Genomic DNA, 57,462 nt, shown 5'->3' on the forward strand with positions numbered 1-57,462 from the left:
GAGCAAAACGTGGTACATTGGACGTTTTGACTGACATTATATAAATTACGTTGCACTTTCACGCTACAGGCAAATAATTCTCTTTCTGCTTTCTTCCGTACTGTTTTCATGTACCGCACTCCTAACCATATTAGTGACGAAACGGCCTCACCCTAGGATATACTTCTAGGCGCCTTGGCTAAAACCGCTCTTCAGCCATCTTGGAAGTCTACTGTGTTTTGTTTGTAAACAAAACCCAATACGCTTATGCCCAAGCTCGCTCGGGGTCAGTTTAACTCTTTCACGTTTCAAGCAAATAATTCCCTTTCTGCTTTCTTCCGTACTGTTTTCATATACCGCTCCCCTTACTAACTTAGTGACGAAACGGCCTCACCTAAGGATATACTTCTAGGTGCCTTGATTGGACCTTTCAAAAAGCTACGCGATAATTAATTCAAACGAAAACAGTAATATTTATCATCCACATACCCCTTGTGTCGTGGAACGTCAACCGTTTTTTTTGCATCGATTTCTAGGCAGGCTTGCGCGCCTACATTTTTCAATTTCGTTTTATTTTTGCTAACGGAAACTTTTTCAGTATGTCGGACGGAGAAGATATTTTCGCTTACAATTCATCGGCTGATAGTGGTGAGATTTTATATTATTTTCTAACATTATAAGCAACTCAATACCTGCTTGATTTAGAGTATTTGTCTGCCAGCAATGCTCAGGATCCCCAGGAATCAATCGTCATAGAGGAATGTAAGTTTTAACTACTGTTTGCGTTTAGATGTGCGGAGGTCGAATTAACGATATGCATAATTTCAAGCGGATCCTGAGGACGACTCGGAAGAGGACAGTGAAGCAAGACTCGTTATTGAGCGCATGAAAAAAAGACAAAGTCGTCGCATGTCCTTCCACCCTAAGCGGTCTAGTTCAAGCGAGCGCGAAAGTGATGACGAACCAAAGCGAAACGAGACAGGAGAGGTTTCAATCGCTAGCGATGACAGCACAAGTGATGAAGAACGGGATGTTGAATCAAGGGCGTTCTCTCCTGTTACTAGGATGAGCATAACCGGCCTCAGAGCGACAGACATAACATCCGATGAAGATGAAGAGGAAGTAGTGGTAAAGAAAAAAAGTAACAAAAGAAATATCCTGCTGTCGGATGACGAAAGTGAAGAGGAATCGGAAGCAAGGGATGAGAAACGTGATTCGTTTGAGGACAGTCTTCCACTCAATAGTTACAATGCCGAATCATCTAGGGATAAACGAGACTCAATTAGCACAAAGCTTTCTTCTACCGCCATTTCGGAGGACATCCAAAACAATTTGGCCGATCTATCGATTAACAATCGTCTCTCTAATAGTGTTCGTGAATCCATTGGGAATAAGTTGTCTTCCACGGCAGTAGACGAATCAGGTGAGCAAAAGGATGGAAGCGGCGACTCGTCGAGTGTTGCCTTACTGGAAAAAACCGAAGAGATCCTGTCGGTTTCGAGTGACGACGAAAAACCGACCAAGCCAATGGTCCAGCCTACGATTAGGGCAGCCTTTGCAAAACAATTGGTTTCGCAGAGTTTCTACGATGACAGATTGCGTAAACTATCCGATCTGAAGACGACGCTTGTTTCGATCGAGAAGCTAACCAAGACGATGAAGGCTCTACCTGATAAAGGCGCCGGGCTCATGCGGAAAATGAAAAGCTTAAAGCAGGAAATCGAAGATCTTTCCAACGAGGTGAATAAGATGGAAGTGAACGGTTCGCAAGGTGTTCGTAGCGAAATTCGGAAGAGCTTCGAGAGTTCAGTCGATACCAGTGGACATATTTTGACCGAAACTAAAAACAATTCTCTAGCGAGGTAATAATGGTGTGATAGTTTCGAGAATTTATTTGATTTTTTGCTTTTTTACAGTACTAATACCAGTGTCAAATCGGTGGCAGAAGATAAGATAATAAACATTTCTTGGGACGATATTCAGAAGGCCACCGAACAAATACAGCCAAAATATACCGGAAAGCAGGGAATGGCTACTTTTGAGACCCAGAAAACACTAACCATGGATCGCTTGGCTACCCTACACAAGTCTATTGCTACGTGTCCCACCGAGGACACTCTGGCTGATCCACCGAAGTTGTTGAAAATTGAGCTTATGAACCATCAAAGACATGCGTTGGCTTGGATGATGTGGCGTGAAAGCCAGAAGCCTCGCGGAGGAATACTGGCTGACGATATGGGTCTGGGGAAAACATTAAGCATGATCTCATTAATATTGAAGGCGGCCGAAATGGAGGACCCTGACAAGGAAGAAGATGACAGCGATGATTCAGATGAGGAAAACTATCCCGATAGTGGGTGGAAGGCAAAAGGGAGGAAAGATTACTATGCTGGTGGAACCTTGATTGTGTGTCCCGCTTCCCTGATGAGACAATGGGAAGGAGAAATAGTTAACAGGGTGTCAAGGAATAGTCTCGCAGTGAATGTCTACCATGGTTCAAATAGAGATGTAAAGCCGCGACATTTGGCAAAATACGATGTTGTGATAACAACGTACAATATTGTTTCGAGAGAGCACAAGTCATCGGAGAGCGGTGTTTTTGGTGTTAATTGGGAGAGATTGATCCTGGATGAGGCGCACATGATAAGAAACCACAAAAGTGCAATGTCGGTAGCGTGTTGCGCACTGAAGGGTCGCTATCGTTGGGTTCTAACGGGCACTCCCATCCAAAACAAAGAGATGGACATGTACGCTCTGCTAAAATTTCTTCGCTGCACGCCCTTCGATGATCTAATGCACTGGAAAAAGTGGATCGACAACAAAAACGCGGGAGGAATGGTTCGGCTCAACACGATCATGAAGTCTATTATGCTCAGACGAACCAAACAACAACTTCAAGAGAAAGGATCACTCCAATGTTTGCCGGAGAAGAACATTGCCTTGATTGAAGTAAAGTTGGATACGGATGAAATGAACGTGTATCAGAAGGTGCTCCTCTATTCGAGAACTCTTTTCGCTCAATTTCTGCATCAGCGAGCCGAAAAAGAAAATGATGCGTATTTTGGAGCTCAAGGAAATCGGCCCACCTTTGCCCAAACGCGAAATCCTAACGGGGCGTATGATCGGGTTCACCAAAAACTCAAGAAACTTCATGCTAAAGAAGAGGTCCACCAGCATCAAATTCTTGTTCTGCTGTTACGACTTCGTCAGATCTGCTGTCATCCCGGACTCATTCATCAAATGCTTGAGGACGACGATGGAAATTTTGATGTAAGCACCGTGGAAGAAGAACCAGAGTTAGACCTGCTCGATCAGTTGAACAAACTCAAACTAACGGATGCACCCGATGGTGATGACGCGAACGATTCTTCCAAAGCGTTGCAGGAATTAAATCTGAGCGATAATCTACCAAAAGAGTCAGAAGCCATTACGAAAGCATCATCGAAGGTAATGCTTCGTTCGAATCCGGTATTTGATTTAGGGCGATTAAGCTCAAAGATAGCGAAGGCACTGGAGTTGCTGGATGCGAAAATAATGGGCACAGATGACAAAGCTGTCGTAGTATCCCAGTGGAGCAGTGTTCTGGACATCGTCGCTGACCATTTGACTGCCAAACGAATACGTCACGTGTCGCTAACCGGGAAAGTGCCCGTCAAATTCCGCAATGACATTGTGGTGGAGTTCAACAAACAAGGAACTGGTCCGAAGGTAACTTTTTAAAGTTTTTGTGTGTTTTACATGCTTATCGAATTGTATGAGTACAATTGTTCATCTTTATTTCTTATAGGTATATGTTTTTGATTGATACAAACTCTAAACTATATAAATCTATTTGTTAGTAACTTCAGATATCTTGCACTATAGTCGAAATTGAAGACTTCCCCCCTTCACAGTTGATACTATAGAAAAGGCAGATGTCTTTCTTTAATCGGTTGTCAAGACTTTTGTCTTTTGAATTTTCAACCCATTTAAGGATGTTTTCGGCTATTTTGAAGTTCAACGGATGGATGCATTGATCTTCATATTAAGTTGTCATATTTGAACATGAGACTACTGAAAAAGTCCAACTTACCTACCAAGCAGTTAACTCAACTGCTCTCTACATGTTGCTTGAGTTAGCATTTGGCAATGTTTCTCATTACTTTATAAATATAGCTAAGAAAAAATGTGGTTTCGACATGTGTATTTGAAGATGATGGTGGAAGCTAGCCATTGTAGTAGTATAGGTAAACCCACGTGTAAAAATGGAGTTATAGTGTTTGTGAGAGAAGAGCAAAGCACACGTAAATAGATCAATTCACTTATCAGACGGTGTGGCGCTTCATTGACACGAGTCTTTGAATACATTTGAAAACAAAAAAAAAAATCATTCGTCTTCCTAAGCTCGAAGCCGCCGGACGGTTTTATATCGTTATCGTCCATCGTTGAAGTGATACCGTTATTTTCGTGGCTGGTGAAGTGAGTGTTGGACACTAACGGGATTCCCTGTGAATTCATTGAAGCAGACACAACAAGCGAGAGGAAGAAACCCTGCACGCGAGCGCTGTGTGCTGGTGTGTTATCGCCGTAGCACCGTCTTCGACATCATCACCGCGTGGTGCGATACACGGGTTCAGCTGTACCGAACGATCAACACGCAGCACCGTTATAAACAATCCGCACTGGTCTGCATAATAAGTATACTGAAATTAATAGGTTAAGGTTATTAGGTTAAGGTTAATTATAAAAAAAATTGCAAAAATTATAAGAAAGTGTACATCTGCCATTTTAAATGGCAGAAGGGGAAGAAAGCGTTGACATGGATATCGAATCCACTGTCTCCCCCTCCCCAGCTACGGGTGCTGGGAAGTCGCTTAAACGCGTTCCCCCCTCAGAAGATGTCTCTTCACAGGAAGAGTTAACTCACCTCAACAAGCCTCCCTCAAGAAAATTTGCAAACCTTTCCTCTTCACCCCCTCATTCTCCCGCTCCCGTTTCCGCTCAACTCCCGAACTTGCCTCCCAGCCTTACTGATCCCGCTCCCGCTCAACAATCGACCTCGACCTCCCCCTCAGTTGCTTCCTCTCCTCGTGTCAAGGTCTATCCAGAAGATTCACCTGGAGCTGGCCCATGGGTTGTTTTTTTCCGGCCCAAACCGAAAGGAAAATCCATCAATGTCATTCAGGTTTCGAAAGATCTGGCAAGATATTATTCCTCCGTGGTCGAAATCTCTAAGGTTAGACCGAACAAACTGCGTGTTGTCGTGAGTGATCGGAAACACGCAAATGCAGTTGTGATCGACGAGAGATTCTCCCTAGAGTATCGTGTCTACGTGCCGTCCCATGACGTAGAAATCTCGGGGGTGATAACTGAAACGGGTCTGACGTGTGAAATGATAAAGGAAGGAGTTGGTAAATTTAAAAGACTCCCGTTGGTGGGCGTTAAAATTTTGGACAGCCGCCAACTAGGGAAAGTATCCCAAGAAAAGGGAAAAACTAAATTCACGCCGTCAGACTCGTTTCGAGTAACTTTTGCTGGTTCCGTTCTCCCTGACTACGTCATGGTGGGCAAATTAAGACTGCCTGTGCGACTCTTCGTGCCAAAGCCCATGACTTGCCAAAAATGCAAGTCAGTTGGTCACACTTCAGATTATTGTGCCAACAAGGAGCGCTGTGCCACTTGCGGAGAGCAACATGAGGGGAAATCCTGCAGTGCGACTGAGCATAAATGTCCATATTGCGGAGGAGCTCCACATGTACTCTCAGCTTGTGAAACTTACAAGAGTCGCTGGGAGAAACAGAAGCGCTCTTTGAAGGAACGCTCGAAACGCACTTTTGCGGATATTTTAAAGGGCGCTTCTCCACTGGCCCAACAACAACAACCAATCATCACACAAAATGTCTTCGCCACGTTGCCCGTTGACGAAATGGAAGCGGACACAGCTAACGGGGGCACACCGTTCATTTTCCAAGGGAATCCCCGGCGCAAAAATGTGACCACTCCCAAAGTTCAAGGACAAGCCCCTCCGGTTATACCTCCTGTTAGCATGCCTAAAAAATCGAGTGCAGCGGACAAGCAAAATCAGGTTCTTCCTGGCTTCCGTGGGAATAGTTCACCTTCGAACGACCCAGCACTCGAGGGGACATCAAAAACCCCAAATGTCCCTATTTTTCCGTCCAGCTCAACTCCCCAATCGGGATTTATAAAGTTGACTGACCTTCTGGCTCAAATCTTCACATGCTTTAATGTTTCTCCATCAGAACCATTGTCATTTCAATGCTTCCAGTATTAAAGACAATTTTGCAACAATTGATGCAAACAAGGCCCCTCCTTGCAATGATTATCTCTCTTGATGTCTAATTCAAATAGAGAGGTCGGAGATATCACTGTTTTACAGTGGAATTGTCGTAGTCTTATCCCTAAATTGGATACATTCAAATTTTTAATTCATAACTTCAATTGTGACGTTTTTGCTCTGTCCGAAACTTGGCTTTCTTCGCGAGATGATATCTCTTTCCACGATTTTAATATTATACGCTTGGACCGTGTTGACAGATACGGAGGGGTGCTATTGGGGATCAATAAGTGCCACTCATTTTTTAGAATTGACCTTCCACCTATTGGAGGGATCGAAGCTGTTGCTTGTCATGCAAACATCAGAGGCAAAGACCTTTGTATTGTCAGCTTGTATTGGCCTCCGAGAGCTGCGGTTAGCCGCAAGCAACTTGTTGACCTTGGGAGACTTCAACTCTCACGGAACTGCCTGGGGGGAACAGTACGACGACAATCGTTCATTGTTGATATATGACCTTTGTAACAGCTTCAATATGACCGTTTTGAACACTGGGGAAACAACACGTGTACCTAAACCTCCTGCTAAACCAAGTGCTCTTGACCTCTCGCTTTGCTCGAATTCACTATCGTTAGATTGCAAGTGGAATGTAATCCAGGACCCCAACGGCAGTGACCACTTGCCAATCAAAATTTCCATCACCATTGGTTCGAATTCTTCTGAATCTATAAACATGGCATATGACCTCACAAGACACATTGACTGGAAAAAATATGCGGACGCAATTGCTCTAGCCATCAATTCCAGAGATGGTTTGCCTCCATTGGAGGAGTATAACTTCCTTTCTCGTTTGATATATGACAGCGCGGTTCGCGCTCAAACGAAACCCATTCCAGGCTCCACTTTTCGTCAAAGGTCTCCCAATCCATGGTGAGATAGCCAATGTTCCAAGCTTTATCAGGATAAATCGAACGCATTTAAAGCTTTTCGGAAACGTGGAACCATTGAGAATTTTCAAACGTATTTGGACCTTGAAAATCAATTTAAAAACTTGATCAAAGGGAAAAAACGTGCTTATTGGCGAAATTTCGTGGGAGGTTTGTCACGAGAAACGTCAATGAAAAAATTATGGAAAGTGGCTCGAAACATGAGAAATCGCTCTTCATCGAATGAAAGCGAATAATATTCACATCGATGGATTTTTAATTTTGCACGGAAGGTTTGTCCCGATTCCGTTCCTGTGCAAAAATTGTTCGAGATATACTACAAGATAGGTGTGATCTTGATTCCGAGTTTTCGATGGTAGAATTCTCTCTTGCTCTCCTTTCTTGTAACAATTCGGCTCCAGGAACGGATAGAATTAAGTTCAACTTGTTAAAAAACCTCCCTGATGTGGCGAAACATCGCTTGTTGAATTTATTCAATCGGTTTCTGGAGCATAATATTGTTCCAGATGATTGGAGACAAGTGCGAATTATAGCTATTCAAAAACCCGGAAAACCCGCGTCCGACTTCAATTCGTACCGCCCAATAGCAATGCTGTCTTGTATACGGAAATTGTTGGAGAAAATGATCTTGTTTCGCCTTGATCGATGGGTTGAAACGAATGGCCTACTCTCAGATACACAATATGGGTTCCGCAGGGGCAAGGGGACGAATGATTGTCTTGCGTTGCTTTCTTCAGAAATTCAAATGGCTTACGCCGGAAAAAAACAAATGGCTTCAGTATTCTTGGACATAAAGGGGGCCTTTGATTCTGTTTCAATAGAGGTTTTGTCAGACAAATTACACTCTCGGGGTCTGCCGCCTCTGTTGAATAATATGTTATATAACTTGCTTTGTGAGAAACAGTTGAACTTTTCTCACGGGGATTCGACAGTAAATCGGGTCTCCTACATGGGCCTCCCCCAGGGCTCATGTTTAAGCCCCCTTTTGTACAACTTCTATGTAAGCGACATCGACAATTGTCTTACACAAAATTGCAGCCTAAGACAACTTGCAGATGACGGAGTGGTGTCTGTCGTAGGATCAAACGAATCCGACCTGCAAGGACCCTTACAAGATACTTTGAACAATTTTTCAACCTGGGCCATTGGGCTAGGGATCGAATTCTCCACGGAGAAAACAGAGATGGTGGTTTTTTCTAGGAAGCATAGACCAGCAAAACCAAAGCTTCAACTTTTGGGTAAACCGATCACTCATGCTATGTCATTCAAGTATCTTGGGGTCTGGTTCGACTCCAAATGTACTTGGGGGGCCCATGTTAGGTATCTAAGTAAAAAATGCCAACAAAGAATAAACTTTCTCCGTACAATCACCGGCACATGGTGGGGAGCCAATCCCGAAGATCTTATAATGTTGTATCGAACAACTATTCTCTCAGTGATGGAGTATGGCAGTTTCTGTTTTCAATCAGCTGCCAAAACACATCTCATTAAACTCGAGCGATTTCAGTATCTTTGTCTCCGTATTGCGTTGGGATGTATGCCCTCAACGCATACCATGAGTCTCGAGGTTTTGGCAGGCCTACTCCCACTAAAAGATCGCTTCAATTTATTAGCTTTTCGGTTCCTCATCCGGTGTAAGGTTATGAACCCATTGGTGATCGGATATTTTGAGCAGCTTATCGAGCTAAATTTTCATTCAGGATTCATGAGCTCATATCATGAATTCATCTCCATGCAGGTTGATCCTTCTTCGTATACTCCCAACCGTGTTTGTTTTCCTGACTACATCAATTCCTCTGTACATTTTGATCTGTTCATGAAGGAGAAAATTCATGGAATTCCAGATTATCATCGATCGGGGATCGTTCCTACGATCTTCAATGCAAAGTATGGGCGTGTCAATTGTGATAATATGTACTTTACTGATGGGTCCTCTATCAATGAGTCCACAGGATTTGGAGTGTTCAACGAAATTTTTAGCACCTCCCACAGTCTTCAGAATCCTTGCTCTGTGTATATTGCTGAATTGGCAGCAATACATTGGGCGCTGGACAGCGTCGCCTCACGACCTGTTGAACACTATTACATTGTAACGGATAGTCTTAGCTCTGTCGAAGCTATCCGTTCAGTGAGGCCGGAAAAGCACTCGCCGTACTTCCTTGAGAGAATACGAGAAAATTTGAGTGCTTTAACCAGACGCTGTTATGTCATTACCTTTGTCTGGGTCCCTTCACATTGCTCAATTCCGGGTAATGAGAGGGCTGACTCATTAGCAAAGGTAGGTGCAATTGAAGGCGATATTTATCAGCGTCAAATCGCTTTCAATGAATTTTATTCTTTAGTCCGTAAAAATACCATCGCTAACTGGCAACGTAAGTGGAACGAAGATGAATTGGGTCGGTGGCTTCACTCGATTATCCCTAAGGTTAGCCTCAAACCATGGTTCACAAGTCTGGACTTAAGTCGGGACTTTATTCGCACCTTCTCTCGACTCATGTCCAATCACTGTTCGTTAGACGCGCTACTCTTTCGTTTTAATCTTGCCGATGGCAATATCTGTGCTTGTGGCCAAGGTTACCACGACATCGAACACGTTGTTTGGTCGTGCGAGGAGTATCTTGTTGCCAGATCGAATTTAGAAAACTCTCTTCGGGCTAGAGGAAGGCAGCCCAATGTGCCGGTGAGAGATGTGTTGGCTCGGTTAGACCTTGATTACATGTCCCAAATATATGTCTTCCTAAAAGCTATCGATCTTCGTGTGTGAATGTCCTTATATCCTTATATTCTCCTTTTCCTTTTCCTTCGCGAGAAATCAAATCCCTTCTTACTTACATGTTAGATATAAGATAGGCTTAAGAATTGAGTATGATGAATGTGAGTGCGAATGTGAGTGTGAACATTGTCAACATATCCTTATATCCCATCCTTTTCCTGAAACAAAATGTCACCCTTCTAAACTCGAGCAAGCCGCGAGTAATCGGTTCTCTACTTCATTAACATTAGAATTAATAAAAAATGTTTATGTATACTTGTAACTATACAGATAGGAGTTTGGCTCCTTTAAACTTATGTAACTGAGCCTGTAAAAATAAACGATTTAATAAAAAAAAAAAAAAATAACATTTCAATACTACAGTATTACAGTATTATTACAGAACGATATGTTCCGATAAACAATTGCGAATATAAATATCTATATATTTGCATATGAAGTAAAATTCTGATTATACGCGAGCGTATCATGAGTAAATTTATAACACATGCGAATTGGGGCTCTTTTGGTATTAACAAGTTCTTCCGCATAGTAACTCGATGTTGATAATTCCTTAATATTTTCCTTCGTTGATCGTATTGTTTTCACATATTCACGTTGGAGAGACTTAATCCTTCTCTTCGTTGGCCGAGGCATTTTGATTGAATGTAATACATTTCTGTTTACTGTTTTTGAAAGCATAAGCAGTCGTGGCAGTGTTCCGAGCTCTGCAATATAATTTTCTTACCCAATGTTAAAGTTGCTAAAACTTACATTATAGACCCATTAAATGTATAAATAATAATTGTATTGATATCAACACAATTATTTATTCTGTTGATTTTCATGACATGAAACGATATGACTACATTACGTTTTATTGAGTGGTTTTTATAGCTGTTTCGATGATGTTGTCTGGCATCAGTGTCGAGAAAATAACGATGCTTTCACCAATACAAACAAAACCATTGCCGAAAATTGAAAAATGAAAATTTAACTTTCACGGCATTTGCTCGAGTTTTCCGACGTTTTTCACTATACAGTGCGACAGTAGATGAAAATTTAATATCTTGTGAGTAATCGATTAGAGTTTGGGTGATATTACTTGATGGGAAGTACGATTAGTGATCCCCGATTTTTGAAATTAATCGTTCATCAGCTAATCGAATACTTTTCAGCAGTTTGTTATTCGATACGATTAATCGCCCCAAATAATCGATTAATCGGTTAACCGTCACACTGGGAGAATTCGCGTTGACGGCATTGAGCTCTGTTTACGAATTTAGTGGAGCGTCAAAGATAATGATTGATTTTCAGGATAAAACTGCAGCGGCCGTAGGTTTTTTCTCTCTCTGGAGATGAAAGAAATGAGCGCCATTGTGGCAGCCATTCGTGGCTAGCTTCCACCTTCACCTTAAACTCGAAACGTGCTATGATAACCAACTGATCGCCGACAGCCGAGTTAGGAGGATCTACCCTAGCGATGAAACCAATAAGCGGTTGTACTCAAGGAGGAGTACGGTCTTCTTTGATGTGGTCTCTAGTTGTCGAAGAGCTTCTCAATAAACTGAATTATTAAAGAATGCAAACAGCCCTAAACCGTACACTCAAACTTGGTTACAAACCACACTTAACTTGGATCGTCATTCGTCATTCCAGTTGCCAGGAAATATAAAAAAATAGAGGATTGCATCTCTTAAGGCCCATTTATACGTTGCTAGTAGCTGACTTCACAACGAGCAGCTACTGACCCGGTGAACTCGCTTGACAAATGGTTGACTCGCCTTGTCCGTTCACACAATGTGAGCTGCTGACAAGAAACTAGATACTAAGTACGGGTTTACCAGAGATGCCAGACGATTTTTCAAATGTCCATCAAATAGTCAGAAACAGCAATCAGGTCCGAATTTGACAGATGATTGATCCGAAATCAACTTATTTATTGGCTGTTTTCGGCTTAGGTTTTCAGTTGAATTTATCATTACACAATTTTAAATTTTATCGCGAGACACACGCTGGCCGTGTTTACAAATACTTTGTGCTGAATTTCTTTGAACTGAGGGTACTATCCGAAAAAAGCAGAAAGAAAAAAGGATTCGGGCCAGGAATTGGATGCAAAGAAAAGGAGTAACAAATACAATACTGGAGTAACTCCACGATGATGATCCCCGAGAGTACAGAGCAGTGTTGGAAATAACACCTGAAAAAGTGAAAAAACTGTTGGATTTAATTGCTCCACAAATACAACGCCAATATACACTCATGAGTGAAACTAGAAATGATGTGCCTTTCTTCTGGAATATGGAATATATATCAGATTATTGTCGCTATTTTTTAGAACCTCGAAAGCATCCATAGCTTAATTAATTCCGAAAGTATGTGGTGCTACAAATGGCAGTCTAAAAGATTTTTCAAAATTTGATTTACTTCGCGTTGACAGCAGCTTCGTGTACCAATTTGTGAAATGAAAATGATAGTAGATTCGCCGGAGGAATAAATACGTCTCAAAAACTAAAATAATGAATGAAAATATACTTTTTTTCAAATCGAATATGTATTCTGTTTCTTAGAACAATACTTTTTTTTGCAAGTTGTGAGTGAATTTTGAATGAAAATTGTGCCCGATGATGATTTTATATTTAGATTCCCAATAAAACTGTCTCAATAAGAAAACGTGCCCCGCCAGTGTGCCAAACAAAATAACAACGATTCCGTTTAGAAACTATTAGGGTTTTATTTGTTTTTCCAATATTTTTCAAGTCTATAAATATCTTCGCATATTTTCAAATATCTTAAAAATAGAGACATTTGTTTACATTTGGCATCCCTGATTCGAACGCTAAATTCTGTTTTTTGACGTTTTGAGGGATGCGAGTGCGAGTAAATTCAAAAAACTTTGAAGTAGCTCGCACGCCGAATCACACATGACACTAACTGGCATGATGTGTTCACACGGTGTGAGTAGCTGCACTGCAGTAACTGACTAGATCGACTCGTATGCTTACTCGCACCGTCTGAACCCGGCTTTAGGTTGAATGACAGTTTTCAGTATTACGATGGTGGAGCTGGTCGCAAGTCGCACCATGAAAGCAACGAACGAAACACAAGAAAATTTGAGTCAAATTTAACAGCATAAATCCGCGAGGATGAAAACGGATTAACGATTCGAAACTCGGGACGTAGGATTGTCGATCTCTCAATTTTATTGGGAGTATTCGTTTGCTTTCCGAACTATTGAAGAACCGCAAGATTGCAATCGTAGAGCTGTAGGAAGTGTGCTGGAGAGAATTATAGTATGCACGGTTTTACCAGAACAGATTCCCCGGGTAGCTGACCAGATTGATTAGGGTTTCGATGGATCGAATACAGACTCGTGTTGATTGGGTTGATTGTGTAATTCATTCGAAGTCCGCAGGGGACTTCGTTATGTAGATGATCTATCTTGCCTGTTATTCAACAATGGATGTCGTGCCTACTATAATCACTACAAACACTTGAGATCAAACAGACTTAGTAATCGTTCGCAATGTTCCATGTACAAAATGTTCATAGGACCGGTTGTTCTCAACGAGCACGAGAAGTGGACAATATTCGAAGAGAAGCTGCGAGTTCTTAGAGGAATCGGTGAGGTACAGGGGAACGGAATATGGAGGCGTAGCGACCCACATCCACGAGCTCACGCAACTCTACGGTTAATCCGGTATTCATGAAGTGGCCAAAGCTGGACGGATACTTTGAGACATGTTGCTAGGATGCCGGAATCCTGTAAAAATTGTGTTAATAGGGCATCCGCTAGTAATGGACAACGAGGAACGCAACGAGCAAGGTGGTTAGATCAAGTGGAGCAGGTCCGCGGAATTGGAGAAAAATAGCCACGAATCGAGTTAACTATTCATTTCGTATCGTCTTCGACTTTAAAAGTAGTACAAACTATAACTACAAGTATAAGTACTATCGAAGTCGAACATGTTAATCACTTCGTTGAATAGCCTGCGACTAGTGATCAGGGGCTGAAAATAGGCGTATGATGATGAACAGGAAATGTTGAAGATGAGTGGTCCTAAGTGGCTATCCTATGCACATCAGGGATGTTGAATGTTGTCCAGACGTGACGCCATTGAACTTAACGAACTCCTCGCAACTTGTTAAGTAAGAGAGTGTTCAGGTAGTAATATAATCCGACAAGCCTATGTCTCTCATTTTTTCAATAGTCGCCGCGTGCGGACCTTTATCGAAGGCTTTGAAAAAAATTATATAGATCGTGTCGTGTCGGTTTCCGGTATTTGAGCCAATCAGTCCATTCACAAGCGTTACCATTTTCTCGAGAATCTTACCTAGACAATTCAGCGTTGTTGGATTATATGTGTGTACAGGGTTCATCATTTTCGAAACAATGGACGCAGTGGTTCACACCCATAGGAAAAAAAAATCAAATTTCATTTATTTCCAGAGACGATTTTCATTAAAGAGACGATTTTCGTTCAGTTGTCATTGTTTGGGATCGGTTCTTGGGTTTCGGTTCTCAAATGTGGACTGTATTCAATTGCACTTGGTTTGGCCGAATGAAAAACACTGTTTAAACTCTTAACAATATTCTGTATTAGTTCTAAGTTTATAACACGTTAGCAAAAATAACTTTTAACACTTTGTCGGGTCGGTACGCAAAACTAAACTTCGAGTCAAAAACACGTCGTTTCGGTAGGCAAAAAACTAACTAAATGAACTTTCATCGTATCGCACGCGTATCGGCGCTCGGATTTGTCGTTGTATATGTGTGTTCGCGATTCTACTTTTCCTGTGGGTGTGGCTTATATTTCGGTTTCATTTGCTCGGCGTTAGATCGAACAGTCATCAGTCGAAAATGGTTCCAATTTATCATTTGATTTGATTCTTTTTCATATTCGGAAACAATATATACATTAGGACTGAACGATCTTTAAAAAAGATCGATCTTGACGGATCGATTTTCCAAATGGCGTAGGGATCAATTCACTGATCACTGATAAATCGGAGCCAGAGAATCGATCTGAATCGACCTTTGGAAAATCATATGCTTTTTTTTAACTTATTTACTTACTCTATATAAAAGTTATCTTTTCTTAAAACATGGAATAGACATTTCACATTTCTATTCAAACGTCATTCGATTCTCTGCTCGAAGATTACTTAGAAGACTTGAAAACTTAAATTTTCAAGAGCATTTGTTTTGTACCGTCATGAAATCATTCAATGAAATAAATTAATTGAAAATAAATAATTAGAAATTCAACAACTGATATTCATAGTCTGGCGTTTTGTCGAATTCTTGGCAGTAGTTCCTGTTCTAGAAAAGAAAAAAAGAAATTTCGTCACAATTTTCGCTGTCAGCCTAGCAAATGTGATGGTGTAAATATTAAAGTTGTGACCACTTGTTTTGTAGTGAACAAACTTACAAAACTGTTTCTCCTAAATTGTATGACCATTAATTTAACATTTTTGAAAGGAATTCAATGTTTATAAAATTAGTCAGGAGGTTTCTGGTGAGATTGAAATCAATGTTCACTGAAAAAAAATGAACAAAAAAATTTCGATCGAAAAGATCAGATAGATCGATTTTCGCGATTTTTTGGAGTACAAAGAGTCAATCCAAAAAATTCAGAGAAGAAAAGATCGATCTTCTAAATATCGATCCAAGATCAACCAATCCTAATATACATGGTCCCCCGATAATTCCATCAAAATTCAAATACATTTTGCTATCGATAGTCAGTTTATCATTATGCATTCGTCATAACGTTGTTAAGCATTTGTTTATTTCAATTCTGTTTGAAAACGGAACATTATGTATCGCATCAACAGGTGTTAAAACACCCACGCACTTTCAGCCAAACAACCGTTGCCACAGTCGTCGGTCGAATCTTATCTATCGATTCAAAACAGTTCCATAGTGTCATTGCGAAAATTGTGTTAAGCGTTTACCGAGCCGAGCCCGCTGGTTCATCGCCACCGAGAAAAATGTCAAACCGTACGTTCAACCTGCTGTGGACCAGCTCCCAGAAGGATCTCGAGAAACTCGCGGTCAACGATTTCGAGTATCAGGCAATCGAGGCGCAGCACGATCGCACGGAAATCCAGGGACAGGTTTACGAGCTATACCTGCGCTACATTGTGATCTCCAACCGGCTGGAGGAAATTTACGACCAAATTGTCCAGCCCCAGAAGCGGATTCTGATCCGTAAGCTGCTGGACAATTGCTTGGGGCGAGTGTTAGAACTCAAGCATGATCTGGTCATTATCGACATGATGGAGTTTAGCTACAATGATGGTGTGGTGGAGAAACTTGGACTGACGCCACTCAGCATGGAGATCAACGTGCCCAAATATTTCCGGAGGGAGAAGGAGGAAATGCTGAACGAGAGAAAGAAGTTTATGGATGACATTTTAAGAAGAATTGGAGCACTGGACGAGGAAGTTATTGAGGAGGAACTGTCCGAGCTGGATGCAATCAAGATCATACAGACACACGAGCGTGCCAGACAGGGAAGATTGAGAGCTCAGTTTATGAAGGAATTGAAGCTCTTGAAGGAGAAAGGTAAGCCTGATAGTAGTAGGGACAAATCCACGACCGGACTGAATGCGGCGATGAAGATTCAAAAAGTTTGGCGAGGATACGCGACAAGGCGCCAAACACGACGAAGAAAGATGGAAGAAATGATCCTGATCGGAATGATACCACCTCAGGTCACGACAACGCGATCAGCGATTGACGAACTGGAAGAAGCCAAAATGTTGCGTTATGTGCAGCAGCAGGAATTTCAGGAGGAATACGATAAATCGTTGATCCGCGTGAAGGATGAAATTTACACGAAGCAGGGTGCTGCCATGAAGGAGGACATCGCCGATGAAATCCGTACCTGGTTTAAGGAATTCCAGAAGAGAACTGGTCGTTTGCCGGATTTTCCATCGGAGGAAGCCGGTGGATCCCGCCATCTGTTGAGTCGACAGGCTACAGAGAGTGAGATGAGCCGGTCGTCCGTGATGTCCTCTCGGGAGAGTAAATTAAAATCCGCCAAAGATTCGAAAATTCAACAGAAGCGACCTGGGGAGGTTTCGCTCGAGGAAGGATTAGATAAAGCGTTCAAGCCAATGCAATCTGCGTTTCTTCCGGAGATAAAAAATGGTATCGATGAGTACATTGAGATTTGGAAGGGTAAGGATGAGTCTCATAATTTAAGACAAACGTATTACGACGATATGATTTATGAGGAAAAGTACACTGACGTGGAAACGGAACTGCGGAGAATTGTGGATGACATAATGCGGCAGGAGTTGGATCTGCTGCAGGTTGCGTTGGATAGAGATCGAGCCCAGAAAGGAAAGAAAACCAAGAAGGGCAGTAAGAAGGCACGTCGAAGTGGCAAAAAGGGCAAGAAGAAACGTGAGAAAGATTTGACCCCGGATCGCACGACGGAGTCTCTGTTTGAGGAGTTGCTAACGAACGGGATTATCAAGAAGTTTCCCGAAACTCCAATAAATTCGTTTGTGGGGGATTTGAGCTATGCTGCTCGGAGTGCGCTCAATCCTTCACCTGGAGATGTTCGTCACCTCATCAAACAGTACTGCATCCTTCCACTGGGTTCTGAAACCATCCGTAATTTCGGACCGTGCATAAAGTCACTGCTAATTGCCGGTCCCAAGGGTTCTGGAAAAACTTCTCTAATTCACGCAATCTGCACAGAGACTGGATCGGTTCTGTTCGACATAAGTCCGGCGAATATCGCTGGCAAATATCCGGGGAAATCCGGGTTGATAATGCTGATGCATTTGGTATCGAAAGTTTCTCGACTGCTCCAACCTTCGGTCATTTATTTTGGAGATGCCGAGAAACCATTTATGAAAAAGATACCTAAAACCGACCGAACCGATCCAAAGCGTCTGAAGAAAGATTTGCCAAAATTGATGAAAAACATAAACCCGGAGGATCGAATCATGCTGATTGGAACGTCCAATTGTCCCTGGGAGGGCGACATGAAGCTAATGGTGCAAACGTATCAGCGTTTCATCTACATTCCGCGACCGGATTATGGTGCACTTTCGTACGCTTGGAAGGAGCTGTTGAGCCACTATAGTGGCGTCCCGAGACAGTTTGACACGGGAGCCATGGCAAAGGTTTCGGATGGTTACACGATTGGTTCGGTGGTGAGGTGCATTCGCGATGTGATCACCTGCAAACGAATGCTGCAACTGCGAACACAACCGCTGACACATCTTGAGCTGATTAATGCGTTAAGGTTTGATTATGAAGTGTGGAATATAATCGGAGAATTTTTAACGTTGGATTCACTCATTTCAAGTGCGTTGGAACCCGTTTACAAGGAGGAAGAGGAGGCATTCATGTACTGGTGGTGTAAGACTCCGCTGGGAAGACGACGCTCGAAGCAGATGGAGATGGAACACGAAGCACGGATGGAGATCGAGAATGTGAACAAGAAGAAGAAATAATGACAGTCGATATATTTCATATGTTTTTCTTATTAATTATTTTAAAATAAATTCTATGTTTGGTGTGACTATAACTATGAGAAAAATTTCAGTCAAGTGATGTATTCTGATTGTGATACATACTTACTAAAACATATCATTCCTATTTGTAGATTATGCTATTATCGCTGACTGCCGGTGGAGTTGGACTGAATCTCGTGGGTGCAAATCACTTGCTCTTGCTTGATTTGCACTGGAATCCACAGCTGGAAGCCCAGGCTCAAGATCGTGTGTACAGGGTAGGTCAGAAGAAGACTGTATACATATGGAAGTGAGTACTCCTCTTTGCTCCCCTGTTGTACAAATTATTAATGTTTACCTACCTTCTCTTCACAGGTTCATGTGTTCGGACACTGTCGAGCAGGCCATCCGAATGTTGCAGGAAAAGAAGCTCGGAATTGCGGATGAAGTTCTCACGGGAACCAAACATACCGGCAGCAAACTGTCGATTGACGATTTGAAGGCACTGTTCGGACTGTAGAGAAATTGTTGGTCCACTCGGCGACTGCAGGCATTCGTCAGAATTGTGATGTGAGATGAATTGCAACATTTGTGTTGTGTTCGTGTAGCACTTTTAGATATTGATGGATATAAATACTGTTTGTTATACATAGAGATTGGAGAAAACGCAATTTGGTGCTTGCCACATTCCACGAGCGGAAATGCTTGGTGTTTTATATTTGATTTGAATGAAACAAATTCCCGCTACATTTTTGTCTTACAATTGTCAGTAAGTTTGGTCGAAATGGTTTTTCTAAAGTAGTTTTTTAAAGAAGTTGATATTTTACAGTTGCGTATTTTGGTAGCCGACATGATGCTAAAAAGTGTAAAACTATATTCTGGGATTTACTTTGTATTTTACTTGTTCTTTTATATTTCACTGTTTTTATAAAGTTGTCAATCGATTGAGAAAACCTTCGTTTAGTCTAATACCCGCGGGTAGAAATTTAAATGAATACCATCTACCATGTAATCAATATTCTGGCTCGTGTCCAATCACCATAACCTTAACGCGCAACTTTATTGCATTGGACTTGCAGCAAGCATTCTATGGCTGTCATGACATCGCATGTTGTCCGGTCGTGTACCCGGTTCCGTGTTGCACATTTTCATTTATTCTGAACACTGGAGCAAATTGTAGACAAACTTAGAACTTGAAATTCATCCGACATACCTTAGTTAGCCGCGATCCTGATACATATTCTCCAGAAACGCCAAAGACATTGCATTACCACTCTTCATATAGCGGAAAATTGGAATGTAACAAGGACCCTTAAACTGGCTCAATTCTTATCTAATAAATCGTGAACAAATTGTTTATTTTCAAAATTCTCCCATTCAGTAAAAGTCAAACTGGAAACCTCACGACACAGTTTCCGATGGAATGATATCATGACACATTTTCCAATGCTGAAAGTCATCATGTTCTCTCTGCTTTTGGGAAGTTTTGTTCACGAGAACAGTGACGAACCTATTTTGACTTGTAGCGTTCTATCCTTCAGGTACGATTCCGACCAGCGAGCTCAGCTCAGTAAACTTCTTCCGGGAAATGTCGTGACCAATCCAATAAAAAGCTGATGTCAGATGATGTTCTTGAGCGATGTAACTCCTGCAGTTGAAATGAGTTACTTCTGATAGACCGTCATTCTCGTTTAAAAAAAACTGGGAATATGATTTGCTTCTTTTATTCTGTAGGGCAGGAGGTTTCAAATGGTGCTCCGCGGGAAATTTGTACCCTGCGAAGTTATAGCACCATTTTAAAAAAAATCTTCAATTTAATTTCGCTGGTGATGGCAAATTTACTCTGTCTGTGACGCGCAACCGAAATAGAGTTGTTTGAGTAACGCCAATGCAAAGAGGATTTGTTTCATTGATATAAAAAATGCAGGTGCTATTTTGCTATAAAAACAGGACAAAGTTTCATTAAGGCTTCAGTTGTTCGAGTAATACGATTACACTAGAAATACACGTTCTTGTAAATTGTACATCTTGACACTAAAAACCATCCGATCAAACTGAACGAGTAGCCAAATATTATCGTCTCGAAGTGGGGAACGCAGTGCCATCGATTCAATTTTTGAGCATGTTTTTTTTTAATATTATCTTTCCTAAATGGTTCATTTATTTTCCAACAATCTTGTCAAACATCATATTTTAATCGGACATTTGGATTTTCATTAACGATTTTTAGAAAGAAAGATCAATTATTTTGAATACACCCTTTTTAGAAATCAGTCCTAATGTAAATTGGTCATATGATTATAAAACATTGGTTTTAGGTAGCTTCCATCCTGTGTACCAAGCTTCCTCAAAATTGAAGAGGGTCGCGTCAAAATTTGCTGTTTACCACCCTATGGATTTCCACATATTCTCAAGGCCTTCCATGTTTCTGTGACTTCAAATCGTTATCAAATCTTCTCTCAAACTCTACACGGTCCATGCTACAGAATATGTTCGTCATTTATTAGGTAGAACTCTAATTTTGATAGAATACAAAAAATTATGCTTTTCGGTGAAACAAATAGGAGTGCAGGTAACACCGACACCTTGAGAAAAACTAATGACAGTTTGTTACAATAACTTCAAAGTACTAAAACACTATCCATATGCTATGTGAATACTTGAAAAAAAGGTGAGGGGGGACAGCTGCAAATGATACGTAATTTGAATGATAGAAAACAAACAGATCAATGTACTTTTTACAAAAACTTTTTACTGTTGACTTATAGGACCCTACTACTCGGTGCTGATGTAAGTTCGCGGTACTGACTGTTTCCAGTTCCGTTTTGTTTGTTTTGACAGAAACACGGAATAAAAGAAATCGAGTTTCGAACGAAAGAATTTCGGTGGTACGGTTTCGCAAATGTTGTGATTAAAGTTAAAAGTTCACGAGTGATAGATAGAGGTCCACAAACATTGCTTCCTCAGATTATTATTTGTTTTGGTTGAATCAAAAATTGGTCCAATAAATGATTCGTTCGAAACAATCGGACTTCTGCCAGCATGGATATTGTCTGAAAGATGGGTCAAGGTTGTGGCACACTTTGAATAAAAAAGCAGTAAATTTTATGTTTCAAGCGAATGTCCTTTTTATCAAAAAACCGTAAAGTCAGACCAGCGCATTTAATATCAATTGGAAAACAATTTTGTTTTAAATTTTCAATTCGTTTATTGTTCTAGGCTCAAAACTTTTTAGTCTATGTGGCTCCGACGGATCGCTGTATTTAGAACTGTGAGACTCGAAAAAAACGCGTTAAGCCTGTTTGGTTGACGGGAAGGGAATTAACGAGCCTTCCTATGATTTAAACCTACAGTTTGTCTGTAGGACAGAGGTCGAAGAGAATAAAAAAATCAAGGAAAAAAAACTTGATGTAGCAGAAAATCAGGTTGGAGATAATAACGTTTAATTTTTCGTTCAGGTGTTAAGCTTTCAAGTGTTTAGATTTTCCTGTTTGTCATTATGATAGTCGTTAGATTGCAGTCATTTATACAGATATACTCGTATTCACTCTTCTAATATTGTTGCAATACCTCTGTATCTTTCAATTGTACAAGCCAGGTGATTACAGTTATTTCACCAAGAGGTACACCCTTGGAGCTATCACGGTTGCCTTTTCGGGATGAAATCTTAGTGGTCCCTACATGATATTTTTTTGTTTTTTGTTTTTTTTTGTATTTTTAGAAATACATTGCTTTTGTGTTAGTTTTTGTGTACATGTAACATCCTGTGCATCTACGTGTTAGCGTTTTACACGCTAGACTATTAGTCAATACGAGTGGCTTGTTTTTTTCCAGCGCCTCCATATAATTATAGTTTCTGCTAATTGGGATATGTAATCTGAGCTTAGGTAACATTTTTTCTATATTTAATTATAAATATTGGGTAATATTGGTAACATGTTTTATTTAATTTATCAGATATGATGTAACACACCTAAGATCTAATACATAGCATATACAAGTTGTGAAAACTGTTTACGAAGCAGCTGAACTAAAAGCACTATGTCAAACGAAAAATTTCGATTTGATTTAAACTAATTACTAACAGGGATCCATCTTAGATGAATTTACTAAGACTAATTTTGCAGTTAAACAGCTGTGTACTACATCGTTTCAATATTTTTCTTTTCTCTCTCCTCACGTCGTGGATTCATTTGTATCGTGAAGTGGAAAATCCATCCGGTTATAAAAGATCAAAATCTTCTTTGGTCGCGCGTTTTTTCGGGTACTTATGGAATTTTTTTTCCATGAGTACCCGAAAAAAGGCGCGATGGCGACGACTCTGAGGTTTTTTTTACATGGGAGCATTGGGTGTGCCACGTGGACTTGTTGATGGAATTTCAATTTTGGCTGTAGAATTTTTCCATAAAAAAAATTTGGTCACTCAACCTAAAACTCTTATATTTCAATCAAGTTCTAAATCCTTGTGGATCGGTAATAAGATTTCAGAAGAAGAAGAAGAAGAAGAACAAAATAACGGTTGAAAAGCTTCACGACTTCAAAGATATAACGGAATATTAACGGTGATCCAACGTTTCCTCAATCGATTGAGCACTTCGGTTCCAATCTGTTATGAACTATTTGATTATACGATTTTGTTTTGTTTTGTGATGTTTTGAATCGCTTGGTTTTCATCTGAACTAGATAGCTAGAGTGATATGACTGCAATGTTGAGCGCTTCAAATGGACAAACTTTAACCAAGCTATTTTGGGTATTCGCTTTAGGTTTCATTAATACTAATTTGTGTACGTATACTGAAAGATGGCCGCAGATGGGACTTTAATCGGAATCAGCTGTGACCCGACGATCACATAGTCGCGGCCGTTGATTATTTTGCGTGATCCGACACTTCCGACGGTTTCGCCTCCGGATAGGTTCGCTCTACTTGTATGTCGGCTAAAGATCTCTGCGTATGGTGGCGGTGGTGAGCCACCGTGAACGATCGCTTTGTTGATACTTATAATTTTCTCCATCGAACCATAACGGTTGGCTTCCTGTTTCTTGCTTAGCTTGCGCTCGTTGAGTATTCGGAAGAACATCTACAAGTGGTAGGTGTTATTTGAAACTCGACTTAATCGTATTTCCAACAAACTTTAGTACTCACCTCCGATACGAAAACAACGATTGCCGTCGCGAATCCAGTCACCATTACCAAGTATGTCATCACTAGATCTCGATTCTTCAGCTGACGTTCGGTGCCGCCCAGATTCTGAGGACAAATCTCCGCTTTCGGCAAATTTTCCAGAAGTTTGAACTTGATGAGACCTCCCTCAACCATATTGAGAAGCCTGCAAAATCAATTGAGATTGGTTTGCCTAATCTGTATGATAACTGCAGGTACTCACTGAGGATCAAACAACGCATTCCATCGGGTGGTGTTCGGATAACCGAAGGCACGTACCCGCGTCAGGAAAGGTTTCGATGCTGTAGCGAACGGACAGTGACTTCGTTCGTTTATGGGGTTGACCTTCCTTCGCACTAGATAGTCGTTGTACACCAAGTGCCCAATGGCTGGTCGATCCCGGACATAAACGAAGTTTTTCTTGGCCACAGTCGTCAGGAGAATGTCGCTGTCGTTAAGGTTGGATGTGAACTCGACCAAATGTTTGTCCACCAAAATGTTCAACGAGTTCAGGGCCTCATCGCTCTACGGAGGAAAAAAGTTTACTGGATCGAATGCGTTTCGTTGGAAGGCGAAATAGTATAATTTGGGAACTTTCGCTCGTTAACAATAACTTTCGTTTGTGAAAGGTGGCAGAAACAACTCTATTTGTACTCATACTCATGTTTCCGATTTGAGCCACCTGTTCTTCCTTGCAAAAGGAACTGATAGGAGTGATAGCTCCATATAATATTCTATTCATTCTTGATTTATAGACGGTGGTAGGTACAGTCTACGCGTGTTGTTTTTGATTCCAATGTTACGGATGCAGGGGGTGTGTACTTCTGCGTGAACACCATTAAAGCTCGCGTCGAGTCTCGTAATTTATCTTATTAATTATTAACACATTTCACACGATGAACGCACCGCACCCGATGATCGTTAAGGCACAATATAAGTACTACATATCACAACTGCACTATCAACCACTATCGTGCAGTATACAAATGAATAAGTTATTCTCTATGGGTTTATAAGTACACCAATTTGTCAGCTCGTTCGTTTGACGACGACTACATTTGACAACAGTTGTTTGGTGTAAACAGGATACTTACGTTCTTGATGGCGTACTCTACGGCATTTCCACGGATTGTGACAAATTGTTTCTCCTTTCGGCGGACGTCTTCTGCATTGTTGATTGGTAGCGTGAATTTGGATAACGTTAGGAAAGCAGTTAGATTAGCCGTGTAAAACGATGTGAGTATTGTGATGAAAATCCACCAGCTGGCAAATAGAATTCGGGTAGAATCTGGAATACAGTTTGGTCCGTTAAAGCTGGTATTAACGTTCGTATTTAAGAAACAAAAACTGTTACATGAATTGTACCCTACCTCCTGTTGGTGACAATGTGCTGCCTTGTTTCATCAGTGCACCATATACGAACCACACACAGTGGGGTAGTGTATATTTGACCTGTTCGTTATCCTTCGTCATTTTGAACCGCAGAATTAGTAACCCGTAAATGATCGGACCAACGGCCAGAAGCGATATGAGGATCAGGATCCACACATCTGAGTCGAAGGGAGCCAGCAGGCCAGAACCACTGGCCGATTCCATTGGTCGCACCATAATCATCATCCACTCGCCTTCGTCCAGCCCGGTCGAGTAGAATATGTGCTGTCGGGCATCGGACAAAATTGGCAGAAACGCTACCGCGATGTCGGCCTTTCCTGTCGCTAGCAGTTCGATGATGCTGCCCTCCATGTCTGTGGTGGAGCCAACGATGTTATGCTCCGGCATGACTAGTGTATAGTTGAATTTGAACTTCTCCATAAGAAAGTCGAGCAGCTCGAAAGCTACACCACGTCCAAATAAGGTTCCATTGATACGTTCGGTGTAGCTTAGCGGCCAATCCTAACCAGAGATGGTAGGAAATACATGTTGTAATAATTGAGAAACAACATTATGTTGAAACGTTTTTAAGGAATGCTCTATGATATGTTTATCTTAGGATGAAAATCCCATTAGTTCAAGCTTTAAATAAAAAGTGGAACGATCAAAATTTAGCCAAAGACCTTATTTTTTAGTATTTTGATCTATATTATATAAGGGAAAAATATTAGTTAAATTAGTAAAATATAAGTTTCGCTTTGCCAAAACCTGAACACTCGTTTCTTCCGCTTATCACCCGCCACGTCAGTTTGTTTTTGGACTGTCTTTCGATTTCTATCGTTTTTTGCGTCTCACTATGGACGAATTTCATGCCAACTCGACTGGCCGTTGGCAGCACCATCTCAGATAGTAGTGGAACGTTGTGGTTGTAAAGACATGGGTCATTTAAGCAACTTCGCATACTTGAAATATTCGAAAAAAATGAGACAACTTTTTAGAAAAAGCCGATTTTTTTTCTAAATTTTTACAAAAATTTATAGCTTAAAAACTGTGATACCTACAAAATTCATGTCAAAGGATGAAATGTAGGAAATAGTTCAAATTTTTTGGCGAAAAAATATCAAAAATTTTTTGAAAAAAAAATTTCGCTGAAAAAAAGTTATTTTAAAAATTAAAATTCGTTTTTCTCAAAAACATATTTTTTTATATTCTCAAAAATATACATATGAATAGCCCTTAAAATTTCCAACAAGTCGTACATCGGAAAATGGGCACTTTTACAGGGAAATTTTTTTCTAACAACTTTTTTATATTTTCTTAGACAAAATACAAATAATCCTAATTTTGTCTAGAGTCAAAATAGTGATATAGTGTATTCGACAAAGTTTTAGATTTTATTAAAATGTGAACTTTTGTCCAAGATGTCAACTTTCTATCTGTTATAGTTTTTGGAATATAAATCATTTTTGTATGATGACTTCTGAAAAAAATAATGTTTTGCTCGTAACATTTTTGTGTGTAAATTCTGACGTTTGACATGTACATGTTTCCAAATAGAGAAAAGTTAGCAGAGCACGTAAATTATGATAATTTATACATAAAAATGTTACGAATTAAACATTAATAGTATTTTTTCAAAGAAAAAAATGAAAAAGTTGTTGTTCGAAAAACTTTTTCCATGTAAATGTGCCCATCGTCCGATGTATGGAAAACTTGTTGGAAATTCTAAGGGCTATTCATATCTATTTTTCTTCAGAATTTTAAAAGCATGTTTTCGAGAAAAATGAATTTAAACTTTTAAAATATTTTTTTTTAATAAAATTTTTTTTCCGAAAAATTCATTGATACTTTTTAATGAAAACATAAGTAATTTCCTACATTCATTCTCTGACCATCTTATTGTAGATGTTATAGTTTTTAAATTAAGATTTTTCAAAAAAAGTTGAAAAACTCAAAATTAAAAAAAACCTAAAAATAAAATATCAGACCTGCAAAATTTTAGTCAAAGAATGGAATGTGGGAAATTATTTTGGTTTTCATTAAAAATTATCAAAAAGTTTTTTGGAAAAAAATTTCATTGAAAAATTATTTTAAAAAAAATTAAAATTAATTTTTCTCGAAAACATATGCTTTCAAAATTCTGAAAGAAATAGATATAAATAGCCCTTAAAATTTCCAACAAGTTTTCCATACATCGGACGATGGGCACATTTACATGGAAAAAGTTTTTCGAACAACAACTTTTTCATGTTTTTCTTTGAAAAAAATGCTAGTCATGTTCAATTCGTAACATTTTTTGTATGAATTATCGCGTTTTAAATGCTCTGCTAACTTTTCTCTATTTAGAAACATGTCAAGAACATGTTAAACGTGAGAATTTACACACAAAAATGTTACGAGCAAAACATTATTTTTTTCAGGAGTCTTCATACAAAAATGATATATATTCCAAAAACTATAAAAAATAGAAAGTTGATGTGTTCGACAAAAGTTTATATTTTAACAAGATCTAAAACTTTGTCGAATACATTATTCTTGACTTTGAACAAAATTAGGATTAGTTGTATTTTTTTCAAAGAAAACATGAAAAAGTTGTTGTTCGAAAAACTTTTTCCCTGCAAAAGTGCCCATATTCCGATGTATGGACGACTTGTTGGAAATTTTGAGGGCTATTCATATATATATATATATTTTTAAGAATTAAAAAAAATACGTTTTTGAGAAAAATAAATTTTAATTTTTAAAATAACTTTTTTGTCAGCGAAATTTTTTTCCAACATTTTTTTGGTAATGTTTTGTGAAAACTTTTTTGGTAATTTTTTGTGAAAACTTCCTACATTTCATCCTTTGACAAGAATTTTGTAGGTATCATAGTTTTTAAGCTATAAATTTTTGTAAAAAATTAAGAAAAAAATTAGCTTTTTCCAAAAAGTAGTCTTATTCTTTTTCGAATATTTCAAGTATGCGAAGTTGCTTAAACGACTCATGTCTTTACACCCACAACGTTTCACTACTATCTAAGATGGTGCTGCCAACTCCTAAGACGATTTGGCATGAAATTCGTCTATGGTATCTTAAAACTAGTTTTTTAAATTAAGCTCTACTTAAATTACATTATATCAACTCAACATGTTTCACAAAGCTTTAGATGACATTAAAATTCATAAAATTGCTGAAGACACTATTAGTTTTTAATGACACCATTGCAATGTACAGAGGTTACAAAGCAAAACTATCTCTTACATACTATATTATGCAAAAATGTGCACGTCTGTGTTTTTTTCGTCAACGTAACGCAATTTTTTTCGTCAGGTTTTAGAGTATACAGCAAACTACTTTTCGAAGTCGGGACATTTCGGAAACATCACTGTTTATGCTAATTTTGACTCCATATTTTAACCTTTTTAATTCATTCTTCATCCAATGTTGAGGTTTATTAACAATATATAATTTTACTATTCGATTTCTCTTTCTGTTTCTATCAGAACTCAAAATTGTTTCACACTAGTTGATGAAAGAAATTGGATTTTCATTCATCTTTGCTTTCACGAGCTGCATATCAGGAGATCGGGTGTCGTAAGCAGTCTTACGAAAATATTCTGATTGCTGATGTCTCAGCAAATTGAAATTTGATGATTTTTCTGGATCGCTTTCCACGGAACATTTTTGAATCTTAATTTCTTCACTCTTGATGATCCCTTGACAGAAAATCAGCTTTATCAATGATATCTGCTCCGTCCAATGAGAATGCGATGTAATACCTCCCGTAATGACTCATGTATTTTGCAGTCTCATAACAGAACTCTTTGAATTATGGTATGTTCATGGGTTGATCATATTTCAACACACTCAAAATTACTGAAAACTTCTCGACCAGCTCTAAGCTAAATCCACTGAATGAGACTGAATGGGACTGCGGGTCGTAAGAAAAACCGTCTAGCGGTATCACCGTCACGACGCGGCATTACGGGGAAGAAATTCAAAATATAGGGTTGGGGAAAACGAAATGTCGTATTTCTGATCGAAATTTGACGCTTTATTTAACATATCTAAAATTATCCAATTTAAGTCAAATACGCGCCGTTTTCTTCGCCAACTTGTTGCCATTTAGAAAGCAACTTCATTATCCCCCCTTATAAAACCCCCCTCCTTATTTGCAAAAAACTCAGACAGCCAGTTTTCGATGGTTTGGGCCGGCTCACCGCGCTTCGACCACAACTTTTTTCGCTTTAGGTTGTCGTACGTGATCCACTTTTCATCACCAGTCACCATCTTCTTCAAAAATGGGTCGAGTTCGTTCCGTTTCAGCAGTGCATCGCAGGCGTTGATTCGGTCTAAAAGATTTTCTTGCGTCAATTCGTGTGGCATCCATACATCCAGCTTTTTTTTGGAATCCAATCTTCTGCAAATGGTTCCAAACGGTTTTATGGTTTTATGGTCTATACCGGTCTATACACATGCCAGTCTACTTGGATGATTTCAACGATTTTATTGGTTTCCACGACGATTGGCCTACCAGTACGGGGTGTATCTTCGACAGCCACTACACCAGAACAAAATGGATCAAACCAACGCTGTGCTGTGCGAATCGTTACAGTATCGGGTCCATAAACTACACGAATTTTTTCGGCCGCCTTCGTTGCAGTTTTACCTTTACTACACAAGATATGTTTAAGTGTTGCCATACATTGACAATATACGACATTTCTTTTTCCCCAACCCAATATGTTAATTTTTTTTAATAATATATTGATAACATACTTGTTTTTAACCTTCAGATTTACATTTTTGAAACGTTTCCAATTAGGATATTTTCGTAAGATTGTTTATGACACCCGATCTTCTGTGAAGAAGCTTGCGAAAGTAAAGATCGAACAAAACTTTTGCAAAATAACCCAAATTTGAGGTCTGATAGCAAACTAGAAACAGAAATCGAATATTAAATTAATATATTATAAATAAACATCAAAACAGAATGAAATATTAGGTTAAAAATAAATAAAATAAAATTGGCATCAAAAGTTACAACCCCAAGGGGTCGACATCGACCACTTGAGGAACCCCTGATCTAGAGTAACACACATGTGCCAATGCTTGACCCAGTCCTCCATGCATCCCTGATAGGCCGACGAAGGGATGGCCTTTAGTTCCCTCGTCGCATTCTCTCTAAGTTTCTCGATCGACTGAAATCTCTTTCCCTCGTCGCATTCTCTCTGAGTTTCTCGATCGACTGAAATCTCACGAAGTGGCCACTTCAACTTGGAGAACAAAAAAAAAGTCGCATATTAGTTGATTACGGTGCTTGCTCGATAGTATTTACTTGATGTTTGGTCAAATAATTTATTCGGGCTCGGTGCGATGGCGCGTTATCATCATGCAAAATCCAATAATTGTCGGCTCACATTTCCGGCCGTTTGTGACTTACAGGCAGACCCTAATTATAGGATGGCACTAAAACCTGACAGATGTGCGTCTTAAGGTTGTACCAATATATGAAAAAAATGAACCGGTTCCCGCATGCACAATACGTTTAATGAAAATTCCCGGTACTTTTTGATCATAGTGTATATTATGTAAAAGTGACATATTTTTGCTTGGTTCCATTAAAATTAATAGTGTCTTCAGCAAAGTTAAAAAAACATAATTTAAAAAACTAGTTCCAAGATACTCTTCTCATAAAAAAGTTATATGTTCTCCAAAGTTTCATAAAATTAATAGCTTTCAAATTTAGCTGAAGACATAACTAAGCTATCTCGTATTTATAAAAAATATTTTTTTTTAGTTTTTATTGTAATTTAGTAAGAGTTTCAATGAAAATATCAATATTCTGAAGAACTTTTCTGAAGTGTCACTTTTTTCGCCGTCGCGGCAGTTTCCAGATTCCAAATTCTCCGCATGCATACTCAAAAAAGTGGCAAATTTAGGTTCAGAAAATTTTGATTGTTCCACACTTGAAAGGTTTGAAGAAGCTTCCTCCGATAACAAACACGGCGGTGACATTGACATTAATACTGATGTTCATATTGGTATTTTTTTTAAACCAGGTGCTTCCTTGGATAAAGGCCAACTACTACATGTGCTGAAAGTCCCGGTATTTTTCATCAGATGGCACCACTAAAAATGAACAAGATTTATTTCGAGAGATTCATCTGTCACTAGCTCATGTGTGAAGTTTCATCACATTTCGTTTATTTGTTCATAAACTACAGTTGTTTAAGTGGCACTACCTGAGCTTTCGTATAGAAAATGGAATGTACATAGCAACGCAGATGCACCTCGCTCTGGAAGGCCATAAGAGGCTACGAATTCAGAAATCGTAAAACTAGTCCATCGACTCGTTTTGAACGAATGTAAAATGAAGTTACGCGAGTTTGCTGAGGCCGTTGGAATTTCAAATAAACGTGTGGGATACATTCTGCACGTTATTTTAGACATGAAAAAGCTATCCGCGCGATGGGTGCCGCGTTTGCTGACCGTCTATCAAAAACAGCGGCGCGTTGATGATTCAACAGCTTCGACGTATTGTGGACTTCTTTCGACGTATTGTAACAATGGATGAAATGTGGATCCATTACCACACTCCTGAATCAAATAGGCAGTCTGCAGATCAGCACTAAGGCATATTTCGAAGACCGAGGTGTTGCTCTCGAAGGAAACAATGTCCAGGAATGAATACAGGTTCTCCCAGAAAACGATTGTTTTCATTAAAAATCCCGGGACCTTTCAGCCCATGTAGTTTTTGTCTGATTAACACATTATTCTACAGAACAGTGAGGTTTCGTGCCATACATGCTGTTTAAAATATACCGGGAAATTGTTTTTATTGTTTAATTTTTTAAATTTTCCCGCAGAACATTTTTTATTTTCATTTTTATTTATTTTTTGTGTTGCTATTACTGTCAGTGGTTTTAATGTCGATTTTGAGCGCGATCTGTCATTTAGTTTCTTTACAGCGTCATTAAGAACAAGTTAACTTTTTTTTGCTCGGAGATTTTTGATATGATGTTGTTCGTTCGGAATTCCTTTTGGAGCGCCAAACGGTTAACAGAGCCTTGCCTTGGCGTTATTGGGCGTATGAGAGGGAAAGTTCGTTGCAAACGGCCGTACTCATGCATCACGATAACGCATCTACCTAGTCTTAAAATGTTTTTCTTTTACTTTAATCTTTACTTTAATTTAATTTAATCTTTTCTGGACCCAAAATGAAATGGGTACTTTTTTGTCACTGTTTTTTTTTGTTTCAGCACAAATTGAATTTTTGTTCCTTAAAGTAATTTTTTTCTGTATTCCATAATTAAACTTAGAGATAATATAAAAAAATAAGATATTAAAAAACTTGTTTTTACTTCAGTCAATAATGAGAGAAATTTGAGAAATTTAAAGAGAAAGAGAAATTTAAAAAAAAAAAGAGGTAGGCACTACATTTTGCCTATCAGTGTACATTATCAATACCGTACATTGTCCTTCAAAGGCAGATCCATTTTAGAGAAGGAAGAGATCCTCCTGGTCTTCATGGAGATTAACCACTGTATATTTCCAAGATTTCTGAGGATATATTAACACTCAGTAATTTATCTTTGTTCGCCTTTCTGAAAGTGAAAAAACATTAGCTCGATGTGATGTTTGCATCTGAGTTATGCGGATAGAATCAAATTGGTTGTCAAAATGAATCCAATAGAAATGTCAAAAAAGACCCAGAAGGGAAAATAATCGAATTAATCAAAAAGAAAGAACTACATTTTTTCATCAATTAATGCTAGGGTTTCATGAAATTTTAGCAGATACTGAAATTTCAGTATTATTGACTTATAAATTTCTCTAAAGTTAGATATAATTCAATTTTATTTTTCTCCAAATGTTAGGTTAATTATCCACGATAATAATTTAAAAATACGAATCACACAAATTACAACATTTATTTCAATCTTGATTAAGTCGAAAAGGTAAATAAACAAATAACTTTTTCTTCTTCTTCTTTAATTATAGAGGCTTTAAAGTCTAAAGGTCCGAGTCACGAAAACGTTTGCTTTATATTGCTCCTTTTATAGGAGAAACATCTGATAGCATGCGGAAAAAAGACAGCATGGGGAAGAGGTGCAAGAATTTTTTTCAAGCACAATGTACTTGAAAAAAAAAATTTATTAACTCCGCACCACCTAGGTTTGTATAACTGACTTCTAGGCATGCAAAATGTTTGTCATATTTCCGCCGACCGAAATAACTGTGCCATTTGTCTCGAAGGTAGGATCAAACAAGCTATTCGATTGAACTAGCTATTTTCTCGCTAGTTATGGCTATTTCCGATTTATTTCTACTGCTCAATGAATATGTAGGGGAACCGTGGGTAATACGGACAGTGGGGGCAATTTGGACAGGTGGTTGATTTGTGTTATGAATTTCAGATTTCTGTTAATGAGTTAATCTTCTACATGTTATTCTATAATATTTAAGCCACCCTATGGCAATGAATACTGATCAAAAGTGGAGCAGGGAATCAAAAACCGAAAATCATACATGATTTCGTGTGTGGAGCTGCTTCGATATTAAGCATTTTGAGTGGTTTAATATTAAAATTCAATTTGCTGATGGTTATATTTCGGTTTGTGAGTTAACAGAGAAGCGATTTTGGGAATGTACGGAAAAGTAAATTCATTTTTGAGTGGAAAATTTAAATTATTGAAATAATTGTACTGGTGGGGTAAAACGGACGGAATGCCCTGCAAATGGAACTAAAATCGCCAAATGTGGACTGTTTCGAAGCTGAATAGAACCAAAAGCAAAATAGTTGAGGGTCTGTTCGTTTATACTGCTGAAAAGCACGATATCACTTCTAGGTGGATTAATTCGATGTTTTCATCATTTAACGGACATTCGTGATGATTTCAGACCTTGGTTGAATAAAACTATTCCTCTCGTGATCGAGAAATCTCTACGCTTCATATACTACAAACCTGTCCATATTACCCCCACTATATGTCCATATTATTCGAATCGAAAAAAAATTATGTGCTTTTCGGTCTGCTTTGATTTCAATAAAAAACATTGAAAAATTTTTTTTGTGAAATATTTGGCCAATTAGGTAGAAAAACAGTGTATTGAACTGCAGGAAATTGCATCACAGTTTTGGGAAACATGAGTTTCCAAAGATATAATTGAAGTTCTTCTTAACATGTCCGTTTTACTCCCACCTCTCTTACTTCCAGACGGAACATTTCCAATAGTTTTTTTTTCAAAAAAAAAAAACTGTCAACCTAAACCAAATATTTGAATATATAATAAGGACCTTTTCTGATATTTGTAAATACTTTTTTGGACAGTTCCTCGGACGACATTTAGTATTTTTGAATTGGTTCAATTATTGGTTGATTTATATTTTTCGTTTTTAAAAATATATCTCCTGTATTGCTGAGGAGAAGAGTATAGAGAAGAAGTTTTTGTCAGCGCTAAACCTCAAACAAATATTTACATATTTTATTGAAGTACAGGATAATATTGCAAAATTAGTTTACCGAAAGTGTTTATGACTGATAAAAGCGTCGACGAGGAAGAACCATTATCATTACTTCGTCAGAGTATATGTTTGAAACACTGAAAAGCTTGAAATGAATTTCTAGAACTGTATTTGTGTCTGATATTTCTTTACGGTATATTCAAAGGTTCGATTCTTTGCAACACATTTAGTCATAAACATGTTTTTGTTCGAAATGTTGAATTAAACTCTACGTTTCAATAATATTTAATTGGTTCAAATGTTCAAATAAATTTCATGCGTTTTCAAAAATGACATGGAAACGGTAAATGTTTTCTCTATTAATGAACAGGAAAGAATAAAGAGGAAATTTTTGTCACCGTTAGACCTCAAACTACTTTTTTTAATATTAGCACTCAGGGTAATATTCCTAAATATGTTACTTCAGATTTTGTTCGGCGAGGATGAGTAAGCTTATTGTGACTTTAATTGTATTGTAAACACTTTTTTAGAATTTTTGGCAGCTAAGTTTAATATTTTTTAAACGCTGGAAAGTTTTATAAAATAAACTCTTTGAGTAATATTTGTGATTAATAACATATTGATTTTTGTGCGGCTCTAATTAATGTTCATTGAAAATCCTTTAGGTCAAGTCCATCTCACCTCTAACGTTGTGACATTGAGAGTCCTCCCTTGCAGCTCGTTGGCCAATTGCTGCAAATGGGAATCTTTCTCGTCCCTGCTGCTCTTGAATTCAGTTTTATAGTAACCAGCTCCATAATTTGTGCTGCTCGGTTCCGGCTGGACCGTCGGAATAGCGGCTAGCGTTGTACCGTGAGACCAAAATATGACGAGAAGTGCAGTTAGAGAGATTGTGTATGTTGAACTATATTTCGATTTTATTTCACTGGCACTCATATTCAGATACACTGGCAGTTTGGCGGGACATTTTCGTAAAATGTTGTTAAAATGTTTCACATTTCCACCAAAACAACAAAAAAGGAAACTAAACGCACAAAATCAAACACTTCTCAGCACACCCTCTCTCGGAGGTTTATATGGTGATCCCGACCAGACCGTTCCAATCAAAGGCTCGCGAGGAACTAATATTAAGCCGACATCGAATATGTGTGGAAGTCACAGGACACTGGGATCATCAAATATCGCCTATGTGGTTGGAGATATCCTGGCACCTCCTGCCCCATCATCTGTGTGAGTCATGGGCGGACGGATGTGGTTTTTATTTATCTTGTACTAACATACTCATTTTCCAGAAGGGCATTGCTGCTCAGCTAGCAACACAATTTTGTGTATGTAATTTACCACAATGCGCGTCGTAATTCAAGAATTTGATGAGGGGTTATCAATGGTTCCATTAATTCGTTAATCACAGCACACGTGTTCTTCGCGGTATACATTAGAAAATGATGAGAGTTTTCAAGAATTGAGTACAAACACATTATTTTCGAATGCGGTAGTCCTTTGATACAAAAACATTACCGGCAGTCAGTAAATAATAGTACTGAAAGGTAGAATTAAATCAGTGATTTGTACAGTATCGAACCGCAAATGAATCCGGAGATTTTATCTGTTTACTCAACGTACGGACTCCAGATACACATGGCTGACTGACCTTCTCGTCCTTTTATTTGTACAATCACATCCACATACGGATTATAATAGCGGAATCGTGACAATGTCAAATGCAATCCAATCGATTCATAACAGTCATTATATGAATTTATGCTGGGAGTATTGAGTATGTCGATACACATTGTGTCTATTATGTTCCGGAACTCAAACTTTATTAAAATACTAGCTGACCCGGCAAACTTCGTCCCGCCCAAAATTTGTGTTTCATTATCTATACCTTCAAACATCCACGTTTTCTTACTATGAGCAAGTTCATGGGTCCAATCGCGGAACGGTTCATTGATTGATCTTCTAATCGAGCTCGTTGAATTTACCTTTTACTATAAAATTCCTAGTATTTCTAACAAAACTCATCATTAGAATATCAGATTATTTGCAGACACAATTCTCGTTCAAGATTTTTCAACCACTTGCAAAAAACTTGTTTCTTCGTTACATGGAATAAATGTTTTATACAGAAAATATGATAGAATAAAGACAGCCCTAGAACGTTAAATTCCTTCCTCGAGTTCTATTCTTATCAACACATCCGGCGATCCTTTTTTTTGGTATAGATAGAAGAAGATATAGGAGTGCGTTCCATCGCATTAAAATCCATTTCCATTTTCGAACAAAGATCAATTTCGTTAGCGCAAACATCACATGAACTAACAACCCTTGTCACTATGTAATTGTAGAACATATGGGAATTTAATATTCCGAATTTTCCCTGTTTCCTTCAGAATTTTCCGAAAATTTTCCATTATCATGTTTGGTTGGAAATTGGTATTTTTGGTTGAAAAATGAGTAATATTTTTACGAGACCCCCTTTCCATTCCATAGGAGGGAGGGGCGTCATACCATTATAGAAACATTTATTGCACCCTAAAAACTCAATATGCCTATATTGGTTTTATTTGCTTGAATAATTCTCCATTAATGTAGAAGAGGGGGGTGTAAAGTCTAACCACCATAGAATCATTTATTGCACTCTATAACATCCATTTGCAAAATTTCGTTTTATTTGCTTGATTATTCCCCGAGTAATGTAGAAATTTGTGTTTAATTTGTATGACAGCCCCCCCTTAGAGAGGGGGGAGGGGTCTCAAACTATCACGAAAACCTTCCCCGACCCCAAAAACCCCTACATACTAATTTTCATGTTGATCGGTTCAGTAGTTTCCGAGACCATAAGAATCAGACAGACAGACAGACAGACAGTCAGAAATCCATTTTTATATATTAGGCTGTCAAAAAAGTCCTGCGGTATTTTTTGAGAATTTTCATTTGTTCTTAAAATTAGTTACAATCATCTGTTTTAAGTCAAATATGCGCCGTTTTGTTCGATGACTTGTTCCCAACGAGATGCCAACTTCATAATACCCCTGTTATAGAAGCTCGCTTCCTTATTGGCAAAAAACTCGGATAGCTAATTTTCACAGGCCTCTTTTGTGGCTAACTTCTGACTACCTAGCTCGTTCGCCATGGACAAAAACAGGTGGTAGTCACTTGGTGCAAGGTCCGGACTATACGGCGGATGCAAAAGAACCTCCCATCCGAGCTCCCGGAGCTTCTGGCGCGTCACCAAAGAAGTGTGTGGCCTGGCGTTGTCCTGATGGAAGACAATGCGGCCTCTGTTTATCAAAGATGGCCTCTTCTTCATGAGTGCTACCTACAAGCGGTCCAGTTGTTGGCAGTACAGGTCTGAATTGAGCGTTTGGCCATAGGGAAGCAGCTCATAATAGATTATTCCTTGACAATCCCACCAAACACACAGCAGAACCTTCCTGGCCGTTAATGAGGGCTTGGCCACCGTCTGAGCCGCTTCAGCGGGCTTCGACCACGACCGTTTGCACTTCACGTTGTCGTAAGTGACCCACTTTTCATCGCCAGTCACCATCCGCTTCAGAAACGGGTCGATTTTGTTGCGATTCAGCAGCGATTCACATGCGTCGATACGGTCAAAGATGTTTTTTTGCGTCAACGTGTGTGGCACCCATACATCGAGCTTCTTTGTGAATCCAAGCTTCTTCAAATGGTTAATAACGGTTTGATGACTTATCCCCAGCTCTTGGCCGATGCTACGGCTGCTACTATGCCGGTCTTTCTCGGCTAATTCAGCGATTTTGTCGCAATTTTCGACGACAGGCCTTCCGGAGTGTGGCGCATCTTCGACGACCTCTACACCAGAACGAAAACGTTGAAACCATCGTTGTGCGGTGGAAATGGAAACTGTATCGGGTCCATAAACTGCACAAATTTTATTGGCAGCTTGAGATGCATTTTTGCCTTTGTCATAGTAGTACTGTAAAATATGTTGGATTTTCTCTTTATTTTGCTCCATATTTGCGACACTATAACTTACGAAACACTGTCAAGGACTATATTATAGCGCGCAAAAATACCTTTCCAACAAGCTATAGTATGACTCGATACAATGAATACAACTAGAACTACGCGCTTACAACAACACCTCGCGGGAATACCGCAGGACTTTTTTGACAGCCTAATATATAGATTATCTAGAAAGAGTTATTCCGCTTATCAAACGGTTGCTGGAGTTTACTTTCTCAGAGTTTTGAAGAATTTAATGGCTGAAACCTGCTGAATTCGAACCCAAGTCGAGTAATTGTGTGCCTTTTGCATCTGATTTTCACCCTATGAATTTCGTCTTTTCGCCAATCAAGGCAAAATTAATAGAACATTTTTGAATAAATTAAGGCTATTTGAACGGTTTCAACCGAAGTTTTTTTTATCACATCTGTTTTTTAATTTATGCTCATTTAACACTCCAGCAGTAACAGAGGCGAATTTATTCATCGATAACATGTTGTAAATTATACAACGTCACCTTTTCGGCTTAAGAGTATTCCTAATGTTTGAATGTTCACAGTTGGACCGTACACGGCGGGACAGTTGATATGAGGCTTCCATTGTTGTGTTATTAAGAGAGTAGTACACTATGGAAACTTGAAAAAATCAAAAAAATATTTGTGGCTTAAAATATCCTCTGCGATGTCGACTTCACTGTAGTTTTTGTGCCCGGTTTTCCCGATGGAGAATGTGCGCAACGCATATATCAGTTGTTTACGGGAATGGATAAGCATTCTGGCGATTCGTTCAATATACGAGAAGCTAAGAGGAAGGTTTTTTTTTCTCTATTATAGTGATTTTCAACACATTTCGGCTGGTTCGTCACTTTTACTCCTATTTTTGGAAGAATGTCGGGAGTGAGAATTGAACTCGTAATCTCTGCGTGAGAGGTATGGATGTTACCACTACGCCAGATCGCCTCCACCTAAAAGGAAAGATGTTTGGGAGGCTTCACACTAATTATGAACAAAAACTTTAAGTGCGCTACACATATAGCGTCACCGTCACCGTCCCGTCAACTATTCTCTTGGACTTATTTTGCCGACGTCAAAGTTGCCGGTGTTTGTGTATGTGAATGCTATCATACGATTTGTGGGGGAATTAAAGAGGATTCTGTTTGGTTTCACTCATAGCCGAAGATTGCAGGTTCGAGTCCTGTCATGGTCGCCATGTGGGGGAATTAAAGAGGATTCTGTTTTAGTATATTTATTTCGATCACTTTGGACACTTGTGATATTGTTCGGATGGAAACTCAGGCACTTTCCATCTATTTATAAACACTATATTCTTAGTTCCATTTCCATTTATCGTTCCTCGCGTGCTTCGTTCACTCGTTAGCTTAACTGGTTAATTGCAAGACTGCCCGCTTGCATTCGACATGTACTTTTTATAATGCTTAAACTAAACACAAGATAGCTTCTATTCTAGAGGAGGAGGAGCCAGCAAGGAAATATGTGAGCGCGTTCGATTGGTTCGAACGGGTCAAAACGGAGAACAAAAGGGTAGTGGTTGTTTCTGTGTGTTGTCATTTCACACTTGGTTGAAGTGGGTTAGTTCTGCATAATGTTACGCTGCAGGGTGAGTGGTTGTTATTTAATATTATCGTATGCAGCTGTGAGCTAGTGACATAAAAATGCATTTGGCCTACAAACATGTATGACGATAATTTATGGCGTGGGAATGAATTTGTGGGAATAGGATCGTTGGGATTTTATGACAAGTGAGAAAGGATAATGGTAATAGGTTATCCCGCTACAGATTTCCATGGGAGAATATTTGACATTTCATTCCTTTACGTTGACTTCACGGTGACGGGACTTTGTAGCGTTGTAGTGTAGCGCACTTTAATGGTTGTATTTGGTCGATGTCTTCAATACAAGGCGTTTTGAAGATAATGAAAGAACTGAAGCTTGAAACAGGATCGGAGATCAACAATTTCTGCAGAAAATCTGTCAAAGAACGAATCGGTCGAGCAGAGATGTGGATGCCAGAAGCAGCTAGAGAAGCTTGCAAGTCCAGTTTGGCAACAAAATGCGACAGGAAGATCACCTTTTAAGCGTTGATGGACAGTTTTATGGTCCAGGGATTGCAGACCGAAGATACAATCTATATATATAAAAATGGAGTGATGTCTGATTCTTATAGACTCGGAAACTACTGAACCGATCGACATGAAACGTGGTATATAGGGGTTTTTGGGGCCGGGGAAGGTTTTCGTGACAGTTTGAGATCCCTCCCCCCTCTCTAAGGGGGGTGTTGGTTTTCCACCAACGGGACTGAAGGGGTTGATTCCGGGATTATAATGCTCCAAAGAATAAAACACAGGAACTTGGTGTAGTTCAATGGAGATTATAATATACCTATGAAATGTAATTTTACTTAATCTATAAGTTATAACATAATAAAATATTTGTGGTTTTCATACATAATGTTGTGTTTCGATAATGTTTGTAATTATGATAAAATGTTGTGATTGTATTGTTCTTATTGTTTGTTTCCAATCTATGTTCACTTACGTTTAGTCCCCTAAGTGTTTTTTAAATTCCTTGTATATGTTTAATCCTGTTTTGTGGAGAAACAGTTTAGGCTAATAAATCCTTATAAATAAATTCAACCATACCTCGATATTTAATGTTCTTATATGTAATTCTTGTGTGTGATTGAAATTTATGTGTTTTAGATTCACCAGTGACTTTCTTGGGATCAAAATGGTAGCACTACAATGGTTGTTTTATTTACCTTCTCTATTGCTCTCTACTCTACTTGTGTTCGTATGTGTTGTCCAAGGTTGTTGTATGATGGGTGCGCGTTTGCCAGCCCCTGGTTGCTAACACTCCCCCGCGTATGTCGACAACCTAGTCGACTTACTTTCCTTCGCGAACGTCCAATACAGCAAGCTTAACCACAGGGCGCTCATACACTCCCCCGGATGTTCGAACCGTTGCGGATCTTACTTCTCCGTCTTTGCCAGGACGAGTTGCTATTACCCTTCCCTTTGGCCAACAATTGCGAGGTAACTTTGGATCTACAACGATGACCACGTCACCGATCTTCACCGGTAGCACACAGGCTGAATGCCACTTGGTTCTCCTAGTTATCTCTGGTAGGTATTCCGATAGCCAACGTTTCCAAAATTGGTTGGCAATGATCTGAGAAGTTCGCCAACATTGACGCACGACAACGCTGCTATCATCTAAAAAGGTAAGTGGCTTCGTCCCGTTAGAGCTTCCAAGAAGAATGTGATTAGGGGTTAGTGCTGGAGCCGCGTGATCTTCGATTGGAACGTGTGTAAGCGGCCTTGCATTTAATGAACCTTCTATTTCAGTCAGCGCATTACGTAGTACCTCGTCTGATGGTTTACGGGGTATTTCTAGAGACATCAGATTGCTCTTCACGCTGCGGATCATACGCTCCCAACTACCACCCATATGGGGCGATGCTGGTGGATTAAACGACCATGCTATTTCGTAACCCAAAAACTCTTTTATGATGGCTTCTTTGTTCAGCAGTTTATCCACTCTAGTCAACTCGTTGCTAGCGCCAACAAAGTTGGTTCCGCGATCACAGTAAACGTGACGAGAAACTCCACGACGAGCAATTAAATTGCGGATAGCCATGATGCAGGAATCGGTGCTTAGTGAATGGACGACTTCTATGTGAACAGCTCTGATCGTCATACATGTAGCCAGCATTCCCCATCGTTTTTCAACTCTTCTTCCTATGGCTACCTCCATCGGTCCGAAATAGTCTATCCCTACGTGGGTAAAGGGTCGAGAATGTGCTGCTAATCTAGCAGTTGGAAGGTCCGCCATGATTGGAGGAGATGGTACTGCTCTGGCGTTCTTGCAGCGTTGACAGGCTCTTCTGTTATGTCGAGAATCTCGCTAACCCGGTGCGCTACGAACTGTGTAAAACGACGGTGATCGGAATTAATCCAGCATAAAACGTCGCGAGAGTCAGTCCAAAAAATGCGTCTTGTAATTTGAATTGAGAGACATGCTAGAATCGTATGTGCTAATCTTCCTCCTAACACGGCGGCCTGCAGTTCGAGTCTTGGAATAGATTGGAACTTTAACGGTGCGACTCTGGTTTTTGCGGCAACTATGGTACATTTTATCTGATCACCACAGATGAAACGAAGGAATGACACACCAGCAAACCCGTTCTCACTAGCGTCGACAAAGGTGTGAAACTCAGCTTGATACTCGCAGGACGTTTGAACAAAATAGCACCGGGAAACTCGTACTTTTTCAACTGTTGGTAGCACACGCAGCCAGGATCGCCATTTATCGAACAAAACATCGTTGATGGTGTCGTCCCACTGAACACCAGAGCGCCAAATTTCCTGCAGCAAAATCTTCAGGAATATGAGAAAATGCGCAATCAATCCGAGAGGGTCAAAAATTGTCATAAGAACTCGAAGCACTTCTCGTTTTGTTGGTCGACGTAGTCCTTTCAACAACGTTTCTTCATATCGGTCCCATCCGACTCTGTATGTGAACGAATCCGACTCTGTACACCACCACAATCCTAGTACTTTCTCGGTGCATATTTCAGTAGACAAATCCAGACTTTTCGCGTTCGCTTTTGGCTGATTAAATACAGTTATAACAGCTGTTGAGTTACTGACCCAGTTACGGATTTCGAACCCGCCTTGGGCATGTACGTACGTTACCTCCTGAGCTAGTCGAATAGCTGTTTCTTCGGAGTCTACGCTCACCAACATATCGTCCACGTAGTGTTGCTGGACGATAGCGTTCACTGCATCTGCGTATTTCCTAGAGAACCGTTCAGCATTTATGTTTTTAACATATTGAGCGCTGCTTGGAGAGCAGCACGCACCGAAAGTCATTACACACATTTCATAAACAATAATCTCTCCTGTATTGTCTCTCCAAAAGAACCGCTGGCATGATCGGTCTGTTTCGCGGATTTGGATTTGGTGAAACATTTCGCGTATATCCCCAGTTAGTCCTACACGGTGCTTCCGAAATTACAACAGAATAGAGAAGAGCGAACACATTTGGTCCGGGCCCTTCAAGAGTGCAGAATTTAGAGACGTTCCGAATACGGTAGCTGCTGCATCCCAGACTAATCGAACCTTTCCAGGTTTGTTTGGATTGACCACTGGGAATATTGGCAAATACCACGCGCGTGAAACAGGCAAATTTTCTTTTTCTTTAGACAATTTCCGTATGTACCCTTTCTGCAGGTAATCAACTATTTTCTGGTTCATAACCTTCAAAAGCTCCGGATCTTTCTGCATTCTTTTTTCCAGTAGCTGATACCGACGAAGAGCCATTGGCCGGCTATCAGGTAAACGAATATCATCGTATCTCCACAACAAACCAGTCTCGAAGTTGTCTCCAGTGTACTTAGTGAGAGATTCGAGCATTGAACAGGCTCTTTGATCTTCGGACGACAACAGAGCACGACTGGGTCTTACTACTCCAAGACTATCGAGAGCGAAGTACTCCTTCATGGCGTTATGTAAGAATTCGTCCGAATGTTCTTCGGAATGCACATGGAAAGAGTAGTGCACCAAATTCGACGCATTGTTCTCACCATTACCACCACAAACGGTCCAACCCAAACGAGTCTTTATCGCTATCGGTTGATCTGGATTTCCTTCTCTACTTTGTAGAACCAAGCTAACGTGAGCATGCTTCAATCCTATTAGGATTCGCGGCCGTGCGTCGTTGTATGATCTTATGGGCAGACCTCGTAAATGTGGATACTTGATCCTCATTTCATCTATGTTTAGAGATTGATATGGCAACTGCAGCTCCTTCACCGTTCGCACCTCATTCAGTTTGAACCTCTTTGCTCCATCCTGCGTGCCCGCAATAGACACGTGTGTTATTCGAGAGTCTTTTTCATATCTCTCAGTGCCACCAGTCCACCGAAGACACAATGGACTTTCTGTTCCATCCAGTTCAAGCTCTTCCATGAGGTCATGGTCTAATAAAGTCAACGCAGAGCCTTCATCTAGGAAGGCTAATGTTTGAATGGACCCTTTCGTTCCATGTATTGTGACAGGAAGGTAACGAAACAGAACAGCATTTGAACTAGCACGATGAGCGTTGCATTCGTGGTGCGAATAACTGGTTCCTGGACGAGGATCATCGGGTCTTGAAACTTCTTTGTGTTTCTGTTCATTGTGGAGGAGCTCGTGGTGTTTAAAAGTGCAACCATCCTTACCACAAACTTTGGCTCTGCAACTTCCGTTGTGTTTACGAAGACATCGACGACATAGACCGAATTCTCTCACTACAGCCCAGCGAGAATCCCGAGGAAGCCCCATGAACTGCTTACAATTTTCGACGCCCTTACAATCGGCTCCACACACAACGCAGTCTTGAATATAACTTTTATGATAGGTTTGTGTCTGAAGATCATGAGGTGGGGATTCGGATTCTAGATGAGCGTTAAGAAAACCACCACTTTTCTTGGGTTGATGAAAATCACTCCGCGTGGATTTAGACTCCTGGATCGCTGGGACAGTAATGGCACTGGCCGCTTCTGCAAGTGAATAAATCCAGTTTCCAAAGCACGCCAAATTGACGCTAACAAGCTTTTGACGATATCTAGCCCAGTCAAGTTTAATTGACGGTGGAAGTCGGTTGACTAATTGATGAAGTAAGGACACGTTGTAAAGATGGTCTTCCAACCCACATGCATCTACGATAGAGCAGTAATTTTGAACATTTACCGCAAAATCCATGATAGTCTCTAGTTTGTCTTCTTTTAAACCCGGCAACGCGTTGATTTTTGCTATCAATGAGTGGACAATAGCTTCAGGTTGACCAAAACGCATACGCAGTGTATCGATGACTCCCTTCACGTTCGATGGATACATCAAACGGCTCTTGACAGCTTCATATGCTTTTCCCGTAAGACATTTTTGCAATCTGATTGCATTTTCTGCATCCGTGTAACCGCACATTACAGTGGTGTTGGTGAAGGACGACAGAAATATAGGCCAATCCTCGGGATTCCCAGAGAAAGAGGGGAGATCCCTTGGAATCGCTTGACGCGCGGCAAGTTGTTTCTTGGTGATAGGACATTCAACATACTCTTCAGGACACAGATTCCTCGTCGATTGTTGATTATTAGGTTGCTCCGTACAATTAACGGCCATGGCCCTCAGACCGTCATTGACTTCAGGAATCGAACTATTGCTTACAACTGAATTCGACGATGCGAGTGATTGATTTTGAGTAGAATGTCGTTGAGGCTCAAAATTACCAGAGTGAACGCACTTTTCTACATTATGAGTGTTATCATCGACCCACTCACGCACGCGGTTCATACTAACTCCAGAACAAGAACTAGATGCATTGGCAATTCCTTCTAAAAGTGTATACTTTTTATCTATATAATCATGTTCTAATTTCCGTTCTTCCTCCAACTTCTGAAGCTGCAGCTTGATGAGTGTCTTTGACGATTTACGAGACGACGTCGACGCTACGACACTTTGTGCCTTCGCGGGCGGACAACTGGATTTCTGGTCGTTGGGAGCATGAGTTACCTTAACATCTACAGGTTCATTTGTTGACTGCTCGACAGCCGATTGTGCAGGTTTTTTTTTCTTGAACTTTCACATTTGGTTTTGGTTTCTGTTTCGTAGTAAGATGCTTCGCTTCAGCTGTTGGTTGAAGATTCTTGTTGGAAGTAGATGCAGTTTGCTGGATTCCTTTTGCTGATACGCATTTCGGACAACTCCAACTTTTGTTCTCTATTTCCTCTGTTACTCCAACGCAGCTGAAATGATGCCATTTATCGCACCCGTCACACTGTACCATGTTCTCTGTATCCGGTTCCGGACAAGATTTGCACGCCCGCCCAGGTAATGTTTTTTCTGCCCTCGATTGCTCTAGATCTCCCGTGACCACGACTACCACATCAGCACGATTTTGAGTTAATTCACCCGATTTCGACTTTGTACTTTTGCCCTTTTGGCTATTTTCGGACACACCATGATTCTTACTCGACATTTCGGAATTTAATAAATAAACGTATATTATAAGATGTTGGTTTTCCACCAACGGGACTGAAGGGGTTGATTCCGGGATTATAATGCTCCAAAGAATAAAACACAGGAACTTGGTGTAGTTCAATGGAGATTATAATATACCTATGAAATGTAATTTTACTTAATCTATAAGTTATAACATAATAAAATATTTGTGGTTTTCATACATAATGTTGTGTTTCGATAATGTTTGTGATTATGATAAAATGTTGTGATTGTATTGTTCTTATTGTTTGTTTCCAATCTATGTTCACTTACGTTTAGTCCCCTAAGTGTTTTTTAAATTCCTTGTATATGTTTAATCCTGTTTTGTGGAGAAACAGTTTAGGCTAATAAATCCTTATAAATAAATTCAACCATACCTCGATATTTAATGTTCTTATATGTAATTCTTGTGTGTGATTGAAATTTATGTGTTTTAGATTCACCAGTGACTTTCTTGGGATCAAAATGGTAGCACTACAATGGTTGTTTTATTTACCTTCTCTATTGCTCTCTACTCTACTTGTGTTCGTATGTGTTGTCCAAGGTTGTTGTATGATGGGTGCGCGTTTGCAACCAGGGGCTGCTAACAGGGGGGCTGCCATACAAATGAAACAAAAATTTCTAAATTTCTCGGGAATTAATCAAGCAAATGACTCGAAATTTTTCGTGTAGAGGTTTTAGGGTGCAATAAATGATTCTGTGGTGGTTAGATAACCCCTCCCGCCTCTCTTAGGGGGGGCTGCTATACAAATGAAACACAAATTTTTGCATTGCGCGAGAATTAATCAAGCAAATTAAACCAACTAAGGCATATGAAGGTTTTAGGGTGCAATAAATATTTCTATGGTGGTTAGATACCCCTCCCCCCACTCTTAATGGGGGCTGCCATACAAATGAAGCACAAATCTCTGCATTACTCGAGAATTAATCAAGCAAATGAAACCAAATTAAGCATATGGAGGTTTAAGGGTGCAGTAAATGATTCTATGGTGGTTAGACACTCCACCCCCTCCCCCCACTAAGAGAGGGCTGCATACAAATGAAACACAAATTTCTGCATTACTCGAGAATTAATCAAGCAAATAAAACCAAATTTGGCATGTGGATTTTTTAGGGTGCAATAAACGTTTTTACGATAGTTACCTCTCTAAGAGGGGGCTGCCATACAAATGAGACACAAATTTCTGCATAACTCGAGAATTAATCGAACAAATGAAATGAAATTGGGCATGTGAGGTTTTAGGGTGCAATAAATGAATCTATGGTGGTTATATTCTACTCCCCCCTCTCTTAAGGGGAAGGTGGGGGGCTGGTTCTACCATACCAATGAAACACAAATTTCTGCATCACTCGAGAATTAATCAAGCAAATAATACCAAATTTGGCATGTAACGTAACGGAGAACCATGTTATTTGCAAGTGGTTGAAAAATCTTGAACGAGAATTGTGTCTGAAAATAATCTGATATCATAATGTCGAGTTTTGGTAGAAGTACTAGGTATTTTATAGTAAAAGGCAGTTTTAAAGGGTAGATTAGAAGATCAATCAATGAATAATCCTGCGATTGGACCCATGAACAGCGCTCAGTAAGAAAACGTGGATGTGATAACAAAAAATAAATTTTGGGCAGAACGAAGTTTGCCGGGTCAACTAGTGTAAAATAAACGAAATAAATGTATCCAAAATTTAAATCGCGTTTTTTCTCGATACCATGCTTTGCAAACTGGTGGGTGTTCTATCACCCGAACGGTCCATTCGATTTTGATGAAATTGTTTTCCCAGATTCTGCACTAAATTTCCTGTCATCGTACGTAGGATTTTTCTGATATTCTGAATAATGAAATTTTGAAAAAGATTTCGAAAAAAATCCTATGTACGATGACAGGAAATATATCCAAGATTACGTAGAAAAATCTTTGATTGAAATCGGCCCACTAGGAAAACTTGTAGAACTCCCACCAGTTTACAAGGTTTTGACTGCAAGGGTTCAACAAAGCGAATGCATGGGACAGTTCAATTGACACCAATTTATTTTTTGTTTGTTAAATAATGCATTCCTAATAAAACTGTGATATCAGATTAATCATAGTAATTTATTTCTTCGTTGAAAAAATCGCGAAAATCACACACTTTTTACTGTGTTCATAGTGTAGTACCCCCTTAATAGCACCTTAGGGTGCCAATGAATGTATGGAAAAAATCGACCCTAAAATTTCAAAAAGTTACCCTATACAAAATGTTCACCACCTCGGAAAATCACCCTATCCCAAATTTCAGCTCAATCGGACTTAAGGAAGAGTGGCGCAAAGCGGTCAAAGTTTAAGTTTTTTTAAAATCGAAAAATCACCTAAGGGGTTTTCGAAAAAATTTTTGATGCCAAATATCTTAAAATGTTTTTCAAAAAAACTCAAATTGTAATGTTTGTGGCACCAGTGAATGAAGTCCGAATGAGCTAATATTTTGCATAGGGTATATTATCGTGCAAATCAACATTTCGTAGCAAGTTCCGAATGAAAAATCGAGATAACTATTTTTATTGGCATCCAAAACTATACCAAAACTATACTTTCGTATTCCAAAAAAAACTATATCCCAGAGTGCTGATTTTTGACAAAAAAATTTTTTTCGAGATGACACTAGATCTCGACGTTTCATGCAATTTTAAGACATTTGGCATAACATTTTTTTTTTTCGAAAACCCCGATTTCCTTTACTCTCCCCTTGGGTGATTTTTCGATTTTCAAAAAAAAAAAAACTCAAACTTTGACCGTATTGCGCCACTCTCCCTTAAGTCCGATTAAGCTGATATTTGGCATAGGGAGTTTTTACGAGGTGGTAAACATTCTGTATAGGGTAACTTTTTGAAATTTTCGGATCGATTTTTTCCCATACATTCATTCGCACCCTAATATAGGGTTGGGGAAAAAGAAATGTCGTATTTTTGATCGAAATTTGACGCTTTTTTTAACATACTTATAATTATCCAATTTAAGTCAAATATGCGCCGTTTTGTTTGCAAACTTGTTGCCATTTAGAAGGCAACTTCATTATCCCCCCCTTAAAAAACCCCCCCTCCTTATTTGCAAAAAACTCAGACAGCCAATTTTCGCAAGCCTTTTTTGAGGCCAACTTAGTATCACCAAGAGCGTTTTGTATGGACCGGAAGAGATGATAATCACCTGGAGCCAGGTCCGGACTATACGGTGGGTGCAATAGGCCATACCATCCGAGCTCCCGTAGCTTCTGGCGGGTCATCAATGATGAGTGAGGCCGATCGTTGTCCTGGTGGAAAACAACACCATTCCTATTGATCATTTCTGGCCGCTTCTGGTCAATCGCTTGCTTCAAACGGTCAAGCTTCTCACAGTATAGAACCGAGTTGAGGGTCTGGCCATAGTTGAGCAGCTCATAGTGGATGATTCCCTTCCAATCCCACCAACCACACAGCAAAACCTTCCTGGCCGTCAATCCGGGCTTGATGATGGTTTGGGCCGGCTCACCGCGCTTTGACCACGACTTTTTTCGCTTTGGGTTGTCGTACGTGACCCACTTTTTATCACCAGTCACCATCTTCTTCGAAAATGGGTCGAGTTCTTTCCGTTTCAGCAGTGCATCGCAGGCGTTGATTCGGTCTAAAAGATTTTTTTTGCGTGAACTCGTGTGGCACCCATCCATCCAGCTTCTTTTGGAATCCAATCTTCTGCAAACCCAAACGGTTTTATGGTCTATACCCAATTCCTGGCCCATCGAGCGAGTGCTCACATGCCGGTCTACTTGGACAATCACAACACTGTCAAAACGACACTTGTAGCACAGATTGTCGTCTTTAAACAGCCGTATATATAGTACCCAATATATGTCTTCGTGATCAAATTTCAAGGTAATATTCTGTTGGCTAAGAAATCAACTGCAAGTATTTCAAATGCAAACTCCAGTTTGCCGTTTTTGTCCTTTCTCTAGAAACAAATTGATTTTCCACAGCGAACATTAGTAACTAATTATATCTGACCCGGTGTGGTCATCTTTGATCCCACATGAGTACATGTCGAGCTTCGGTACAAAAAGTGATTGCGTGCGGATAATGAATCGCAATTCCATATTTGTTGCACAAACATCGGAGGAGACCTTTGGCATGCAGCCGGGAGGCAAGCTGGGAATCATGGTATGGAGAGCGATTTCTCAATAATGCAATGAGGTACATACTACATTTTGTACAGTGAATGTCAACAAATTGAGGAATTGGATATATCTGGAAATGGTATACGGTAATGTAATAATTGGCTGTTTATTTGAACGAGGTTTGTATTTGAATATTTCATGCGTATGTTCATATTTTTATTATGTGTGATGGGAATGCACTGGTTCTATGGTGCATAATGTAAATAAACCTTTGCTAGCTTTGTGATCCTGCTTTGTCAAAGACAAAGACCAGTTATTATTCCTATATTCAGTTCATGAATAATTTGAGGGGACATAATTTGAATTTCTAACTACTAACGTGTCTTACTGGTTGTTCGAATTTCCTGCGAGATTCAAACAATTCAATGAAATCTGGATAAGTTTTATCCAATTCAATGAAATCTGGATAAGTTTCGAGAAAAGTCGTGCTCATACATGATTCTCCATAACTCTCATCGGTTGATATGGACATATGCGAACCATCCAGGATTGGGAAATGCCAAACAGTAACTGCGCTACATTTGCCGAATGTATCGTCATCCAGAAGAAAACATAGAGTTTAAATGCATATTTACTTTTAATTTATTTAGCGAAATATTTCATTTGTACCATAATTTGCACAGAATATAAAATATTCGATTTTCCACTATTGTCCCTATTTGAGCTAATAAAATATGCACCTATCGTGTCAACAATATTCATCTTATATTCATACAAAACAAATTTAACCTTCGCTTTCGTGGCGTTGGTCGTGTTCCCGGATTGATTCCCGCGTCTGCAGGGAACGTTGACGCCAGAGTCGGGCTGCTCGGAGTAAATTCTGCGCGTCATTTCCAGTGACGCTGGCCGATTTCCCAGCGTGATCTTGCATCCCGATAACTCCCAATTCTAGATCTACAGCTTTCTGTGGCAATCGATCGGGGAAATCCTTCGAATAGGAAGAATCTGAGCTACTCATGCTGGAACAGGACGTGGATTCTCCCCAAGCCGTTCGTTGTCTGAGAGCTCGGCGAGCTTTCGTCACGATAGTTCCACATAGTGGCTCTCCCGATGTTAGCTGACCTTTAATTTTACCCGTATCTAGTAATTTTTATTAATGAACAGAAAATAATAATATCAATTCAAAAATCTTCTCATCTTCATGCGATCTTCAATTACCAGCCGTCGCGGGTCTCTCATTGTCCAGCAGCTCGACTGTAACGGTCCTCTCCTGTTGACTGCTGGCCGGACGAAGCTGGTGCGCATTCCATGTCCCGTCTCCTATCCCACCGGTGTCCCAATGACCACGACGGTCAACATCACCGTTACTTGGAGAACTGGAGCGATATTCCGAGCTAGACAGCTCGGAGTTTTCGTCGTGTACTACCTCTGAAAATGGAACTTCATTCAAGCTCCGAAGGCGTGGAATATTCTCCTTCAGTGTGTAACGGAATGACGGGTGCTCGGACACAAAGTTTTCCCGCAAATCTAATGATTCTAGATTTTCACAGAGAGCGAGGAAAGTACAGCTTCCGAGATCGGTGATACGATTCCTGATGAAAACGATGTTAGTTGTTGTATCCCTCATCAACATCTCATACATCCAGCAACTTACCCTTTTAGACTAATTTTTTTGATCAGCACCAAATTGCTGCAAGGGCCAACCTCCTCGATGAGGTTGTAATCGGCCACAAGTTCCTCGAGAGTCTCCAGTCCGCTCGTTCCATCCAGATTTTTCAAACTGCATCGACTCACGTTGAGATAAACAAGCGAAGTCATATCGCACCCCAAATCTCTCAAGGTCGTAACGATACTTCCCTCGAGAATAAGCCTTCGCAGATTAGGTATGAAGAATGGAATCCTTTGCAGACTGGTCATGTGGGAAATCACCTTCAGCTTAATTTCGCTGACGCCGAACAGCTCACTGGTGCCAGCAGCTTGACGCTGTCAGGACAAACATCATATTTTGAATCGCACAAAATGGGCTAATGAGAAAACCTACCAGCAAATCTTCAATTGTGGGCTCCGCGGGAATTACAATCGGGTAGTACCTGGTGGGGGCTGGAACGAAGGATCGCTCAAACGGGATATTTGGTATAGCTGGACGAATTCCATTTCGCGCCGTTCGGTTTCGGTTCATCAAATTTCGAATCGCCACATAATGGTGCTCCTGCTCGTGTGCATTGTTGGTTCCCTCTTCGCGGCTGGCTTCACTTGGCAACTGCTCTCGCGACACTGGTTCCGGGGAGGAGTTCGATGAGGATCTCTCCCCATCCGGAATCTGCTGTTCGGGCATTCTCACCGGGGTTATTTATCCCGAAACTTGAGCGAGTAACAATGTTTTTCTAGAATTGAATGAAAATTAAATAAACACATTTGATCGCCATAGTAACGGGCGAACCTTGTTAAGATTCCACTGTTCTGCGCTTCACAAGGACTTCCAACGTTGCGTTTGATGTTTGTTTTGCTAGAGGAAGTTACGAAAAACACGTGACAATCGATTTTCGCATCGCTTCGTGTAGAAAAGTTTCAAACATCAATTTACAGGTTCTGGTTTGCAGTAATTTGAGGCTGTTTGAAATTCAATTTCGTTTCTTTTTACTAGGAGTTTCGTAAGTTGAGGAAGGTGTTATTTGTGGGTGAACGTTTAACACCAACATTATATTGTAATTCATTCAGTGAGCGAGGTGTTTGTCCTTGAAACATTGATACTCGATTCGCAAATGTACTTTCGAAAATGTGACTCGATTTTGTATATAAATAATCGTTTAGGTTGACGTTTGCAGCAAACAGGTCTTATCAAGTTACTTGGCCCATCGATACTTCGAGAATATTCTTGCTAAGCACATCTGTTATCGTGTTATTTTGTTGCAAAATAATATTCCAAAAATCTTTCCAAAACAAAAACATCCCCAAGCAGAACAGGTTTTTCGAAACCACCCCGTCTAGACAAGGTTTCCGGTGAATTCAAGTTCATGGATTTTTGCATCTCGGTTCCGACTTCACAGTTGATGAATCTCTCTAAGCTCTAATTCATGCGCGAATCTATGCTGTGATCGTATAACTATCATTTTATGCATCTCTCGAAGGTGCTTTTTTGGCGGTAGATTTGGCTTAACGTAAAAAGCGTTGGCTCTTTTGAGACGCACGTTGTTTGGGTTTGAGTTTAAGATTAATTTTGTTGTCTTGGTTATGAGTATTTTTGTGTGAAATTTGTTAGGGTGTATGCAAGTGTGATATGTATCGAAAATTTATTTTTGATGTAAAGTCAAATTGATTCCTGATTCCAAATTGTAATAGTTTTTCTAAAACTGCATTTGTGAAACACATGTACAGGGTTTTCCAACTTTAAATTCCGAAAGTAAATTGAAATAAAACACACTTAGAATTTGAATTTCGATGAAACTTTCATTTCAAATTAAAGTTTATGCCATTATGTGTGAAATACAACATCATTCAAATGTCCACCTAGGGCTTCCTCGCACATCTTGATTCGGAACAGGTAATTTTCGATGACTTTTCGGCACATATGGGGCGGTATCTCGGTCATAACTTCACGAATGTTGTCTTTCAAATGTTCAGGAGTTTGCGGAGAGTTGGCATAGACACGGTCTTTCGCATAACCCCACAAAAAAAAGTCTAGCGGGTTCAAATCGCATGATCTGGACGGCCAATTGGCATCACCAAAACGCGAAATTATGCGTCCCTCAAATTTCGTTCGCAATATGGCCATGTTCATATTTTCGGCCGAACGCACATTACGATGATGCACAGGTTTCACAATATCCGCTACGGATCCAGTTTGTTCGAATTTACGCACTACATTAGCGATTGTGTGCTCTGTAGGCCGTCCGTCCATGACGACCAAAATCCGTCCGTAATGCTCGAAAAACATTTGCCGGTTTTTCATCATTTTTATAGTATAATTTAACAAAATTAACACGTTGTGCGATGCTAAAACGATCCATATTGTAAAATGGCAGACATTCAACTAACGATATGACGCTTTGGTTGACAACTATGTCAAACGGTTGTCAGCGCAGGGCTGTATACTTTCGGAAGCCCGAAATGGAAAACCCTGTATATCGAATGACAGTCTCGAGAAACCAGAATCGAGCCAGAAGATTCGTATCATTCTAACCTTTTTTTATTTCTCATTTTCTACAGATACACAAACAAAGCTAAAAGCAAAGGCAATTATTGATTGAGTCAGCAGATATCTGCAGGATTGAATTGCTTTCATTTTCACACGGCAGTAAAGATACCCAAGGTTTATTGAAACCCTAAGAGTTTCCTGAGTCTATGTTGGACCTTGATATGAAGCAATGAAACACTTCTGCTGATTACAAAAATCCTCAACGTCGAGTTCAATTTAAGTTCTCGTTTTCCGAAAAAACACGAACGGCTTTGCAACACTAGTATATAAAGTCCGATTGAATTGCAATTTTGAATAGGGTATTTTTTCGTGGAAATCAACATTTCGCATGAAGTCCCGTTTCAAAAATCGAGATGATCATTTTCATTAACACATCGTTACTCAGGGTTGTCTTTTGCCGAAGATTTGTGGCGTATTTTTTCATATTTTTTAGGCAAAGCCAAATGGTATTCTTTATGTGTGTCTTACAAGTCTAACTGCTTGCTACTTCACACACCTATTCAAATGTTTGTGTTTGTAATAAAAAGAAAATAATGTAGCGCTCATTTCTGAATACAATTCCATGAAAAAAGTATCTCTTGAAACAACTTGGTTCGATTTTCTCATTTTTTTTTTATTATTTAGATTATTTGATCATGTTTTTTGATTCATGTTTACAATTAACTTCATCTATTGTTATCAATCTTACAGTTTCACTGCATCAAATTGTTCCTCTTCTGCGGGCGAACAGAACTTTACTGCAAATTATACGAAAAGTTTGTTTAATGAGAGAAAAAAAACCTTAAAACCACGATCGGAAAACTCACATTTTCTGACAATCAAAGTGCTTACTGTGTTCATGCTACCGTTTCCCTCTACTTGGTAAATTTTACCAAATATTTTTTACGTTAGGTACATACGGTTCAACAATAGAAGAAGATGATATTATAAAACATCCAAGTTGTGCCGTAATTTTTGGAATAAAGGGATGGTCCAAATCTCCCCGTATGTCCAAAATACCACAACTTACCCTACTAAGGATGACCGTCTTTTGTATACTCGCCAATCCCTTCTCCACATTCAACACCACTAGCGATGTCAGCAATGTCTTTGGAACAATTCCAGGTCCAGACCGAACGACCGGAATAATTCTTGGGCTTCCCTTAGCCCCCAGATATCCTTGTATTTCATGGACTGATACAATAAAGTAAAAAGATCAAAATTACGTGCAATAAATTAATAATTCAAAGAAAAAATACGAGGGAAACAATTCTCCATGTCTTCAGAATATTTTATTGCGAGCTCAAGCCGCGTTATATGCAGAAGTGTCCTAAGCGACAAGTAAAAAAATTCAATTTTGTCCGAGATTTTTTAAAACTTTTCATACTTCATACTTCATACCAAAAAAACAGAATTTCAGATAGCGATAAAAAACACAGTAAAAGATAATTTAATGGACCAAATTTTCCTTGAATCTTACGTTCGTTAAGTTTTCTACAAAAATGCTTCGAGGCCTGCAGGGCGGCCTTATGGTAGTTGGCCAAAACCTCGGCCATGGGTAATGAAAAGATGGATTTCGGCATGTTATTCCTCTTCTCAAAATTCATCTATCGATCGAAGCTGGGGGCATTGGAAGGATTGACGGTCTTCAATACAACGTTTGTTTTCAGCCAGCCCATCTTTTCAGTGATCTCTTGACATAATGGGTCCAGGTCCGACCAAAAGATCATATCCTCCTTCGCGTGAAGGTGAAAACTTTCGTCACCTCCGTCACTTCATACTGGGTTGTGTAACATTTACCCAAATACAAGCTACCCGGAACACATTTACCCGAATGCAAAAAATACCCGGCTGACATTCACCCGAATATAACAAATACCCGAATGCATCATTTACCCGACTGAACATTTACCCGAGTACGACAAATACTCGAATACGACAATTGCCAGAATGCAAAATTTACCCGAATGCAACGTTTACCCGAAAAGAAAAGAATTTTTTTTGACAAATTAGGTTATGGGTTTTGTCGAATCTGTCGATAATAGATAAGATTTAATCAATAGAACATGAGAGAGCAACAAAAATATGCAGTAAAATGAAAATTTTTAATAAGGAGATTGGAAAATGATGCGAGATTCTAAGCTGATTCTTTTTTAGAAATTAGTGTGCTTAGTTGTTTCCTTTTCGCATTGCACTTCAGAGCTAGAAGATAGTTAGAAATGAACACGGGCTTTGGAATATTTTTTTTCGAAAATTAAGCTAGTAATTTTAGCATCAATAATATGAAGCATAAATGTCTTAGAAATTTGAAAAGAATAGGTTAGAAAAAAAAAGAGTACCTACGTATTAACGCCACCGCAGCGCAATTGTTGATTTTAAATTATATTTATGAAATTCATTCTGAGGAAAATGTAATGGGGGCGAAGTCTACATCTAACGAGGGTAAGGAATTTAGGCTGCCCCAATCCGCCGAGGCGACGCAATCCGAGGCGCCCGCCGATCCGCAGTCGGAAGCGGCGGCCTCTCGCAAGCAAACCTGTGTTTCAACGATTACCCGGTTAGTTTGAAACATAGGACACGTTCCTTTAGTTAGGTCGTTTGCCTGGTGTATTACGTTTGCCCGGTTAATCTTTGCTTTGAAATATGTCATTCATATTTCAATGCAAAAATTTATAAAGGAGTTTCTCTATCGGGTTGTGTTCAACTGATTTG

At 39.6% G+C, this 57,462-nt stretch overlaps 4 protein-coding genes and 1 long non-coding RNA gene across 6 annotated transcripts; 3 read left to right on the forward strand and 2 right to left on the reverse strand.

Moving 5' to 3' along the window:
- Positions 1–470: 470 nt before the first annotated feature.
- Positions 471–19,309, forward strand: LOC129765327 (transcription termination factor 2). The gene is made up of 6 exons (XM_055765503.1): positions 471–627; positions 685–741; positions 809–1,841; positions 1,896–3,687; positions 18,583–18,740; positions 18,806–19,309. The coding sequence occupies exons 1-6, from the start codon at positions 579–581 to the stop codon at positions 18,948–18,950; spliced, it is 3,234 nt and encodes a 1,077-aa protein (XP_055621478.1). The 5' UTR covers positions 471–578; the 3' UTR covers positions 18,951–19,309.
- LOC129765328 (dynein regulatory complex protein 11) lies at positions 14,108–18,574 on the forward strand. The gene is made up of 2 exons (XM_055765504.1): positions 14,108–18,219; positions 18,283–18,574. Exons 1-2 carry the CDS (start codon positions 15,944–15,946, stop codon positions 18,428–18,430), a joined length of 2,424 nt encoding a protein of 807 aa, XP_055621479.1. The 5' UTR covers positions 14,108–15,943; the 3' UTR covers positions 18,431–18,574.
- On the reverse strand, positions 18,767–35,517 carry LOC129765329 (probable glutamate receptor). 2 transcript variants are annotated; one of them, XR_008741417.1, is made up of 7 exons: positions 35,096–35,517; positions 24,963–25,485; positions 24,687–24,880; positions 23,816–24,117; positions 23,575–23,758; positions 19,644–23,509; positions 18,767–19,587 (listed from the first exon to the last, which is right to left on the reverse strand). XR_008741417.1 is itself a non-coding variant. In XM_055765505.1 (6 exons), exons 1-6 carry the CDS (start codon positions 35,348–35,350, stop codon positions 23,207–23,209), a joined length of 1,761 nt encoding a protein of 586 aa, XP_055621480.1. In that variant the 5' UTR covers positions 35,351–35,517; the 3' UTR covers positions 18,767–23,206. The 2 variants fall into 2 exon arrangements, 1 of the variants encoding a protein (XP_055621480.1); XM_055765505.1 differs by having other exon boundaries at positions 18,767–23,509.
- On the forward strand, positions 24,702–25,730 carry LOC129765330 (uncharacterized). The gene is made up of 2 exons (XR_008741418.1): positions 24,702–24,828; positions 25,078–25,730. It is a non-coding gene; the product is annotated as an uncharacterized LOC129765330 (long non-coding RNA).
- A 15,732-nt stretch (positions 35,518–51,249) lies between the features above and the next one.
- On the reverse strand, positions 51,250–53,122 carry LOC129769575 (uncharacterized). Its single transcript, XM_055771933.1, has 5 exons — positions 53,017–53,122; positions 52,618–52,960; positions 52,231–52,559; positions 51,795–52,168; positions 51,250–51,716 (listed from the first exon to the last, which is right to left on the reverse strand). The coding sequence occupies exons 2-5, from the start codon at positions 52,909–52,911 to the stop codon at positions 51,361–51,363; spliced, it is 1,353 nt and encodes a 450-aa protein (XP_055627908.1). The 5' UTR covers positions 52,912–52,960; positions 53,017–53,122; the 3' UTR covers positions 51,250–51,360.
- Between the last annotated feature and the right edge of the window lie 4,340 nt (positions 53,123–57,462).

The sequence above is a fragment of the Toxorhynchites rutilus genome, chromosome 2 (assembly GCF_029784135.1).
Source record: "Toxorhynchites rutilus septentrionalis strain SRP chromosome 2, ASM2978413v1, whole genome shotgun sequence".
Classification (NCBI taxonomy): Eukaryota; Metazoa; Arthropoda; class Insecta; order Diptera; family Culicidae; genus Toxorhynchites; species Toxorhynchites rutilus.

Excerpts from the sequence above, each read along its gene's own strand:
- LOC129765327 (XM_055765503.1), top strand. The coding sequence starts at position 579 with ATGTCGGACGGAGAAGATATTTTCGCTTACAATTCATCGGCTGATAGT. Across the intron at positions 742-808 it reads ATCAATCGTCATAGAGGAAT|CGGATCCTGAGGACGACTCG; the intron begins GTAAGTTTTAAC and ends CATAATTTCAAG. Across the intron at positions 18,741-18,805 it reads AAGACTGTATACATATGGAA|GTTCATGTGTTCGGACACTG; the intron begins GTGAGTACTCCT and ends TTCTCTTCACAG.
- LOC129765329 (XM_055765505.1), bottom strand. The coding sequence starts at position 35,350 with ATGAGTGCCAGTGAAATAAAATCGAAATATAGTTCAACATACACAATC. Across the intron at positions 24,881-24,962 it reads CACATTGTCACCAACAGGAG|ATTCTACCCGAATTCTATTT; the intron begins GTAGGGTACAAT and ends ACTGTATTCCAG. Across the intron at positions 24,118-24,686 it reads TAGAGTACGCCATCAAGAAC|AGCGATGAGGCCCTGAACTC; the intron begins GTAAGTATCCTG and ends TTTCCTCCGTAG.
- LOC129769575 (XM_055771933.1), bottom strand. The coding sequence starts at position 52,911 with ATGCCCGAACAGCAGATTCCGGATGGGGAGAGATCCTCATCGAACTCC. Across the intron at positions 52,169-52,230 it reads AAAAAAATTAGTCTAAAAGG|GAATCGTATCACCGATCTCG; the intron begins GTAAGTTGCTGG and ends CGTTTTCATCAG. Across the intron at positions 51,717-51,794 it reads TGAGAGACCCGCGACGGCTG|ATACGGGTAAAATTAAAGGT; the intron begins GTAATTGAAGAT and ends AAAAATTACTAG.
- LOC129765328 (XM_055765504.1), top strand. The coding sequence starts at position 15,944 with ATGTCAAACCGTACGTTCAACCTGCTGTGGACCAGCTCCCAGAAGGAT. Across the intron at positions 18,220-18,282 it reads GAGCTGATTAATGCGTTAAG|TGCGTTGGAACCCGTTTACA; the intron begins GTTTGATTATGA and ends ACTCATTTCAAG.